This window comes from Phyllostomus hastatus, unplaced genomic scaffold (genome assembly GCF_019186645.2).
Source record: "Phyllostomus hastatus isolate PE091 unplaced genomic scaffold, TTU_PhHast_1.1 phas_scaffold_21, whole genome shotgun sequence".
Taxonomy (NCBI): Eukaryota; Metazoa; Chordata; class Mammalia; order Chiroptera; family Phyllostomidae; genus Phyllostomus; species Phyllostomus hastatus.
In genome coordinates, this window is record NW_025334017.1 from 35,561,861 (window position 1) to 35,633,949 (window position 72,089).

General features: G+C 41.6%; 1 protein-coding gene across 1 annotated transcript; it reads right to left on the reverse strand.

Moving 5' to 3' along the window:
* Positions 1-5,518: 5,518 nt before the first annotated feature.
* Positions 5,519-32,805, reverse strand: TNFRSF11B (TNF receptor superfamily member 11b). The gene is made up of 5 exons (XM_045861264.1): positions 32,660-32,805; positions 14,091-14,460; positions 10,293-10,484; positions 8,446-8,670; positions 5,519-6,703 (listed from the first exon to the last, which is right to left on the reverse strand). The coding sequence occupies exons 1-5, from the start codon at positions 32,687-32,689 to the stop codon at positions 6,315-6,317; spliced, it is 1,206 nt and encodes a 401-aa protein (XP_045717220.1). The 5' UTR covers positions 32,690-32,805; the 3' UTR covers positions 5,519-6,314.
* Between the last annotated feature and the right edge of the window lie 39,284 nt (positions 32,806-72,089).

The window sequence follows — 72,089 nt, forward strand, 5'->3', positions numbered from 1 at the left end:
TTTAAGGAGCATCTCCAAAGGTGCTAAGTGCTGTCCATCTGGGCACTGGGGAGAAGAGTGCAGAATTCTCTGTTAGAGCTCACCCTTTCTCCCACACTCAGCTCTACAACTTACACATAAATGCTGCTGCGTTTGACGGGGATGTTTTCACAAATAGCAAGTGAAAACAACCTAAGATTATGCTCCTGAGACTAGTAATGGTTTGCCACTGTATCTTTTGCTTAGAACTAAGTATAAAGTGCTTTGAATTGAGTATACTGGGCACTCAAAAGTATTTTTTTTCACTGAACTAACAAATTGAATTTTCAACATTTAAATAAAATACGGAAGATGATGTGTTGAATAAGATGCTTAATGGAATAGGTAGAATAGAAAAGCATGGCTATACAAATACAGAGGCTTCATAGAATACTTTTCTTGGTCTGAATTTTTCAGTCCATAATACAAACTCATCAGAAATACTTTCCAACTTGTGTAGGTTTTTGGATGGACAAAAGGAGACAGTGGGTCTGGACCCATGAGAATCATTAACTCACCTTGAATTTTTAGCAGCAGGTGTTTAAAGAACATAATTGACTGGGTTCTGGCTTCTTCCTGGGATGAATGCAGAGCGCTGGAGGATGTACAGAGCTGGAATGAGTGATGTTCTCATAATTATAACAAAAAGCAAACAAAATAACTCAATTCATATTCATGAATTTTTAAAAAACCCATGGATGAATAACACCAAGAGTGAACACTGATGTAAACTGTGGACTTCAGGTGATAACGATGGGTTGATGTGGGTTTTTAAGTGTAACAAATGTACCACTCTGCTGCGGGATGTTTGATGATGAGGGAGGTTATTTATGTGTGGCAGCAGGGGGTGTATGAGAAATCTGTTCCAAGTGCCGCTTCCATGAAATGCAAGCACCAAGGTTCAAGTTGTGAAAGTGTTGCTGAATTTGTCTGAAAAGCCAGCCACGACAGAAGGACGGCTTGGTGTCCCAGTGGGTTCACCATTCCTCTACGTTGGCTACGTGGCAAAGGAGATTCTTCTTCAAGTTCTTTCTTTAATTCAGAATACAAATCACTGCCTCAAAAAGGAAGGTCCTTTAGCTGTTCAGCCTGCTCTCAGCTAAGGTTCACTGCTTTTCCCGTTACGTGGAGAAGAGGGTGCCCAGAGTGTGAGAGCCTTAGTTAATCATCACAATGCCGACGTGAAGAAAGACGTAGCCATAATACCCAGACTCTAACTCACAGGTCGTATTTTTCCAAAGAAAAATGTAGTCTGGAAGTAACCCATGTAAACTTCTTTTTCATCTTCTCTACAAAGGAATTCTTTCAGCTATTGAATTTAAACAGTAAATATCCGATTTCATCATTTACACAGCTATGACTTGCCATGGTCTTCTGGTTTGTTTTGGACCATTTTACTGACACCAAATGAATATAACAGTTTGTTCTGAAACATTTATTTCTTTTCATTTTGCTATTTGCTGCTACTTGAATTGTTTCCTCAACAGGAAGTGACATGGGCCTTTTCCCATGTAAGCTACTCTTCTGCTCTTTGCTGTGATGTGTAGTTACTCACCTGAGCGAGCACTGGTGTGTGACTGTTTCAGAACTGCCATAGCAATGACCTTGTTCTTTTAGTAGCAATGAGACCTCAGCTCTTGGGTCCACCTGCCAGCCTCGCCATACTGCTTTTGGAAGTCTATCCCAATCATTAGAATCTATTCTAGTCAATGAAAGTTGTAAACTTTTAGGAGAAATGTTTCCTAGTATTCACCCACTCCCATTCAGTGTGCCAGAATGTAAAGATGCTGTGTATAAAATACTGAGATCAGTCAAAATGTCCATATATAGGCAGTTGGTTAAATCAGTTATTCAGTCCGAAAAGAATGAAGCAGGTCTGAATGTGGTGATGTGGAAAGATACCCATGAACTATGGATGTGTTTTTAAAATGAAAAATATTTATGGCTTATATAGAGACAGCACACTTCTAGAATGATACCTGAACTCCTGGCACTGAGACTGTGGAGTGAGGAAATGACTTTTTTATGTACACCTTCTTCTACTGTCTGAATTTTTTACTATGGCATAAATTTTATAATATTTTTTTAAACAAAAAGGAAAAAGTAACACACACAAAAAGGAGTCCAGCTAGGAGAGCTGACGAATTGACAAAGGCGGTCCGTGGGCTGGTGGAACAGTGTGAAACTCCTGGGTGCTGCAGAAATTGGGAGAGTCTGCACCATTTTGGTTGGTTTGAAACCTTGGGAGCTTCCCAGGTGAAATCCCAAAATGCACCCCTGCCAACAGAAGGCAAGGAGGGAGAGACCAAAGAAAGAGGCAGACCACCCCAAATTGACAAGTGGCAGTTCAATGCGCAAGGGAAATTACTATGAGGCTTATTTTGAGCGACCACAAGACAAGTCAGTCTCTGCATCTGCCCTCCAGAATCTAAAAGTTTATGAGGCCTTTATGGAATTCAGTCACGTATCCAGCCCACATGGTCTCAACAACACCTTAATCTCTCACGGAGTCACCCTCAGAATGGCTGCCACTGTGGGAAGGGTGTGAAGAACACATGTTCCGAGGACAGGGGAGGGGGTTTGGAGTCTCTGATCACCTGGGTCCAGCTTGAGGGTGGAGTCGTTCTGATGACCTCCTAACACCTTTGCAGGGTCCTTCTCCCTGAACCCCACTGAACACTCACTGAGTAGATTAGGAAGAACCATAAGAGATTGGAAGGAGGGGCAGCAGCCCCGAAGTGAGGGCTGGACATCTCACCCAGAAGAACAAAGGCATTGACCTGAGGGCGGGGGTGTGAAAGTGCTGGCTTTAAGGTAATGGCAAACACTCATCGCAGCTGGGGAAACAGAACAGGACAAAGTCCATTCTTGTGACAAGGGGTGGGATTAAGTGCTGAACTCACAACTGCAGGCTGGAAGGGGCCTGAGAACTGAGAAGGCTACGTACCTGGGGGACACAGGCACACTTAAGGGACTTAATCAGGACAGAGACTGCATCTCCCTTCCTCCACCATGAAACTTAGAAGCTTTGAATGACAAGTAACAGTGAAATACTGTTGGACGAAGAATGGGTGGAATCCAAGAGTGTGCAAAGAGGACCTCTTTGAGGTATAGTTCAAGGGGGAAGACCTAAAACTCAGAGTCAAATAGGCGTTGATCTAATACACATCCACCATCCAACAAACACACTACAGAAATTTCAAACCTGCGATGCTCCGAGTATAACCACAGCAAAAGCAAAACAACAATAAAAACTAGTCCACTTACTAACTGAATTAGTGCAAAGTCTTCCATTACACTTCTAGCAGAAGGAAAGGCATGTCCATATCCAGGTATAAAAACTATGTGCCTTAGTTTCCACTGGCCTACACAATATATTTGACTTTTAGGCAAAAGTTAGGAATTATACAGAAAAACAAGGAAACACACACATACTCCCACGTGACAGTGTAATCATCAGAAATAATTTTAAGATTTACTATCAAATGACAGTAGTTAAGACAATGTGGAATAGGTAAAAGGATAAATATATAAAAAATGGTACAGAAAAGAACCCTGAAATATACCCATACACATATAATCAACTGATTTTTGACAAAGATTTGAAGACCATTAAATGGAGAAAACTTAGTCTTTCCAACAAATCATATGGAAATGACTGGATGACTGTATGTAAAAAAAAAACCTTCAATATATATCTCACATCTTATATAAAAATTAACTCAGCCATCAGTTAATATCAACAGTAATTAGCCATTCTCCTACCATTTGCCCCACTGTGATGTGAGAAGGCCCATCATCTATGTGACATTCTTCCACGTAATATCAGTCTATTCGTGAGAAACATCGGACAAAATGATTGAAGCCTATTTTACAAAATAGTTCAGTGCAGGTACTCTATACTATCTTTTCAATGATTCCATGCATTTAAAATTATTTCAAAAGTACAAGTTTCAAGAAAGAGAAACGGGCATGAACTTATGCATTCTCTCTCCCTTGGAGGCAAGCTTGAGGTAGACCTGACCCAAAGGCGCAGCCAGGAAAACCAAGCAAATGATTGTTGGAATGACTTGGACTTGAAATCATTAACTTGCAAACTTTTCTTAAGCTGAACGGAAGTGGGCGGGCCACTTCAATACCCGTTTGCAGAAATTCTGGCAGAGAAACTGGAGCTTCCGAAGGGAAAATTCAGACCATCAGTTAACTCCTAGGCACCCACTTTTGGCTACAGCGCTGGTTTTTCCCACTGCCAGTGTCACAGCCTTGGGACTCCGGTTCTCCAGGCTGGAGCCCCTTGACTTCCCCTCTGGTTTTCCTTTCCTCGGACGTATGAGTTGGTGTAATATTCACCGGGATCTGCCATGTCTGATCTGATTTCCCAAGGTGGGGTTAATCTGCGCCGATGTTAAATTCTAAGTCACGGTAGAGTGAGAGAAAGGAAGAATGTAGACAGAAAAGGATGGGATCCAGTGTGTCCCGTTCCCAATATCCCCTTCCTGGGTGTTGTAGCTGATGAAGACAGGCCCTCACTGGCCAGGTCTTTGTGCCAATGTAGGACCAGAATTTCTCTCCTGGGAATTTGAAATTTTGAACTGAAAGATACAGAAATGGAGGATTAGGAAGCTGTTGGAATTCTGCCCACAATGGTGCCAGGGTGCTCTTTGTGAGCCTGGGATACAACCTATATTACTTTCCAGTGACTGTTGCAGTGAATTACCATAATCTCGGTGGCTTCAAACAACTGCAGTTCATTCTCTCGTAGTTCCAGAGGCCAGAAGTCCAAAGTCAGCGAGACTGCACTCCCTACAGAGGCCCCAGGGGAGAAGCTTTTCCTCGCCTCCCCTAGCTCCCCTGGCTTATGGCTGCATCACTCCCATCTCTGCCTCTGTCTTTGCATCGTCTTCTCTTCAGTTCCTCCCCTCCGCCTGTCTTTTACAAAGACACTTGTCATCGGATGCAGGGCCCGCCTAAAATCCAGGATGATTTCATCATCTCAAAAGCCATAATTTAATTACATCTACAAAGACCCTTCTTCTAATTAAGGTGACATTGACTGGTTCTGGGCATTATAAAGTGAACGGATTTGGGGAAGGGGCACCATTCAACCCAGCGCACCACCATTCTAATTAATTTTTTTCCTAAACTAGGGAGTGCCAGTTTCTGTAACTTGCAACCAAAATAACTTACAGAATTGGCCTCTCAAGGTTAGTGTCAGCAGTTATTAATGGTTTGCACCATCTGTATGCTAAGTCTAACTAAAAGTTCTCCAGTTTTAATGTGGCAAGAAGTGCTTTGTAGCTTGTTAAAAAAGCAGGTTTCTGTCCTTTTCCCCAGAGTTTGTCAATAAATTGGCCCAGAAATCTGCATTTTTAACAATTCTCAGATGGTCCTGGTGATATAAGAAAGGAGAAAATTATAAAAACTCAGACCTGCCAATATTCCATTCAAATAAAACAAAAGGAAAAGCAATGAAAAATAATTTGAAAACTTTAATGGTGTTGTTTATATAGTAAAAACATAAAATCTTTTAAATAAGATACATTCAATTTCTCAGCGCATCTAATATTCAGATAATTTATATTTCAAACTTTCCAACATTAAACAATTGACTACATAATGCATTTTTCGTAAAATGATATCATAGCTTATACAGGTTAAATTATATTACAAATACACTCCACATAGGAAGAATGGCAGTACCTATTAGGAAATGCTACAAACTTTCCATTAAAAAATATATTTTATCTCTCTCATTTGTGAATAACAAACAGAATATATAAATTTTTCTTTCTAAAATTAAGTCTTACACAGTTTCCCTTTCAGATGATAATATGTACAAACCTTCTATCTGAGTGAATATAAATAGCAAATACTGTAATAGTGTTACAGATATATTAGTACTTTTACAGAAAGAAAAAGGCTTTCTAATAAAAGCCTCTGGACAGCTGAAATCTCAAAGCTATTTAAGTTAGACATTCTCATATTTAGTAAGGCACAGTGGAGTCTAGTTTCTTATTTCCAGTTGAATTACTGCAAGCAGTGATAAGGGAAAATAGAGGCAGTAGATATAGGACCAGATCTGTCAGCTGGATAAACTATTTGGGGTTTCTTTCTCCACACTGTTGTTTGTGTGTGTGTGTGTGTGTGTGTGTGTGTGTGTGTGTGTGCCCTGGGGCCAAATCTAGTCCTTGGTGATGAGAAAGAAATCACTGCACCCCCTCGAGCGCCTGAGAAACAGCTTACGCATCCATCGGATCTGGGCCACGGTGAGGAAACAGCCGGATGACCATTTCTGGTTATAAGCAGCTTATTTTCACTGATTGGACCTGGTTCCCTATCATTTCTAAAAATAGCTTCTGATACAATCTGTACATCGTGAAGCCGTGAAGGAACCTGATGGTCTTTTTCAGACTCTGAGTGACCGTTTTGGGAAAGTGGTACGTTTTCAGGTGCTTTAGTGCGTGTATCAGGCCCTTCAGAGTGTCCTGGTCGCCGTTCTTGATCCTCCACAGGCTGAGCAGCTTCAGGATCTGTTCACTTGATTGGCACGCCTTCGCTGTTTTTTCAATGTCTTCTGTCGAGACTTTCTTCCCTGGCAAGCTCTCCATCAACCTGCGGAGCTGCTCGAAGGTCAGGTTTGCATGGCTCATGTGCCTCCGCACGTTGCTTTCGCAGAGGTCGATATCTGCACGGAGCAAAAGCACAGAGAGAAATCCACGTCACGTCCATTCTTCTAATGCCACCACAGGCACCCGAGGCAAAGGTTCTCCACGTGTCAGAACTGGAGGGATAACCTTTGACTTCATTTGTTTGGAGGGAGGCTTAAGTGATGCTAGATATTTCTGAGAACTAAGGTAAATATTCCTTTGTGTTATTGTAAGACAATATGCTGTATATTCTAGGTATACCAACAAAGCTCAGTGAGAAACCCTCATTTTGAATCTCTGGTAGAAAATTCCAGGCACATCATTCTCAGTTTTTCAAAAAAAAAAGTTTGAGAAATTAAAACCGTAACATTTCAGATAAACAGAAAGTATTCTAGTAGGTATTTTTGTAATATAAACTTTCATTAGTCAATATCTAACGTACGTGCTATTTTAAAAGAGCTAGTTGCTTCAAATGGTCTTTAATAAAGAGGACAAGAGAATTTACCAGCACTGAAGAGAAAATGTAAAAACCCCATAGTATGAGGCTCAGAGACGTGATGATACATGCAGCCTAGAGAATAGTTCTGTAATGAGCTAGGCCATAAACATAAGAGGGAGTCACTAATGTTTCTATTAATGACATACGCCATTTAGTGTCCGAGCCCTAAGGCAAGTCAGTTCATCTTCCTGGGCTGAAATGCCCTCATTTGTAAAATCGGGATTCGGTCCCTTCCGACTCTCACAGTCTCTGATTCTCTCCTTCCTTTTCTTTCTGCTTTAGGGCTAATTACACTTTCAAAGAATACATTTGGCTTGCCAAAAACAGGAGAAAAGTTACTCTTTGTACAAGTGAATGCCTTCGGCTGCCAAAAATGTTCAGTCTCCCAAAATCTGTTGCCCTAGTTTCAGATGTTTGAGGATTTTATGGTAGTTTGAGGACTTATTTAACTCCAGCAGAGAGGAGAGTGAATTTTTTTGTTGACATTGTCTGCATTACAAAAAGCCTCCCTCATTTTTTTTCTGGCATGTCCTCCCAGAATTCAATTGCTAATTGAATTCAGAACTCTTTCCGCTGCTGTGTAACCTACAGCTTGCAGTCCACACTGTATGTAATTTTCTTTTCCCTTTGCATTCTCTCATCACCACCACCACCACCACCACACACACACACACCACACACACTCACTTTCTAAAGGAGATTCTGTAGAAAACTCTGAAACGTGAGAGTACTTGATTTTAACTGGCCCCTTTTTCTAAGAAGCTCAAACATTTTGCAGGCCTTATCTCATTAATCCTTACAACATATGCTATTAAAATGGTAATTTTGAAATAGGCTGCCTTGTGAGGATGAACGAGAGGATGTCTCTGAGATACTGGGAGGCTCTCCAGAGAGAATTACCAAATAAATACAACAGAGCTTCTTGGTGGAAATGCAAGGTAAGGTTCAAAGTGGTTCAAGAACTTCTAGGAAGGTCAGAGGGCATGCTAATAAAACTGCTAAGGGATCTAGAGTCAAATGTCCTGAGGTCTACACCCTGCTCTAGAAATGCGCTGTGGCTTCTATGTACACTCTGAAAAGACAGTTGGGTGGGGGGACGTGGAGGAGGTGAAAATAAAACCCTGCACGATGGTTCTGAGAACAGCGTCCACACCATCACTTCGGGAAAACGTTTTCATTACAACACTAATTCCAAACAGGAAACATCGTCCACACAACTAAATCCATGATTGAAGGGTGTCTTTCATTTCTGATCAACTTGTCTATTTCAGGTTAGCATACCTTGGATGATCTTCTTGACCATATCTTGTTCTTTGTTTTGATGCTTCCATAGCTTCAGCAGCTGGAAAGTCTGTTCTTGGGAGCTGTGTCGTCTTTTTATCCTCTCTACACTCTCTGCGTTTACTTTGGTGCCAGGCAAACTGTCCACCAGGACGCTGAGCCAGTCAGGGGTGAACTTGGTGGGAACAGCAAACCTGAAGAACGCCTCCTCGCACAGGGTGACATCTAACAGGAGGTGGGAAAAACCAAGATTCGCTCAACAACTGGATTCTTGGAAGTCTACTGGCCAAAACACAAAATTTAAAGACCAACGCAATGGAGCTTTCCAAGATAAGATGTGCTAAAATGAAAACTGTGAATAAAACCAGCCTTCTTTTGACTGGTTGTAGTGGGAGATTGCCAATGCAACTGGACTTCTGTCCGTTCTTATGTTCTTTTAGGGCCTTCTGGGGGAGAGAGTTTAATAAATATTTCACAAGAACATAATAGTGCTATAAATAGATTACAGCAGAAATTCCATGATTTAATGTAAATATTAACTTTCTGTTAAAGGTGTACCTAGTGCCCACAGGATACTTCAAGGTCAGCGGCCAAACAGGTATAAGCGTTGCTTTGAAAGGAGCTTGGCAGTACTCTGGAATAGCGTGCACTGTGGTTCACTATTCTGGGTACATACACAAACACACTGTTTACCTCTGGGAGTGACAATAGATATAAATGTGTGAACATACATTAAATGAGAAAATAGTCACACACAGGAAACATGTCACTTAGAAAAGAGGTGCGACAGCCTGCGGGTCTGGGTAGGGCCAGTATATCCCAAGGAGTGAGAGTTTGTCTTTGGATTCATGAGGCCTGGGTTTGAGTCCTGGCTCTGCCATTCACGCCCTCAATTAAACTTGCGGAGCCTTAACAGTGTTTTTGTAAAGCCTACAGTAAGTGCTCAGTGGATGGCAAAACCAAAATGTTACATGTGTTAAAGAGAGTGTTAAAGTTAGAAGTCATTCTTCCTACTACCCCTTCCCTTACTCCATTTTTTAGATGAGAAGGAAGAAAGGCTCAGCAACTTATTATGATTTCAGTGACACAGTGAAAAAATATTGGGACTGGACTGGAAACTTAAATCTCCCAAATCACACTCCTATGCTGTGTTCACTTCTGTGTAGTACAAAGAGATGCATAGGGAGAATCAGGCTGGTTCACCATGTTGTTTAGCTGAATGCTAAAAGACAGACGATCTTTGGTGTAATGATTCCTTGGTAGAAGGTGTAGGATTAGTGTCGCGGTGGGAGTGACAGGGTGAGGACACCGATTTGATTGGTGCCCTCGCCAACATGGGGTGCATTTGGGTTACTTGAGCTCTAAGCCAGTGACCCTTCCTGGATAAAGTGCTTAAGGCAAGAGGAACTTGGAACTTCTGTATAACAGACACAGCCATACCATAGGTAAAAAGCCAGTTTTACATTTCAAATTTGTCATCAATGTATGTTACTGTGCTTCTCGACACAATTTATACTTGAGTTAATAAGACAGGTGTTCTTGAAAGTGATAAAAATACATAACAAAAAGTTCTGCAACTTGGATTCTGCTAATGTGGCCTCAGACATAATCACGACGCCACCCTTTTCTCCAGGAGTGAGATTCGATCCAAGTGTGAAAGGAGGAAAGTCAGGGTTTGGAACATGACCTCTGAGAAAACGAGGACTTTTTGGAGGACTTGGAGTGTGGCTTTAGCAGTGATACACAGTCTTAGAATAAAATGGCTGGTTAACATTCAAGACGGGGGAAAATACAAGTTTGACCAAGAATATGGCCAGAGGTAGCACAATTATTTGATTGATAATTACCTATTCCACATATGTGAGTCGGTTCACCGTTTCCAGAACATACATTGTCATGCGTTGCATTTCCTTTCTGAGTCAGGAGGAGGCCGGACGCACTGCAGTTTGTGTGTTTTCTACAGGGTGCTTTTGAGGACGTCTCGTTCGAGAAGAAGCCATCTGGACATCTTTTGCAAACCGTGTTTCGCTCCGGGGTCCCTGCAGAAAATACCACGCTACTTAGCACCTTCCTCTCCAACGCTCTCACAGCAGATCCCCTCAACACAGTGTTAGAAAGGCTTTTCACTTAGTTTTAATGGCTGTTTGGCTACGTTTTTACTATTGACGTTGTACCAAACTTCAGGCATTCTCATTTTTTCACTTCATTAGACACACAGAACACAACTCTCCAGTTAGCCCCTTGGGCTGTCTCCCCTCCTAGCCGTACAGACACAAGTTCGTTTTGCTGTTGCCCACAAAACACTTCCAAATGTGAGAGGGAAGGGGAGAAGGGAGGGTGCTGATTAGTCCCGCGTGTGCTATAACGTCAGCAGTGTTGCCACCACGTCCTCCCCACAATTATCCGGGAGAAGCGGGATAGATGTTGTGTAACTGCCGTGCTATCATTCTCCGAAATCGGTGCCCACTGAACTGCATCCCTAGGTTCTCCTCCGTTCCCGCTGAAGTTCTTTCTCTCCCAAATCCTCATTGTGAAGCAACTCATGAGCATGCTAACCTTGAGAAGTAAAAATTTACAGCATTACAATAAACTTTTGAAGGTGGCAATAAAGTTGGCCGCTGACTGAGACAGCGTAAGCCTGCAGTTAAGCTACACAGTAAATGGAAGATGATATACCGTTTGCTTAAACTGTTGAGTTTTAAGAGTCTAGTCATTAAAATTTCAGGGAAGGGTGATTGCAAGGGCATTCATTTCATGGTGGAAAAATACTTGACAAATCTGGGGAAATCACTGGTAGGCCAACTTGAACCAGACAACAACTAAAGATGCCATTAAAAATAAATACCTTCAAACCCTTGACTCTATTATTCATGGATAAATCATATATTAGAGCACATTTGCATATGAAAATGCCTCCATCTAGTGTAAGCTAGGTGAACAGATGTAGATTTCAGCATTCAAAAGTAGCTTTTACAGGCCAGTTCTGGCTTATGCAAGATAACAAATGCGAAAGGGACAAATGAAAGCTACAGAAAGTTAATAAACTTCAGCTATTAGAAATTTGAACATCCCATCTCAGTGTGTCAAATCCGGGGGAAAAAGGAAAAAGGATTTGATTCTAGTTTCATCTCCTGCTTCTTCAAAAGGGATCGACAATGCATTGACCAGTAAAAATGAGGAAGGGCCGGCAGAAGAAAAAAACAGGAGGTGGGAAGCCACAGGCAGGAAACCTCCACATATTAAATGCCACCTCAGGCTCTGCAGGGACTGACATCTTAGGAACCAACTGACAAAGGGGAATATTTTTAAAGTACTTTCTTACTATATTCCCCTTTTTGAATGATGTTCAATTCCACATCAAATTCTACAACATCCTAAGTGAAGATTCTTGGGCAGGGATTCCATGGTATTCTTTCATTGCTAATATTCTGGAAATAAGGGGACTCGAACACATGGATCCAAGTATCTCTTTCCCAAACGCCACATGTTCTGGAAAGCCAACCGCACACAGAAGAACTTGGCATTATTCAAATAACATCAACGGATTGGGTCTTTGCGTGCATCCCAATGAGAAAGTCATCGGTAAAAGACATGACGTTCTTTCAGGCAGCTTAGGCTTTACAGTTCTTGAACAAAAGAAACCCAAGAATGATAGAAGTCAAGTTTCTTGGTGTCTTTGAAGGCTTTATACAATGACCTTGCTGAGTAGGACTTCCCTGTTTTATAACTGATAGAACTTTTTATAAAGAAAGGTTCATCCATATAAGTAAATGATCTTGCCTTATTAATATCAATGGAAACACAAAGAGTATAATCTGGCAGACCAAACGTTCAATGTCATGATGATGAGAGGAATTCTGTTCTACAGTTGAGAACTTCACCATGCTAGCCATAAGTAATGACATAAGACTCTTAAGACTAACAGATAGAGTGACTAAAATACAAAGACAATAAAAAAAACAACAGAAAAAGGAATGATCATTAAATACTTCTTAGAATAACCTTGTATAGTCCTTCCTTCTCCTTGGGATGGACATCTCTTACTGTCCACGAGGAACTGCCCTGTGGGTTTGCAGGGAGTGAGAGGTAAAGAAACCCCACTGTCGTGCCACGAAAGAAAACACGCATCTTTGTGCCGGTCCTCTGGCTACCAGCTCACTTCATTGTACAAACAGCATTCCATGCTCATGAGAGAAAAATCCTTGCAATTTCCATTCTTTTTCAAAACTTTCTAATTTCCAAGCAGCCTGGTCCCTTCATTATTTTTTTCTACATATACAACTCACTGAATTGAATTCAGCAAATTTATTTTTGTCGGATGGGCATTTCCCTCCTACAACTTGGCTTAGCTTTTGTGTCCCAAAGTATCACCCGATAAAAACTAGGAAGTGTCATCAGTTTTGCCCTTAATTACTCATACTCAAGGTGCTTTAAGGAACTCTCATGCAATTTGCCTCTCCTGTGATTAATTTTACAAGATTTATAACTTAAGAGACAATAGATTTCAATTTTTGAATATGTTTGCTTTGTATTTGTCATCTAAGAATTTAGGATTCTGTATATCACAACTTCAGGAAGTTAAAATAGTTACAAATAACTAGCATCCTCTAAACCTGGGGTTGTCAACCAGTGGCAGTTGGTAATGCCTGGAGACACATTTGGTTGTCACCACTGCAGGAGGAGCGTGGAGTGACGAGACCAGGGAGGTTGCTAGACACTCTGCAATGCACAAGACAGCTGCCCACAAAAAGAATTATCCAGCCCAAAATGTTGGCTAATTCAGGCTGAGAAATACTGCTTCAAACTGAGTAATCAGAATCTGTACTGATTACTACTTCCTCCAAAAAAGTAAGTGATTTACTCTTGATTTTCCCAAGCTAAAAGACTACATGGAAACTCTGTGAATTTGGTAGGAAAAAAAATGGGGTTGCAGCTTTAAAAGATTCAGTGCTCACTGGCCTTAACCTATGTTGTTCAAAATGCAAAAAGAGAAAGCACTTTGTTTGCAGACAAGTACTTACTCTGGGCTTGGCAATCTGCTTTGTCTAAGATGAAGAATAAGCTCATTGATGAGATACTGCTACAGTCTTTATCTTCCCAGATACTAAACTCCCATGCCAAAGGAAGGGCTGGCTTCATTTTTTAATAATGAAATGCATTTCCCTTAGCCATTCTCATTTTTTTGAATAATTAATTATAACTGTTCATTGTTAGCACTCCAGAGTCTCATCAATATCAGCATAATAACTCTCTTGGTATCAATTAAGATTCCTGATGTTTGTCCAAAAGCACCACAGTTTGAAGCTGTCCACACTGAAGTGAAACATAGAGGTATCTATCAGTTATAAACAGGGCAGCGCAGAGTGTCCCTTTAAAAAAAGCAATCCATCACGCATCTCATTAGAGAGCAATTTGCTGCATTTGAGATTTGTCACTAAATCACCCTAGAGCAGCAGAGTATTGCTCTGAGAAATGGTCACGCGGCCGCAATCCAGACACATAGTATATACCTAGCAGGTTCCATTACCTTTGCAATTTGCTCTCCTGTGATATCATCAGACAAAAGTGTTCCCTTAAACTTTCCCTATCACTTGACTTTATACGGTCCTAATTACTTTGGCGGCCTGGTGAAAGCTGGTACGTACCAGTGTGCAGCACTCCAAACCCAGGGGGGCAGCTCCTGTGCTTCAGGCAGAACTCCACCTCGAGGTAGCGCCCTTCTTCACATTCACACACGCGGTTGTGGGTGCGATTGCACTCCTGCTTGATGTACTGCAGCTCCTTGCACACTGGTGTGCAGTACAGACACTCGTCACTGATGTGCCAGGTGTCTGTGTAGTAGTTGTCAGGACAAGGGGCACACACGGTCTTCCGCCTTGCCGTACAGTGCTGTTTTAAGTAGGTGCCAGGAGGACACTTGTCACACATCAGCTGGCGAGAGGTTTCTGGGTCATGATGAGGGTACTTTGGAGGAAATGTTTCCTGGGTGGTCCATTTAATGGAGATGTCCAGGAACTGGAAGAAGAAGGAAAATAGTGGCATGTCAGCATGTAAATAGTGTGGTTCTTCTGTGCAAAGACATCAAAGGGTCCTTTATGAACTTCCTGCCTTCTGAGAGGCACCACAAAGAAGTTCCGAGACTAGAGTTTTGCCTCTGTTAGCTTAATCTCAAAGACCAAGATGGTAATGGAAGTGAACCTATATTAAGTAAATGCAGCTCAGAGATCACTGGAGTCAAAAGCTCCTCAGAAAAGAAATAATCACAGTTAGGTGCACCGTTAAATAGCCCACATGGCCTCAAGGACACCGTATCTCCCTGGACTTCAGGATTGTTTCTAGGTGACTGAGTTGGGTGAGCTAGTGGTTTTCAGAAGAGTCATACCACACACTTTGATAAAAATGTAGATTCCTGGCATCCACACTCCTAATGTCCTGATTCCACAGGTGTGGAATTGGGCTTGGGATTTAAGCAAAACTCTTGCAGGCCATATGCAGAAGTAATTCTAATGTTTATTCACTTGACAAATAGTTATTGAGCCCTTACTATGTGCCAGGTTCTGTTCTGGGCCACTGCGGGACAGCAGTGAATAAAACAGGCAAGGAACCCTGCTCTTGTGGAGTTTACAATCCAACTGGAGAAGCAAGAAAATAAGTAACAAACAACAGGAAAATCATATGTTAGAGGAAAAGTGTTATAAGAAAAATGAGCAAGTAAAAGAGATTAAAACCATGGAGGTGAGGGGAGAGATTACAACATTTAAATGAGGAGGTCACAGTAGCCATGGTTAGGACTAGACGATATCCCCTTTACAGTTTACCCATTCTAAGACTTAATGATTCCAGACACGTAGTGAAGTCAAGAGGTGGGGATGTGCAAAGTACAATTACATCAACAGTCATCCTGATGGTTCAGATATTCACTCTTCCCACCGATGCGCCCTGCAAGCCTACCAGGAATGCACCAGGAATGCACCAGGAATGTGCTGGCGAGTCAGGCACGATCCTTGTCTCTATAAAGCTTGCAATCCACTGGGAAGAATCCTAGAACATAAGACTGATGTTTCCTCCAGAACATCACATGGCCCAGTCTTGACTCTTATAGGTTAATGAGGTCTAGAAAATTAAATGACTACCTCTCTTCAGGTTAACTGGGAAAAACTTCAGGGAACAGGCAGGGTTTCATAAGTATCCATACATATGGCAGGAAGAAGTCTATACAAAAAGACAGACAAGGAAGAGGAGAAGGAAAAGAAGGAGGAGGAGGAGGAAGAGAAGACAAGGGGCAGGAAGGGGAAGGGGGAAAGGAAGAAGGAGGAGGAGGAGAAGGAAGGAGATTTTTCGAGGAAGGGTGCTGCTGGGGTTGGCATTCCATCTAACTAGGTATTCCATCTTGTATTCTAAATCTCAAAGGGTCTTCTATGGGGAGCCTTGAAGTAGTTCTTCATACTAATTACAGGAAACACACGCTCAGAAGAAATAGTGTTATTTGTGCGTAGGGGGTGGTTTGTTTGGTTTTTATTACTTGTTTTTTGGGAAAGGGATCAGCAGTGACTATTTTCAGGTTTTGGGAAGGTGGCAGGCCAAACATAATAAATTTTTCAAAACTCTCTTCTTTGCAGAACTCAGGGCATTTCACAGAAACCCCTTGACCTGAGAAAAGCATGCCAAACTAGGAAAATAGCACTCCCTTTGGAATTAGGAGTGACAAAGGTAAAGATGGCCTTTTCAAATAAGTATTTGGGCATTTGAATCCGAGCAATGTCATTTACTTCTTATTGGAACACAGCAAGCATCAGGGCCGACTGGATCTGATGTGAGTGGTAAACCGGGTGAAAAGGACAGAATATCCCCCATCGGGCCATGTACCTTTCATCCAAGAGAAATGTTTAGAGTGCTATGGTGTGAAGGACTCCTAACCAACAAATGTAGAATACGGTACAAAAGGAGGGCTGTTCTGGTGGTCTTTTCAAGATACCTTCATAACCTGAGGTTTTCTGGGGAAAATGTTCTTAAATTTCCTTGTGGTTTCTGATTGGATCAGTTGGAGTGGGTGGACATTAGAAGACAGAAATGAACCAGAATTGGGTGAAAGTACCAGTTTGCTCAGAAATACATGGAATCTATTCATTCAATGCACAATTACTGAGTACCCACTGCATACCAGGCACTGTAGAAGGTACTCAGCATATGGCTGTGCACAAAAAAAGATCCGTGCCTTCAAGGGCTCACCATTCAGTGAGGAGGCAGACAGCAGAGAAGAAATAAATAATTACAAATAACGATCAGTATTTTAAAAGAAACAAAACAAGATGAAATGATTTTCTTGCTTCTTGGTCACTTGAACATATTATGCTACATCTTCCAAGGCCCTTTGGGTGGATATTTAAAAAATCCTCAATGCTAGGAAATAAAAATTTCCCTGGTACAACTTGCAAAGACAATGAAAGAAATGCTTTTTTTCTCTTGCTGTTTGTTTCTGAAGGCTTTGTTGCTTTTAAGATGCTTGCCTTGCATGCTGTTGCTGAGTGAGCCCCTCCTGGTGGGGCTAGCAGTCCAGAGACCTCCCCCAGCCCAACTTCCCATCATGCCCCCCTCTCCATTTCGGTGTGGTTCTGCTGTGTCCCCTGATTTAGCATTACTCTGATCTCCCTTAGCAAGAAGTGCTGAGGACGCGATGGGAAAACCCCCCGCAAATACAAGATCGGACCAGAATGCTGAATCGATTTGTCTTTTTCTAGGCAATTGGACATGACACTGTTGGTTTCCTGAAACCATGCTTTGGAAATTAGTTACCTTTTCTTCAAAATACAGGGAAGTTGAGGTGAAAGGCATCCACAGAGAAAAAATAAATAAATAAGGTTGACTTAAGGATTAGAGGACAATCGTATTAGTGAAGGCAATTTCTCCAAGGCCACTGCATAGAATTGCCTTATATATTTAAAAAAAAAATAGGGAAGCCTTGGGGAACTGAAGACTTGTTCTCAGTAAGTTCCGTTGGGCCTCTGTGTTTTATTTGAAAATTTTCCACTTTGGTGAAAAGACAGAAGTCTGTGTGGCCAAAATTGGATGTTTAGGTTTCAATCTCTGGTTAGCCCCAATTCCCACATAAAATTTCTGCAACCAGTTACTATACAAGATTAATAGAACTCTTCACCAGTCTTCTCTCTTGCTTTCTTTTGCATTTCCTGGAAATGCAGCGAAAAAGATGCCACAGGAAAACAGATCATCTGAAGACTGGCTTTATCTCCTTTGCCAGCTGATAATATTTAAAATCTAATGAGAGTTCAAAACATTTTTTTCTGTGTAAATTGCATAACCACGGAGGAACATCTGCAAAGCCAGCCCATGTGCACTGGTGTGTCGGTGGAAGCGTGAAGAGCTCTTTGCAGAAGAGGGCACTGTCTTTGGTGTTTTACGCCTGACTTTAGGAGAAAACATTAAATGAAATGTTCTCTCCAGTTTTCTTCCCTTCCCCTCCCATCCCCTACCCTTCCACCCTTCAGTGTGGACCCCTTTTCCTCGAAGGGAACGGGAGTTCTCCAATCGGGTGCTTCCGTCTAGCCTGGGAAGTCTCCCTGAAGCCCCGACACCTCTTTTCTTGAAAGGACCGTTCAGGCTCCATCTCTGATAGTTTTGTTCTTCCTCCCTCCTTCCATGTTTCATGTTGGACAGTGTTAAAGAATTTTCTATCTCAAACCCAACGTCTTTCCTCACCTACCCAATGTCAGCAGGTGATGGCAGTGCATGAAGGTGGTGGGTGGATTGAATGAGTCGTTCTCTAAAGCCTTTTCTAAATCTCCCGTTGTCATATTCTGTGGTTTGACAGGGCTTCATGAGCCAATGAATTTAGAAACAAAGGTCTTGCTCTAACCCCCTTCGTACCTCCTTTCTTCACTGCTTTATTTGTGAAAGTTCTTTTGACTGTGAAACTCTACCAACCTCCACTTTTCAGAATTACCCATGCCTCCTCCTTCCTCTGTAAATGCAACCGATGAGCCAGCACCCTGAACTCTCAGCTCTGCCGTGTCCTCCTGCATGCCGCCCCTGTGCGCCCCCACCAGTGCGGGTGCACACTCAGCAAGTCAGTTGTGTGTTTGATGCTGAATCTGCTTATGCTCCTGGTATACATGTATCTGTCAACGCTGTAGAATAACTATCATTAGGTAATTCCATGAACTATTATGTAAACCACTAAACGTGGGTGAAAAAAATGATTTTACTATATAAAATAAACAGAATGCTCTGGGGATGACTTGATAAAGATGTGCTATAAAAATTAAAAGTATTTTTTTTGAAAATCTACCAGAAATTTGAGGGAGCTGAGACAATTGTAAAAACAAAATGGTGAACACATCTAGGAAAATTATCTAATCAATTAATTTCACAAATACCTTTAAATTCAACAAATGAATGAATGGGCTACGCATTGCAGATGTGGGTTTCATAAGGAAGGAGTCCCATGTTAGCAAACACAGATTCCAAGAAAGGCCTTGGCCAGGTCTCAACATATAGGTGGTTAAGTATTTATTTAAATGTTTTAAGTCAAAATAAAACATTCAAGATATATGTCTATAATTTTTATTATTAAAAGATGTAACTGATTTTTCAGTTAATCACCAAACTCTTAACTTCAAACATTCTGTGCCCAGCAGTAGACTAAAAAATAATCTGTATAATATTTTGCTTTGTGCCTACTTTAGGAGGTTTTACCATTATCACCAAGCCTCCACCAATTACAAAAATGAGTCTTAGAATGAGTAATTAACCATTCCAGGTCATAACAATTTGGGGAGGCAGAATTCAGACGCAGGGGATGTGCCACAGAATACTATTTTTCTGTCCAAGTCCTTTAACATTTACCAAATGCTCTCACTTATGCTAGGCCTTTCATGCAGCCCCAAAGTAGCCCTAAAGTGCTGATTTTTCACTTAGACTCGGGAGCATAAGGTTAGGAGATCATGCAAGTTAGAAGATCAACCAAAGCCTCTGAAGTCCAGGTGAACTGATGTTGACTTTTCTTTCTTTGTGTTAAGACTGGCTCTTGTCCAAAACTACTGAGAAGGACGTTTCTCAGATGAAAGGGAACTTGACTACAGCATTCTGTGGGTGCTTGCTTCTTTCTCAAGGACAAAAGAAGAGAACACTTCCTCCGGCAAAGTTTATTTCTGCATTATGCAATGCAGCCAGGCCCATACCGCTGGGCTTGCCCTGCGGTGTGCAGAACCATGAATGACCCACTGGGTTTCCATTTATGGAAAATTCATTAAAAGGAGCCCACGCAAAGCTAGAAATAACTACTTGGTTTGGGAGTTCCTTTTGTGATCCCTTGTCATGATCTTTGCCACAGAAAACTATTTGAGGACTACCCAGAGTTAGGTAAGCTGGTCAGTTTGGAAACCAAGCCATTTTATAGTTCATCTTGGCCAAGAAAGGAAACCTTCAGGATATATGAGTATATTATAGTGAGTTTCCTAAAGAGCTCTTTCAGTGTGAGCTATAAAGCTTATTTTAAAAAATAACTTTCTTCCAATATTTTTTATCAAAGCCTGCTACAGAATGAAATGAAACATTTTAAATAAGTTTATGAGGTAAAGCAATGTTTGCTGTGAGTAGCTCTGGGCTACATCTGTAGGCCTTTATTCATTCACTCATTCATTCTTTCACTCTTCATTCATTTGAGCATCTAAAAAAAAAAGCCAACCCTTTTTTTTTCCTGTGGAGGTTAGTTTATTTGATTTTCTATAGTCTTATAGTGTTGTAGTTCCTTTGCACTTTTTCCCATTTTTCAAATAACTCATTTATTCATTCATCTCCAAACACTTATTGAAACAATTTCTATGCTCTGGAAACACTACTAAGCGATGGACTTGAATAAGTTAATGTTCCTGTTTCACATGAGCATTCATCTAAAAGCCTAGCCTCATGGAAAATACTCATAAATCACTGCAATAACAATTGGTTGCAGAAGAAAAGAGAAAGAGAATCAAGAAAAGTCTTAATAGAGAAACAGATCTGAAATGAGGAGGGGCTGAAGTTAGACAGTAGTAATGGAGGAGATGAAGGGGCAAATAAGATCTGTTACTGGCTGTCTGCAATGGAGGGTGGGGCTTAGAAAGAGCAATGGAAGAACATACCCACGAATCCTAACTATTAGGTATGTGGTATTGCCATTAATTGGTGACAAAAGAGAAAGGAGATGATTATGAAGAAAGGCAATGAATTTAGTTTCAAATATCTCCCACCCATGAGGCTCAAATGGATATAGGTATGAAATTCAGGACAGAAAAGCAGCTAAGGACACAGCTTTTGGGGTTATATGCATACACGGCTCCAGGAAAAAAGAGATCAGATGGCATTGTGCAATGACACTGTACACAAGCCAAAAGTACAAAACTGTTAATCCTTGGGACTTATAAACATTTGCAGGATGGGATGAAAAGAGGTGGTTAAAAAAAAGGAGGGATATCACAGGGAGTTTCAAGAATACTAAATGGAAAATGAATAACTTAAAAATATATAGTATGGCAATTAATTAGACCAATGCGAACTGACAAGAGCACTTTCAGCTTGGCACCTGCATGTAGAATATGCACCCCAGGGTTCCAGATCCAGTTAGACCTCCGGGTTAGTAACCTGGGCCACTATCTCACCTCTAAAATGAGACTATCTTACCTCTAAAGTGAGAATAATCCTCCAACAGGAGAATATCCTTGTGCAAGTGTTATATTTTAGATGAGGTAAAAGACACAAGTAAACTTGATAGAAAATAAGGTCCCAGAAAAGTATGAAGCATTACTATATATGCTTATTACACAGGATATGAGAAATGGGAGACATTTTGAATCAGACTCATTCCTGGAAGTAATTTCAAGTTTCTCGCCCCATAAGAAGTAACACTCCTAAAATGTGCCGTAAGTTGATTATATCTACCCTGTTCTTAACTGTTTCCAGAAAAAGCATCTCTGAATTGTTTTTAAAATCAGTTTCTGTGTCTTTCCAACCGGTATCATTTTCTTGGTCTAGTTGAAATGTGTCAAGGTAGTTCCATGAGTATCCTCCAGGGGCCTTAATAGAAAAGTATTTGTCTCCATATTCCTTAAATGCTTAACACAGTGTCTTACACATCGCAAGTATTCAATACAGCTAATTTAATTTTATTCAGTCCAATAGACATAGTGAACAAATATCTACTATGTGTAATTAGGATTACTGATGATTATATAGAGGCAGATAAATATCCACATATAAGGGACAAGGTTGCAAGGACAAGCACAAAATCTGCAATTTTCTCATCTGTAAAATGACAGTGATGACAATTTGCCTAAAGGAAGATGTTTAGAAAGGCGTCCTTCATTTTTGCCTGAACTGTTCCATTTGCATTTAGCCTCCATTCTACAGGTCAGCGTGTGAAAAAAGCACGCTGTTCGCTGGGGAGGTTCATGTGCCACTGCAGCTCCCCACATGAGGGTCCACCACTCCTTAATAAATTCCACAGCGGCCAGTTGTTTGGCAGAGGACTACGTCTGCAGCAGAAGAATTAAATCCGTTCATCTACACAGAGCTGATGTGCTGCCAACCTCTTTTGCTCAGCAAACAGGGGCAAAAAAATACAAGCAATTATGATTTATTAGATGAATCACTGGGCCAAACGCTACACTATTTTGCTTCCCTTGGGACTGAAGAACTGTCTACAAGTAAAACTTAACATTAAATGTGTTGGGATTTTTTGTTTTTTTGCTTTTGCTGGGCCAGTGTGGCTCAGTTGCTTGGGCATCGTCCTGCAAACCAAATGGTTACTGGTTGAGTTCTAGGTCGGGGCACATGCCTGGGTTGCAGACTGGGGCAGCCGATCGATATTTCTCTCTCATATCGATGTTCCTCTCCCTCTCTTTTCTCTTCCTTCCCCTCTCTCTGAAAATGTAATAATAATAATAATAATAATAAATGGATTTTTTGTTCCCTTCAGACTTTCCTTTAGTTGTTTGAAGGCTTTTAAATTAATCAGCAGTAGCTTGTTTAATTTTGGAATCAACCGGAATTGTCAAAGCAGATTTGTTTACGATGCCTTTGGTGCTTCAAAGGAGTATTGCAGATGATTCACATTTGATGGATTGATACATAAAGGGGGAAAAAAATCTCTGAAAGGAAAAATCTGTAAGTAAACACTTAAAACTTTCCAAAGAATATATGTGGAAATCTCACATATTTTGGCTCCCAGATCTTAATATTTCTTCTCTTGGGCTTCTGTTAATCCCCAGATTTGAGACATAACATCAGTTATAAAAACTGCAATGCAACAGGAGGGCTGGTTGTGGTTTTCCTTGTCATGACATCCATTCAGGCCCACGTGATAAGCACAGGGTGGGATCCACAGAGTTTTTCATCTATAGTCCCTGGCATTCGGGGCCCAGAATTGGCAATACATTTAGTATGTGGAGAGTTTTAAGAACACTTTTTAAATTCCATTTTATTTCTACAGTGTTTTCCTTTGAAGATAGTGCATGGCTCATATCATCTTAAGAATCTCATTTGGTTGCTAATGACCTGGATGAAGCTCAATCAATATATGGTCAAGGGCAGCTGGTGAAAGTTAGAAAAGAAAAACCATGGTGGTTATGGAATGGAATAGAAACTAGAAGTAGAAATGAAATAAAACGGCATCTTATTTAAACATGTGGATACGTACTACGTGTCTACAGCACATAAAACACCGTACTAGAAACCCTGTGTGGTCTGGTAAATAATCACAGCGTAGTATACTGCAATGTTATTATACAGTGGGCTCTAGACTAAGCTCTTTCTTTCCTTGCTATTATCATCCATTCCCTCCAACTATCTTTAAGGAAATAGGATTATCCCCATTTTATAGATGAAGACATTGATTCCCAGAGAAGAGGAGTAACTTGGCACAGGCCACAGGACTAGTACACACTCTAGGCAGGATTCAAATCCACTCCTGTGTGAATCTAAGCCTTTAACAACTGATTCTTCTCTCTGGGGACTTACAGTCTTATGGAGGAGATAGGCATGTAAACGATTGAGTACAATCTGTCTATCTATCTATCTATCTATCTATCCATCTATCTATCTACCTAGAGTAAAAAAAAAGGGGGGGTTATATAATAAACCTGACAAGATCAGGGGGCTACTTGGCAAATCTGACAAGCTCAGTGACCGAAAGTAACCATAAAGGATGATCTAATCATGAATTCCTGACTGGGCAGGTCATGGCGGGTAGTCACATTCCAGGCCCATAGCTTCCTTAGCAAAGGTCAGTCTTGACCTTTGAGCCCCTGTCCACGTTCCTATGCATCTAGGATAACAAACCATTGAAATGTCAGAGTAATTTTCTTTTCTAGACTCCTCGAAGGCACAACTGCAGACACCACAACAAGAGACCACAGAAGCCCTCACTGTTACACCTTGTCCCCCGAGTTCCACCTCTGCGTGCCGTGTTAATTATTACCTGTCCTGTAGCCGCCAGTGTAAAAGAAGTGTGTGCTTCTCCACTGTGCTTTTCAGCCAGTCCTACAGGCTCTCCTGCTTTGCCTTCTCCCACTTCCTTAATGTATCACCAATGAATGGATTTCACGCACCTTCTTTTTGTTTTCCCCTTTGATTCTAAACGCACAAAAGGACTGTAAACCTTCCCTTCTCCAGAGCAGTTGCTCAATCCATTGAGAGTTTGCTTCTGGGCATGTCCTCCAAATTTTGACTCAGATAAACTCTTTTCCATTGGCTGGTCATTCTTTTAGTTACACTGTGCACGAAGCAGCAGCTTCTCAGTAACGCACCCCCTTGATCTGCTCTCCTCCTCCCTTTCCTGCCTTCCTCTTTTCTCTCGCTCTGGCTTCCCTAGGATTGCACTTTCTAATAACGTATTAAGACATAAGTGTTGGCCTCTTGCTCTGTTCCCTAAGGAATCTGGCTTAAAACTCATTTCCAATAAAGAGGCCCAGGCATTTAATTTCAAAACAAATAAGAAAAAACCATGGTGACCCCCTGGAGCCATAGGAGGGAAAGGAACAGAAATTACATTGGCATCGTTTCGCCCACAGAGTTGGCCGTCTTAGTCCCGTCCCGGGGCATTCTGAACCCCAGCAGAGAGCAGAGCTCTGGCTGGAAGGAACCCACAGAGGCTTAGCTCTGATTTATGGGTATTTTTCACTGGACTTGATAACCATTAGATCTAAGCTCCTACAGGGCGGAAAAAACTTCTCAGCTAGGTAACCAACCTTATGGAAAATTACTCAGTTTTCTTGTCTGTAAAATAAATACAAATCTCTGCATGATAGAGTTTTTGTGAATATTAAGTGAATCACGGTGTGTGACTTTCATCGAGGATACATGCTCTAAGCATGGGGCCTTTCTGTTTTACGGTTTCCTCCTTTCGGCTTAGCTGAAATGGGTAGAAGTTGTCCCGGTGAAAGACGAAGATGAGTGAACCTCTACAAAGGAAGGGTCAGTTGGAATTGATGAAAAGAAAAAACCGTTTGCTTACTCTCACACAATAGGGTGTTTGATTTAGAGTCTCCTGTTGCATGTCTGTTTACCTTCCCATGCTGAAGCCCAGCTAAGCTTGGAAGTAATCTCAGTTCCCTAAATTTTGAATTTTCAGCATCAGAAGAGGTTCTTTCAGGAGTCCTACTACCAATACCTGTGATGGAAAAGGAGTTTAAATTGATAACCTAAAACCATAGATTTTGGTCATTAGTGATTTTAAGTGCTATTGCTGTTACTGCTCCTCAAAGAGATACCACGGGGGTTTGGCTACTATATTAGTCGGGACTGGCTGGGTTTTACGCTGCACTAACAGCTTCAAAATCTTGGGGGCTGCAATAGAACAAAGGTGTACTTCTCACTCATGCCCCATCCCTCCTGGGTCCACTGAAGGCTGTTAGCACTGTCCTCTGTCCAGGACCTGGGTGACACAACAACTAATATCTGGAACATGGCTGGCTAGTTGGGGGGCGAACAAAATGTTGGGGGGTTCACATATTGGCAATTAAATGCTCTCATCTGAAAGAGACTTATTGGCCAGAACTACTCACACCATACCACCCTCTACCTCCGGCAGAAGGGGGCGAGGAGGTATATATAGCCTTACCAAGTTTCTAGAAGGGAGAAGAAATGAGACCAATTTACAAAAAGCATTAGCAACCACATCATCACTCAATGAACATCATTCATACTTTTTATGACCTTTATTTTAGCACAATCGGGTTGATTTTTTTTATTCTTTTCACTGGTCATTAAAAGTGGAGACAGGCAGCGGAGAGTGCTGGAGCAGGGGTCCCTGCCCGAGGGGAGCACTGAATGGTCCTGCCAGCCTACTCATGAGCTCACTTCATCTGCCTGAAGGTTTGACATTTATCCTAAAGAGAGGTACTCGATTGTCAAGTACTTCCTCCTCGTGAATGCGAATTCAGAAAAAATCTGCTCAGTGAGAATAAGGAGATTGCTAGTGACGGTAATTATACATTTTTTCAGTAAGTCCTGAGGGAAGGTCTTGGACCTGGATTCTAACTAAGTGGAATATAAAAAATAGGCACATGAATGGCTTCTCCGCATACTAGCTAAAGACAACAAGAACTTCAGAATGGAAAAATAGTTTTTGGTTTAAAAGAATCTCTGATCCTAAACCAAGTCCTGCTGCTTAAGTTAGGTGACATTTCAAACGCCACTTCCCCCTGTGACCTCGTTGACTTCAACAGAACCCCTTACCCGAGAAACCACCTGGGCAGAAGAGACCTGGACAACTGCAACAAGATAGATTTTTTTTTAAGAAAACGTTTCTTTAGGGATAAGTTTGATTTAAATATTTATTCTAGAATATTAATATTAGATAAATATTTAAGTATTTCAATGCAAATACTTATTTAAATAAGCCAGTTTGATTTTGCACATTTGGAACATTAAATAGTACACAGTATAATCCATCATTTTTTAAATTCATTCTTTCAATGACAGAGCTTAAACCCGAAAAAGCCTTCCGCATACACCTGTTTTAACACCCCTGTTTAGAGATGAGTAAAGTAAGACCACCAGAAGTGGAATCATGGACTAGGCCTTAGAGTCTACAGCAGAACCGAGAAATTCAATTTCTTGACCCTTATCTACTGTTATAGAAGCCTCATTGTCAGTATGTCCCACAATTGAATATCTAAATTACATTTCTTTTGGTGGCAGTGCTGGCAATTAATGGTAGAGAGAACTTCCTAGGGAATACAGTCCTGATATCCATTTTTTCTAAGGATAAAAGACATGGTTTTTATCTGAACAAAGTAACATTACTATGTGGCAAGGGAATTGAGATTTTTGGATCAAAGACCAGAGAAGAAAACTGAATTCACCAAAGGCAGTCACAAAGCTTAGATGAATTACGGGCTTGCTTTAAATCTAAATTCATCTTGACACCTGTTTTTCTATTTTAGAGTTGATTGTTTAAGAGGCACTTACAGAAAATGCTTCCGAGGCACAGACTAAACTGACGTGGGAATCCTAAGGCTATTCTTTTTACTTTTGTGGAAGATGCTTCAAGGAAATTAAACAATGTTTTCACAGTATTAAAACTATAATTTTAAAGAGAGAATTTTTTAAATCACAGTAAGAGGTAATAAATCAAGCCCATTAGGAGCACATTACTTTTTTTTTTTCTTTTGAAGAGCTTCAGGAGTGGCGTTGCATTTTCACCTGTGTCTTCTATCCATTCACGGTCAGGCTGATTCCAGTGCTTTTGTAAAATTGGGGTGAAAAAATCTACCCAATACTGAGAAAGTTATGTCACCTCGTCACTCGGAAAAAAACATTTTAGTGTGTCTGTAAATGATTCTGGACTTTGAAACGTTAATTTAAAGAAGCCAGGTAACTGTGAGAGGGAGCAGGTACCAAACAGTTTCTTACCTAATGTGTTGTAACACTATTCTTATCCCTTACAACTGTCTAAAAGAATTCTTTTTTTAGACATTCTATGCTAGTTACCCCAAAATATTCTGTGGTAGTGAGTTCCAAAAACTAATTACATGTCACATAAAAATACTGTCCTGGTATCTATTTCAAGTCGGCCATACCTCAGTCTTTCTTCTTGCACGGGTCGTTTACAGATGTTGCTAGGGTTTCCGATCCACTAGTTCCTGCTATTGTGGGCTGCTAAGTTTTATTTTGATTTTTGTTTTCTTTTCTAAACATGGCTGCAATTATTGTTCATATTTGCATTTTGTTTACCAGACCATCAGTATCAGAATCGTACCCTGGACCTGCTTCCTTCTCTCCTCCCTTGCCACGTGAATTCATCCTCCCCCCCCTCCCGCCGACTTTAAAAACCTGCTCTACACTGATAACCTCGATTTTTTATCTCCAGCTCAGGCTCCTACTGAGCTCCAATTTTTTAAAACTCCAGATGCCCTCTTGATATCTCTATTGGCACATTTTACAAGCATATAAAATGTATTAAAGCCAAAAATGAGCACGTCATGCTTAAATCAACTAGATGGGACGGTCAAAACCAGGTTCAGCTGAGCTTGGGCAGCGCCTCCAAGGGTCAATATATAAACCCAGTTCTTTTTTTTTTTTGCTTGAGAATGAGCCTTCATGAACTTAATAGTAAAAATATGCAAAAGAATGCTTAAATACTGGTCAGGTGGGTAGAGTGTTATATTCATATCTTGAAAAAGATTGAAGCCAACATTAGAATGCTAGGTCTCTGGCAATAAGCTAAATTCTGTTGGAACATCCGTGGAAATTGCCAGTAGATTACACAACACACCAACAAATCTCACCATGGCTCCTTTGACTCAGCAAGCACCCCTTTAGTGTCAGCCACTGTGGGGACCTGAGGGGCACAAACATGAAGACGATGGAGACCTGTGTTTGCAAAGAGCCCATACTTTGTTCGCTGTGAGAGTGGCACTATCCTCTGGAAGTTCTAGAAATGTGCGGGGGGATTTCTGTTGTCAGAAGCTCTGTGTTCTTTCTTCTGGGTGTCCTCAGTGTTCGAGAATAAGCCCATGTTCCACACACTCTCAAATGTCCCATTGACAACCGATACAAGTAAAAAGCCTATTTACCATCATCTGAGCCTAGATTTTAACTCCATTTCATATAGACACAAAGTGGTTTGTGCATGGTTTTTACACATACTGAATTTTTCAAGAATTCAACAACATACATTTGGATAGCAGGTTGTACTTGTTTTCGTTTAAAACTTTAGCAAGGTTTTTCACCATTTCAGAAAATCATGGCACCAAAGCCAACGCTGCTCGTAGCTCTGAGCCCCGAGGAGATCCGTGTGCTCTAGTCTTGCTTCGTAACGGTACAGTCGTGGCCATCATACACAAAGCTGCCAACATATCACTATTTCATTATGCCTTCTAGTGAGGCTTATTTTATTGTAAATTATTTCTTTTTATTTCTCCTTTATAATATAGTTATGCTGGTGTATTGACTTTTTAAAAAATATGTATATAGGTACAGTATATGTACTCTAAATTTCATTTCAGGAGAGCAAGGGAGTTGCTACAAAGGATTTACTTTACAAGTGCTTGCAAGAAGTCTGATATGACTGAGAACCACTGCCCTACAAGGGAAAACATACAATTTCACCGACAATTTTGGCATCTCTGCTCTGTAGTAATAACATAAGGGATAGTCAAGCATCATTAGTCAAGGTCTTGGCTAGTTTTTTTTTTTCAATCTACTTACCAGTATTCTTTTTTTGGGCTACAAAGGAGAAACTCGAGCTCCAGGAAATGTTAAGGGTTAATGATATGCTAATGGGAATGATGCTTTTCACAGAAAGCTTTCTGAAAAGGGAACATCACACAGACAGAAGGCTGAGGGTTGCTTCAAGCAGAAACCCAGTAGGCAAGTCAGTGACGAGGAGAGCAAGAAGGCTGGAGTGTGGGTTTGGTGTCTCTTTGATAGTTACCGCCACAGCCCCCCTTCTAGACCCAAGTGGACAGAACATCTGGCAGGGAAAGCCTTCCTCCCAACCCATGGGCTGTGACAACTGTGTTTTAAGCCTAAGAAGTAAAATTAAAGACCACAGTGAAATTCGGAATTGTGCTGGAGGTTTCTAGGCAACAGCGGCCAGAAAGGTTGCTAGGGACAGGGACGGGGCTGTTTTGGACTGTGTATATGTCAGATCCTTCTAGAAACTTGACAGTGATCCTTCTCTTAAAATAAACAAACAAACCAAAGGGCTAGTGAAATATGCACACTCAACCGTAGGGATTAGGGGAGGAATAAAAACCAAAGTAAACAACAAGACAACCAAAACTCTGAAAGAGTATTATCCTTAAAGGAGGATCAACAGATCGGGCAAGTTGTTCTGAGAAAGAGCATCTGCGACCCCTTACCCCTTTTCCTGCCTCCACCAAGTTCTAGTATCATAACATTAATTCAGAGCTTAGCATAGAGAAGGCCAATGGATGGTTCTGGCACTTACAATGGAAAGTTTCAGCCATCCAGTTAAAATCTAAGCCAAGGCCAGGACGTTCTCAGTATAGCAGGCATTCCCCGGGCAACCATGAAAGAAATGACTTGCTGATGTGACTACCTCACCTTGCAGAAAGGTTCTCTACTTAATTCTATTCCTGAGCATTCCAGAAGGCCCAGCACCATGGCATTGATCTCAGTGATCACGCTCCCTCACTGCTTGCCCACCCGCACACCCTCTGCTCTCATAAAAGAGTCTAGAACTCTACTTCGCCACTGAATTTTATTTCTCCCCCCTCTTAGGTTTCAGGACACCATGATTTTTATCTCTAACAAGGAAACATTCTACTCCTCTTTCAAGGTATTAGTTAGTGGCCCTTTCTTCCTCTTCAGAGTATCACCAGCACTTTGTATACGTAATCCACTTGGTTCTAGATTGTCCTACAGTTATCTGTGAGCATAATTCTAGAGGCTGAGGTAAAGCTGAAACTTTATGTGGTTCTAGCATGTGTGCATATCACTATCTCTATTGTCGAGAAAACTAAAACTCAAAAGAGATATAACTTGACCACCATAATCTATCAAATGCCCACTGATATTTTATTTTGGTCTACCTGCTAACCACTGCACTGCAGCTTCCTTTATTAGTCCTAGAGAACAGGATCTTTTATATTCCCAGGTCACCCAGCACTTGCTCATTTTCCACTTTCATTACCTGTACAATTAGTTGTCCACTATCTGCTTCTCCATTAGGCTGTGAAGTCCATGGGCACATAGAATGGTGCCCATCTTGTTTTCCCCTCATCTCTACTGTCCAGTGGCACGCATGCCTGGTACGAAGTATTAAATATCTGTAATGCTTCCAGTTCCTAGAGCTACACTTCAGTATTTAAAAAAGGGCATTTGGCTCTTTATGTGTAAGTACACAGTGTCCATTTCCAATCATTTAGAACACAAAGTCAATCTCAGGAACTACAGGGAGAGAGGGAAAGGGAAATCTTTCCTATTTCATTTACTATGTTCATGATGCAAAGTTTTCTCTTTTGATAACGTCATATCATCTATAATTAGTATTATCTACATAAATATCTATCTTCCTATACAGACCATATATCAAAACATTTGTCTATTATTTAGAAACACATTATTAGGTGCTTATATTATTTAGTGGAAATTCTGAAATTTAAGTCATTGACAATATGTACATCATTAATTAAATCTTTAACAGAATATTAAGGGCTAGGAAGAATAAAAGTGTCCCATGTTACTAGCAGGATTACTTGTACCAGCCAGAAAGTAGAATAACTAAATCAATGGTGTTGTCCCACACAGTGGAATACTATACAGCAACAAAAATGGACAAACTACTGTACATCCCACAATGAAAATGATCTTAACAATAAAACTAAGGGAAAATAGTGAAGCACAAAGAAATGTGTGTAAAGTCCATTTGCATTGAGTTCAAATAGAAGCAAAACTCGTGTATGGTGTTAAGAGTCAGAATATTGATTTCTCTGAACATAGAGCAAGCCCAGGAAGCTTTCAGGGTGCTGGTAATATGGTGTTGCTTGATCAGGGTGCTAGCTCACAAGTGTTCTCTGTGAAAAACCTCATTAGGTGTTATGATATCTCTACCTGTATATTTATATTTATCTAAATGGAAATAGGTAAAATTAGCATACTTATATGTGGACTGCGGACCAACCTACCTTTTCTTTAGTGAGTTTGCTATTTATTTAGTTAGTGTGTGCATCCCAGAAAATTGGAAGACTCCTAGCCTTGTGTTCATTGTGGGTTGGATATTAAAGTCCAAGCATTTACTCCAACACTTTCAAAACAATATGTGGCTTAAATATGGATTTTCCTATCCTTTGTGAATGTCTGATCCATATCTCAACCTATTCCTCACTTTAGTGACATAAAGGAAGTAAGTCACTGGGCACAGAACAATCTTCAAACTTTATTCATTTAATTGGTCAAACTTCTATTTTTTTTAAAGAAACTAACCCAAGTCACAGGGATTCCATTTTTCTCCAAATAATACGTTAAAAAGAACTTTCAGCCCTATGCAGTGCTCAATCTCAATTATTTAAATATATTTTAGAACATAATTAACAGCCCACCGATATTTTCCCCATTGTATTGGCATTTAGAACCGGAATGAGCCACTTAATAATAAAATTTCATTAAAATGTTAAACTGCACAGTTAAGAAGTGTGTGAGAGTGCATGATCTTTTCTCTTATGCTAGTCATTCAAAATTTCCCATAACATTTGCTTAAGTGGAGAATGAGCCTAATGCTGTATCTATCATATAACTGTATCCAAAGTTTATTCTAATTACAATAGTTTTAAAAAGCCTGGCATCTCCTTCCCACTGACTCTGATTCTAAGGGACTACTTTATTGCTAATAATGATAATGGTCAAGTTAGCTAAGCAAAGATGGTATGAACTACATCAGAGTGTTAATTATCTGAGATGAAGAAAGCCAGTAAAAAAAATGGATAAAAACCATTCAAACTCGAAAGGTCTACAACTCCTCTCCTCTGCATAAACCCAGCAGGAACTTTCCGGTGTAAAGGGACACCCTAGGAGAAGCAATTTAGCTTGAAAGAGGTCTCCTGTTCCAAACGGACCCTGAATCTCTCCGAGGAGGCGAGAGAGTTGAGCTTTGTCCCCATCCATCAGCGGGGAGGTCGAGCAGTCTCGCCGGGAGGCAGGCCGCCTCTCCAGGCGCCCCCGGGGCGCAAGCGCCCGCGTCCGTGGGCCAGGGACTTACCACGAGCGCGCAGCACAGCACCTTGTTCATTGTGGTCCCGGGAAACCTCAGGCGCTGGGAGGAGGCAGCAGCGGCGGCGGTCGAGCGCTCCGGTGCGTCTCCGCAGCCCGTGCAGTCACCGCGTTATATATAGTGTTGCAACAGGAAGTACCCGCTGGGCTTTGATCATTCATTCCCTATCTGGACCAAACTTTGCACCTTTTTTAGGAACCTTGGGGAGGGAGCGGTGGGGGTGGGAGGTGAATACCCGTAGGAAAAGCTCCGGGATTAACGCTTTCAGAGCCAGGACAGAAAAAAAATCTCCTGTGTGTACGGATGGACAGTGGGGAGTGGGGCGGGGATGTCTGGCTTCTGGGAGTCGGGGGAAAGCCCTCGGGGGCTGCGGAACAAGGCACTCTTTCTCCGCGGGGCTCTGAGGTTTCCCGGCCCCTTCCTGCCTGCGGGCGGCCTCCTGGCTGCCTCCTGGCCGCGGCCACCGGCGGTGGGAGGGATGGGCGCTCCTCCACCCTGAGAGCCCCATCCAGCCAAGCCCCGGGCTCAGCCTGGAGTGCGTCCCAGGCACTTTATCCCCCGTTTGTCCCGACGCCTTCTCCACCGGTTCTGAGACCTGATGACAAGACCCCTCATTTATGCACCGTATTGTCTCCGAACAGGGGGAGTTGGTAATCATTAATCCCCAAGGTTGCAAAGGCTGATAGAAGGCACTTCTCTAACTTTTGGTTCTAAAGCTCATGCTTTTCCCCACTCACTTTTTGTTGTCTCAGGCGATTAAAGCTAGAGGGAACCAGCAGCAGAAAAACTTCCCGCCTAGGGCAGGATGAACCTTACAGGCTGTGGGGTACCTTGGCCACTGTTTTCTTCACCAAGACCTTAATCATCAAGGGGCTACAGGGACCTTACTGTTCTACATACTGAATTTCTAAAATCTCCTCTTCAAGGTTCTTCCACTGTCCCCAAGATACACACAGAAGTTTGGTGCTTTCGTAAACAGTGCTTGCCTTTCCCATCCACTTTCAAAATTTTGCTTGTCCAAAAGTTGGACCCATTGACTCCTGAACTGTAGTCCCATTCCAGGACCTGCGGTTCACCAATTAGTTCTCAAATTTTCACCAGAACCCTCTGCTTACAGATGCTGGAAATGTCACCAAGGAGCCAGCTTCCCCAACAGGGCCAAGTATTCAGCTATATGTCTCTTGAAAAGGGCAAGATCTGCTCTTTACCATGTTCAAAGATCAAAAGGTGAAGAATCAAGGAAGGGCCAGTAGGGATCAGAACTTCTGCCTCTGCAAATGGGCATGATTCCACTAGGAGTTTGGAGTGGATTCATCGAACAATAAGAAAATATTTAGAGGAAAAGAATGTCTGCTTCCTCCGAGGTCATCGTGAATTAAAAAATGACAGAAGGTCTTATCCATCTTCATCCCTCCGATGCCAGAACGTACCAGCATGCTGGTTTCTCCAGCGAACTAGCGAATACATGAAGGTCAGTCAGTGGGGACCGCGTTGTACCAGTCCAGACCTGCCCCTCCACTTTTGAACTTCAGTTTTGAACTTCAGGTCTACAACCCACCCCACTAACACTTAGACTCAACATGAGACAAGTAAATTCGAATGTTAGCAGTGAAACATTATGTAAGTGGCAGTATTACTGTTTTCAGTAGGGTCATGTTTGTCTAGGGTCTTACGTGAAGGCATTTTTCTTGAAATATAAAATTGTTAATGTAAGAAACATCCAAACATGTAGAGAATTTTTATGAGTTTATTTTAGCCAAACTGCAGGGAAACAAAATCTCAATGCATTGGAAAAAATCTCCAGAGAGGTAGTTCAGCTTATTTTATACATTAGAATCAAAGGAGGAGGTGTAAGAAGGGTTACAGGAAGTCCACTGACGTAGGTTAAGGGGGTGCAAGAAGGCAAAGCAGGGAAATCTCTAGGACTGGATAAAATGTAAAAGAGACGCGTACTTCTTTTCATTGGTGGGTACAGGATAGTAAACATTCACAGCACATAAAAATGGGAAGCAAGGGGCAAGAAACAACGAGGGGTCCTATGGTCTGCTGCCCTGGGGCCTGCACTCTGAGGGGCCTGGGAAAGAAGATCGCTCTGCTATTGCAAAGGTATGCTATCTAAGATGCAACAGACAGGCCCCTAAGGTACAGGTGACTGTTATCGAGGAAGCTACGGGCCCAGGACTTGACTACCGCTGTGACCCACTTTTAGTTAAGAAGTTTTATGTTCAGATACTTTAGGCTCTGAGTGTGTCAGGCCTTCCTTCCATGTGGCCTCCCTGAGCGTGTCAGGTTTAAGATGTGACCACTTTTGCATCCACGATATAATGCCAATACGCAGGAGTCAAACTTAGAGGAAACTGATCAAGGGTTGAATTTTGCAGTACTAACCCTAGAAGAATTTCATGTCTCTCCAAACCTCAGTTTCTTTATCTTTTAGATAAGAATAATATGGATATTAAAGAAATGTGGGAGACAGCAAATGAAAGCATTTATAATTAAGGTGAATCATATGTGTGAGCATTAAATAAGCTAATGTATATAAGGTAACTTAGCACAGTGTCTAGTCCATAGGACATATTTACTAAATTATATCTATGATCATCAAGGGTGGAAATTTTTAACTGGTGTGCCACGAGAATTTTAAAAATATGCCATACCTGACTACTCAGCACACACAATATGACAACAGCAGCTGTCCAGTGTGAATGAATCAAAATGATACCTATTTTTTGTCATATAGGCAAAATATATATATATTTTTTTGGTGTGCCACAGAGTTTTAGAGGTTAGTTTATGAGTACCATGTGATACCAAAGGTTGAGAATTGCTGGCTTAGGGGAGAACGTAATGTACTGATCTTTGGAACCAGATACATGGATTTGAACCCCAGATCTGCCCCGTCCTCGCACTGTGACCTTGGGAAAGTCAGGTTTTATCTAACATATCTATACGTATCTAACCTGTTCGTATTTCTGTTTGCTTTCTCTACCTGTATACCATGTGTAAAAAATTACGCCTACCTCAGAGGATTATGAAGGTTAGTATGAGCACTAAATTGGATAAAACACATAAAGCACTTAAAATAGCGTCTGCCACATAGTAAGTGCTCATTAACTTAGTTGTAAGAATAATAATATTCTCCTCTTAAGGAGCACATTTATATGAGCACAAGGTGAAACCTGGATTCTAAGCTCCTGAGAGCAGGCACCATGTACTTTCCTTGAGCTCTCAGCTCACCGCCTGGCTCCCTGCTCCTGCTCGATAGATACTAATAGTCACCATGGTGGTTGGTGCCTGTGTGTGTGGAAGGGTAATTGGCTGTAATCTGGAGAAAAGCTGAGACACCATCTATCTGGAGTCACGAAATAGACTGTGTATTGACTCTGTATTTCAGGGACTGACTGGGGGCGGTTTATTTATCACCCACTGACAGGAAGCAGACGCACACTCTGAGTTATCGGTCATCTCGTTTCCTGGAACAATCTGGCCAGCCCCCTGGGTCCTCCCAGGTGACACGCTGCTGTGGGCTGCAGACCCTGGACACTCCGAAGCTGGAGTTCATCTCGGGCTGAATTGGAATGGACCCAGGGACTCCCGACTGGATCCACAGGGGGGACGTTCCACACTCCCTTGGCAGACTGCATCCATCTTCCTGTGACAGATCCCTCGTTGGCAGACGCCGTCGGTGACATTAGAGTGTCTCATCAACTTAGCCTTATGTTTCTGGGCACCAGCTCTGTGTCATGCTGACTTTCCAGGTGACGCCTCGTCAGTTAATCCCCATCTTCTCTTCCTCGAACTCTTCTGAGCTAGGCCTTATGTCGAACACATGTTCACTTGCCTGGGGTTCTGATTGAACTTGCCTCGATTCCAGCCACTCCTGAGGCTTGAAGAAGTGGTGCCTGAATACTGGGAACTCCCACGAGAAAACATTTTATCTCTATAGCACGGCAGCAAAGGTCCCGATACACAAGGGCACTTAGAATCATCATCCTAATGGAAATGCCTGGAACTCGGGACAGGAGCTGATTGGGTTATTTGGGAGACAAGGCATGCTCTGGGCTCTGAAGTGGCTGATCAAGTGTTTAGAACATCTTACATCTAAGCTCCGTCACCTGAAAACTGAAAATACAAGCTCTGAGGGTACAAAGGTAGAAGGATATTAACTTGAAGAACAAGAGCATATTCCTTGTTACTATACTGTATTAAAATGAAGCTTTTTCTGATTTCATAAGAGAAGGGACAGAAGGAAAAGAGAAATATTATGCAGTATAATAATTTCCATTTATTGGATTAATGTTTGCCAGTTTCTTCATTGACAAACACAATTTTAACTGCATTAACATTCTAGACAGAAGCTATTTGACTTTAAAAGTGTGATAGACTATGTACAGAAATGGATGTGTACTTGTTTAAAAACTATAATGTACAGAAAGGCAGGGTTGTATAGCTGAAGCACATTCTGGTTGTGTAGGTCACCAGTTAGTGTCAGACCAGGGCATAGTAGATGCTAGTTATGGGTCCCTACACAACGGCAGTGTGACTCTAGCATTGTCACTAAAATAAGCATTGACAACTGGCATCGATCAAACATTCACACAAATATATTATTGTAAACAGGACTGTGTGCTCCTTGGGAAGAAATGAGTTCCAGTAAGAGTACCTGACCCAGTGTGACTTTAAACCAGGCCTCCGTAAAATGAGTGTGTTCACCAGAGGTGAGAAGACAGTACGGGGGGCACTGGCGGGTGGTCAGCATGAGACAGACGTGATCATTTTAATGTTTGTTGGGTGGAAGTTCTCTGACCTTCACCCTGCCAATCTCTCAGGATCATAGGCTCCAATACAGACATGCAAGAGAAAACCTTCTGAACCTCAATATCACGGCGTAAGTTGAAAAGTACTTTTATTAACTTAACTAGGTTTAAACCATTTTTAAATGCCTGCTTATGGTAAAAAACAACATTCAAATGGTATGAACACATATACCCTGGAGGGTCAGTCTGTGTTTCACATCAGACCCCCACTGTCCTCAGCAAAAGCCACTGCTGCTAAGGCTTCTCACGTGGTCTTTCCTGTTACGTACAAATGCACGCATATGGGCAGACATCCTGTTGTTGCATGCAGAATCAGATCTCAAACACAGTGTTCCAAAGGCTGTTTCGCCACTCCACATTGTTTCCATTTCATAGCAGCACTGTGTCTGAGATCTTCAAAAGAGAGAACTTAACACATGGAATTGGTTACATAGGTTACGGAATTCCTACAGTCAGACAGAGGTTGGGGAGGCAACCGAGAGATAAGCAAAAGGGTAAAACTATGACCTCCTCTAACCGCCATCAGGGAGGGACCTGGCTCGACCACAGCAAGCTGGGACCCCCAGGACTCTGTCCAGAGGGTCTGAGCTCTGAGCAGACAGAGTTGCTATTAGAGACATTGCCCCTCAGGTCTCCTGCCAGAGCTTTCTATGGGCCAAACGCAGACAAGAGCCAGCAGACATGGGAACCTGCAATGCAACAGGCGTTGGTGGTCTCTCCTGTGACACAGGGAACAGGGGTACAAGGGGTTGATTTGTAGGGGCAAACAGACCAAGGAGGAGCACATACATATAGACATACCTGATTGTTTTTCACTGTAGCACGAGATTCTAGTGTATGAATGTGACATAATTTATGTAACCAGTGCTCTGCTGATGCAGAACTTGACTGCTGCCAGTATTTTTTTCTGCTGTAAACAACGCGGCAGTGAGCAGCCTTGTGCACACATCTTTGCACACTTACGTGAGTGGATCCTTTCAGGTTAAATTCTTTGAAATGCAATTGAGACAAAGGTGCAGGTAATTTACATTTTGATAGTTTTTGTCAACTTGTCTTTCAAATACCTTACATTCTTAATATTAATCTTACCGCTTTGGAGAAGATAACTAAAATAAGTTAATATTACACCCTGTCACCCATGTCACATAACACAGGGAGAAGCACTGCATTTTTTAAAGTGGGAAGGCTGGTTTTTCAAATTGAGATCTATAAAGAGAGCTGCCTAGCAATTCAGGGCTTAGCAACTGCTGTCAGCCCAAGAGAAGGGGAGGGTGGGAATGTGTCTTAGTCCGCTTGGGCTGCCGTATCAAAATCCCACGGCCTGGATGGTTTGAACAACAATTACTTTCTCACAGTTTTGGAGGCTGAAAGTCTGCGATCAGTGTACCAGCTTCAGGTGAGTCCTCACTGGCTCGTAGGTGGATACCATGTAGCTGTGTGTTCCCACGACTTCTTCTACGTGTGTGTCTGCAGAGGGAATTCTTTCTCTCCTTCTCTTCTTCTAAGGCAACAAAGCCTATGGAATCAGGACTCCTACCCTTGTGACCTCATTAAACCTTAACTTTACCTCCTAACACAGTCACATTAGGAATTAGGATTTAAACATATGTGTTGGCATCAGGGCACATTGAAATCCACAGTAGCTTCATTCTACTCTCCTCTCTCAGGACTGGGACTCTCATGCTTTGTTTTCAAGGGAACACAGGCTTCTGAAATATTACTTGCTCCGTAACGCTCAATAAATGTTATGTGTATGTAACTGTAATGCCACACTTTTTCTCTTGCTCAAATTTCCTTTCTTCTCCTTTTCTGAACTCTTCAGTGTAATCAAAAAAGCCTCCACAGTTTGCCCCGGCTAGTGTGGCTCAGTGGATTGAGTGCCAGCCAGCAAACCAAAGGGTTGCTGGTTTAATTCCCAGTCAGAGTACACAGCTAGGTTGTGGGCCAGGACCCCAGTAGGGGTAGGGGCATGTGAGAGGCAACTACACTTTGCTATTTCTCTCCCTTTCTTTCTCCCTCCCTTCCCTTCTGGCTGAAATAAATAAATAAAATCTTTGAAAACAAGCCTCCTTAGTTCAAGCAGTTATGATTTATGCTACATAACCTTCTAAAATGCTAATTTACAGATTCTGGCTTCTCCGACTATTTGAAGTTGGCCAGAGATCAGTAGGGAGGAAATCCTGGTCATTCCCTGGTGAAGTCTTTTAATAGAAGAGTTCTGTTACATTCAATGGCATGGTGTTCCCTGTGCACTTCAGCAGAGGAAAACTTAGGTCAAGCCTTTCTGCACATGCAACATACATCACAGTTTTCTCTTTGAAATTTCTGTTTGGGACTGTGCCAAATTCATCATACTGCTGGATGGGGAAGTTGGGAAAAAGAAATAAAATTTCAACAGGCTATTATAAAGTTCCTGTTGTTCTCTGCAGCCAGAGGAAGAGATATAGCACCTTGTTTAAACACTTCAGCCTTATTTGCCAATTGCTGTGGTCACTTCAACTGGGGTTCCCTGAAACACAGATACCCATCTAGTGCTACTCAACCCCAAGAAATCGGCTCCTTAATCGTACAGGGATGCACATCCCAAACAACCACTGGTCTGGAGGCTTCTGAGCAAATACAAGTGCAGATCGGAAGAGTGTTCGAGTACTGCCTACCCACTCAGAGTTCCTCTTCAAAAACCCTTCAGGTAATGTGTTCATCTCTAGTGTCAATTCAAAGATTCTCTCACTTCTAATGTCAATTCAAGCATTTTGCTCCTCTTCCGACCCCTGAGCAATTTGTCCACACCTGTCTAATGAAAATATGACAGATAAGATCCTTTAAAACTATTCTCTTAATAGCCACTTAGGTGCTTCTACCTGGGAAACTCCCCTCCTTTAACTAAAGCAAACCCTTAGAAACAAAGGTTTTGATGAGTAAGTTTTCAGAGAAACTAGCCAACAAAGAGAATTGCTTCCTGGAATAAAAGTTTGTCTACAAAAGTTGGAGCTTAAAAGAACACTTTTAGGTGAATATTAAGTTAAAGAGTGGAGTGAAAATTATTTAATGTTCAGCTGAATCATTAATAAAACCAGGAAAGAAAATCTGTTTCAGTTCAAATAAAGTAACTTCTTATTCATTTATTCAACAGATATTTATTTGGTACATGGTGGCAGATACTACCTCTGATATAGACATAAATAGTCCCCACACTTCTGAAATTTACAGTCGGTCAGGGAGAGAGTAATCAAGTAAATCTACAAATAAACTTTTCAGATGGTGATAAACCAATTTCAGAGAGTGATAAGGAGGTTGAAGTCCCTGGTATAAGGTAGTATAACAGTGTGTGCCTAAGAAGAGGATCCTTTTCTCTGAGCTTCTTAGGGAAGGGCCCTCTGAAGATGTGACTCTGATGGGACAATGGAATGATGAGGATGTTGCCCTTTGGGAGGTGTGGTCAGAGCCTTCCAGGCAGAGGATTGAATGTCAGCAAGGCTACAGCTAAGAGAACAAGAGGGAGATTTAAATCACAGGTGGCCAGGGAGGTGGGCAAGGCCAGACCATGTGGTGTCTAGAGGGTCAAGGTAAGGGTTTGGCACTGTGATTCCAGGACAGTGGGAAGCCATTGTCATGTCTTAAGATGTGAGTGAAAGAATTGGACGTATATGCGAACGATCATTCAGGGTGGTGGTGATGTGGGTGGAGCAGAAGTGGGGAGACCACAAGGAGCAGGGAGGCAATTGTAACCGGGATAATCATCATCAAACCCTTAGGTCCCGAGAAGCAGAAGAGTGAGCCTTAGTGCCACCATTCACATCCAAGTGACTTTGGTCAAGTCCCTTAGCGTCTCTGAGCCTCCTGAGTTTCATTGTCTGTAAAATTCGTGTTCCAGTTACCTAATGAAGCCATATGTATTTCATAAAGATACTAGGAGAATCGGATGATGTGCATGAAGAGTTCATTAGTCCTAACGTGCTGTGTGAGAAGGGATATTTCCTTGGATTCTAAATAGACAGATTATATAAAAGGAACATTTATGCTAAGCATATATGAATTTTTATATTTTTTTAGTTTCTACCAATTTTTCTAGATACTTGAAGTTTAATTATTACTAAGTAATGATGGTGATAATAATAACAACATTTTGGAGTGCCTACAATGTCTCAGATATTGAGCTTGGATATTGTACATTTATTAACTTCCATGATGTAGATACTATTATTTTTCCCATTTTACTAAAAAGAGGATGGGGCTCAGAGAGGTTAAGTAAGTTGTGCAAGATCAATAACCAGTGAATGGATTTGAGCCCTGACAGTCTCATTCCACATTCTATGCTCTTAACTACTGGCTCTGCTGCTTATAATAATATGAAGAATTTTCTAACCCTAGAAGTCAATTTTGTCCTGTTGAGTGATTAGGTTTGTGGTATACCTTGGGAGCAGCCAACAGTTAAAAATAGATGAGGGTTCACTTCTCGATCAAAATCTATTATATGCAGAGATATTTGTTAGCAAGCAGACCCCCAATGGTCACATGATGTGATGCAGTCCCAGCTCTTATTAAAACTTTGGCCTTCTGCACACAGTTTAGGCTGTGGGCCAACCTGAAGCTATGTGGTGACAACATCCAGTGTCAGGATGCAGCAACAATGCCTCCTTCAGTCAAGCAACATTCCGGGAATCAGGAGGAGAATACAGGGAAGTTCAGGGATCAAACCTAGGGCACTGATCCTAAAACATTTTTATTCTTAAATATTTTGTTGTTTTCAATGCTATTGTAAAGGGGGTTGTTTTCTTCATTTCCCCTTCAAATAGTTTATTGTTAGTGTATAGAAATACAACTGATTTTTGTGTGTCAACTTTGTATCTTGCAACTTTACTGAATTTATTTATTAGTTCTAATGGATTTTTGCTAGCATCTGTAGGGTTTGCTGTATATAAGATCATGACATCCTCAAACAGAGATCATTTTACTTCTTATTATTTTCTCTTGCCTAATTGTTGTGGCTAGGACTTCCAGTACTATATTGAACACAAGTGGTGAGAGTGGGCATCCTTGTCTTGTTCCTGATCTGAGAAGAAAGACTTTTAACTTGTCACCATTGAATATGACATCCGATAGCACAGCTATACAAAAAAAATCCTAAGAGGTTATTACAAACAGCTACATGCCAATAAATTGGACAACACAGAAGAAATGATAAAATTCTTAGAAACTTTGAACAGACCAGTTACTAGTAAGGAGATTGAATCAGTAATCAAAAATCTCCCAGCAAATAAAAGCCCAGGACCAAATAGCTTTATAGGAAAATTCTACAGAACACTTAAAGAAGAATTAAGGGCGACCCGTCTCAAAGTCTTCCAAAAAAAATTGAAGGGAATACTTCCAATTTCATTTTATCATTACCTTGATGCTGAAACCAGACAAGGATACTTACATGAAAATTACAGACCAATATCCTTGATGAACACTGATGCAAAAATCCTCAACGAAAGCCCAGCAAACCACATTAAAAGGATCATACCCTGTGATCAAGTAGGATTTAGCCCTAGGATGCAAGGATAACTCAACATATGTAAATCAATGAATGTGATATACCACATTAACAGAATAAAGGATAAAAATATATGATTGTTTCAATAGATGCTGAAAAAGCATTTGACAAAATTCAACATCATACCATCATTTAAACTCTCAACAAATTAGGTGTGGAAAGGCTGTATGTGATAGGGCACAGCTAACATACTCACCAGTCCTAAAAATAAAGCACAAAGAACTGGCTACATTCTGTATTCCTACAAGAGTGTAGAGGATGTTAAAATCCATTAGCACCCTACTCCCCTACTTTTTTTTCTTTATTGCCTTTGCAAGAGAAGATTTTAAGTTAATTTAACTTAATTTAAGGGGAGGATCTAAATGTTAAGGTGTAAGATTTTTTCCAGGTAGGGTTGTGGACTACAAAACCCTTACAAAAGATCAGACTTTTTTTTACCCTACCCCTCCACAAACAAGTTTTTCCCACGTGCAGGGGATGCATCACTTGCATTGAGAATGCATGCTTTGGCCAATCCATGCCGTGAATACCCATAATTTCACGAGTGAGAGCCCATTTCACCACATGTATGCTAAGTTACAAAGTCTCTAGTGTTGCCAGGAGATGAGCAGGGCCAATTCCCCAAAATGTGGACCTTCTGATGAAATGCAAATTGTCTTCCTGGGAAATGGGAATCTTGGCTAAGGTGACTGACTGCCTGCTAGGAGAGGGTAAATCCACTTGAGTAATGTGTCTGTAAGAAAATGCTTGGCTAAAATGTTAAAATAAATTGTGGACATACAAACGGGAATCCAAAGCAAGGAAGTAAGACAGAGAACAAGAGTTCCGTACAGGGCAATAGGCTAAACTACAGAGGAAGGATGAGAGCAAGGACGGGCTTTGGCTCTGGAGGAGTATGAACACTGCGCAAAGCAGCCCAGATTCTGCCACTGCCGCTCGTCCTCGGGCACATGAATTGGTCTTTGAAGCTTCCTGTTTCTGTGGGCACCACATGCAGTCAGTGAGAACTGAACAGGTGAGAGCAGTGGAACTTGAGAATGGTCAAGGTCACCTTTTGGGTCCTGATCGGGAGGACACCACTGTGCTACCATTTCTTCTCTCAAAAGACACGTTGCTCCCGCTGGGAGGAGTTCCTGTGGAGGCAAAGACACACCTGCACTTCTGAACCGGACCAGATGGGAGGGTTTTGCACAGAGAGACCAAAGGCTGGGCCTAGAAAGGACGATTTAGTGGTTCTAACTCCAGGCAGTGTCTATCAGGAACACTTTCTCTTCTTCTTTTATTCCTAACACTATTTTTTTTCATGAGAAATTTAAATAGCATTTTTTTAATTTTAATTGTTGTTCAAGTACAGTTTTCTGCCTTTTACTCTCATCCCAGCCCACCCCCACACTCTCCCCACCTCCCTCCCATTTCCACCCTCCCCGCTTGTTTTTGTCCATGTGTCCTTTATACTTGCTCCTGCAAACCTTTCCCCTTTTCCCCTGAAATTCTCCTGAAATTCCCTCCCATCTCCCCTCTCCCCTCTGGACACTGTCAGCCTGTTCTCTATTTCAGTGTCTTTGGTTATATTTTGCTTGTTTGTTTGTTCTGTTGATTAGTATCAGGAACACTGTCTTGACATGAGAAAGCCTCATGGCTGGGACTTTCGAGTTCATGAAAGGTGCAGGTCTTCTACCCAGCGAACTGTACTTCGGGGCACATAAATTTTGCATTCAATTTCAGAAGGTTCGTGGCCCATGACTCCACTGCTGAAATTTGATTTGAAATATGATGAAACATTTGCTGCTCAGTTTTAAAGAGATATTTGTACTTTGGTTAATAACAACATTGGTATGTCCTCATTTGTCATATTTCCATATTTATATCCCTGCGTTCCGGTCCAAGATACTGTCCTGAATTTTCAACATTGTATAAATGGGGATTGTTTTCCCCTCACTGGTGCATCATTGTACGAACCAAGTCTATAAACGGCCTCGCCCTTTGAAACTGTGTACTCTCACAGCAGCTGGGATCGCAGGGCAGCTGATTCTTCCTCGCAGGTGTGGGATGTGTGATTGAGTCATTCCAGAATCTCAAAGAGATGTTTGTTAGAGGCAGCGACAAACAGTGGCTGATTCAGTAGCTCCTTGGGTTCTGAACAACCTGGTACTTACCACAATTTACATTGGAAGCAAGCTCTGCTGCTTCTTTAGTGGCTGTTAGATGTGGAGGAGATGAAAGGACCACAAAAGCAGAAGTCCCTCCAGCAGGCACAGTGGGAAGGGTGGAAGGGGGGTTTTCCTGTGGCCTTTTCAAAAAAAACCCACCGAAGATAAGGCTTAGGTAATATAGGATGAAGTTCTATATTAGTTAGTTTATGCGGTTTATGCGGTTTAGTAGCTAATGCGGTCAAGTCGTTTGACTAAAAGCTCTAGAGCCCGGAGTAGCTCTGGCTCTGAAGCTGGACTACTTACATTCAAATCCTCGCTGCCTTGCCCTCTGCCCCATCATTTCTCCGTGTCTCAGTTTCTCCATCTACACAGTGAAGGAGCTAATCATATGATTCACTTCTTAGACTGTTTCAAGTATTAAATGGGAAAATATATGCAAGGTGCTTAGAGCAACACTCTCCACAGACATCAGGGTCTATTTGCAATCAAATTCACTGATGTGGTCGTGTACCCTGTGCAGTGTGGACTCGCTGGCTAGGCTATTAAATCAAGAGATTTTATAGTTTCAAAGAATGTTCATGCTACAGTTACTACCTATTTGAAAGTATGAACGAGGTACTCAAAAGCAGAAAATCTCCTGGCAATCATGGCGGGCAAGTCCGCTGAGACCCGGGTGTCCGGGAGTGCCTGCAGCGGGTTCTGCCCTGTGCTCAGCACCGTGGAAATGTCGCTGGAACGGCCAGGGACTTCCGAGCTCTTGACTCGTGCAGGAAAGAATTCCAGGACGAGTCGGAGTGAGAACGAAAGCACGTTTTGTTTTGTTTTCAGGCAGAGAAACGTTGGCCAAGACAGGAGCGCTGCCACCACCCAGTGAAAGAAGCAAAAGTATGCGTCCAGGCAGAGGTGGGCCACCTCGCGATGGTCACGTGGTCAGCCAGTTCGTGGGATTTTAGGTATTTCCAAGGGTGGGTTGTCTCTAAGCTCTGCGGTGTCAAGTTCTGATTCTGACTTCTGGTTGGGAGGGGAGGGGGTTCTTTTACTGATATGGTTCATTCCCGCCTCCTCCTTGTGGTGTCCATTTTCATTACAATGATGATACAAAGAACTTTGGAATTGTTCTCTGGTCAATTTTTCCTCCATCATGCAATGATCTGTTTTTAGCCAGTCCCTGTGTTAGTTGACTTCTGCGACCACCGCTGGGGTTTCCCACCATAAACCGTTTCCCTTTGATCATGCACGGAGGTGGGGCCTCCGGTGAGAGGACCTAGTGGCTCCTCCGCCTGTGATGTCGGCTCTACTTCCTCACTCCATTTGCCGGGACTTTTTCCTAACTTCTACCCTGCCTCAGAAACCTAGGGAAGTGGAATGTCCATCTGTGTCTTCCTTGCCTTCGGAGAGATTATTATCCCATTTCTTAACCAGAGCTTGGCCTATTCTGTTTCACAAAAAAAATTATAAAAAAGAAGAGAGGCAGAAGGGCAGAAGGCATAATGATGCAAGTGCGGTATGAAGTCTTCAGGAGTTTATGGGGTCAGAAGGATGCATTTGAAATGGGACTGGTGACAGGTAGTATCTGGCAAGGCTTCCTGAAAGACAGGTGCCGTGAAAAACTGGCAGGCCTTGGAGAGGCAGATATGAGAAGAGAATGCGTTCCAGGAAGGAAAAGCGAGGCTACTGAAGGCCCAGAGGACTGTGGGGGTGTGGGGGTGCTGGTGACAATGGTGGGTGCAGCATGGGCGAGGTAGGGTGCATGGTGCCAGCAGAGGGGCGTGAGCAGCACAGATGAGAGAGCACTTGTCATTGGTGCTACAGCTGCAGAAAAGGATGTTGCTGCAGGAAAGGCGTGGATGATCTTGAACGCCAGGTGCTACTGTTGTTGGAGGGACAATGGAGCTCTAAAGGTTGTGAAATGGGACCACAGCACCCCTTGTGAACCACTTTGCTCTTGTTGCAGTAGTTTTCCACACTTTATTTTTTGTCCACAGAGCAAGACAATGTGGTACATAAAGAAGCCATAATTTGTCTCATTTTACCTCATTTTTGCATAGCCATGCCATACACATTGCAAATAAAGCAGGAAGATCAATAGATTATCCCATTCACACTCAAATAAGGAATGGGGGAGTTGGGATGATACAGACCACCTGTGGACTAGTGGGCAAAGCTGCCTCTCTGGAAACAGAACTGGCTTTTGTTTTAAACTGTGTCCACAGTTTAAATAAGAATGATGTCCTCATTCATGAAGCATATCTTTATTGCCGTGATATCTTTAATACCTATCTAAAATGCCTATCATTTTACAATTTAAGTGATAAGACAAAATCCAACATTTGTGTAATACTTTTAAAGCTACAAAATAGCATTTGATTATTTAATCATCTGACCTTCCCAGCAACTGACAGGTAGATAGGTTAAACCATAATTGATATTTCCATTGTGAAAAAACTAGCACTCAGAGAAGACCAGTGACCAGTGTAAGGTAGCACCGTTAACAACAGATGAACTCAAAATTAGAACAAGACCTTGAACTCTAGATTCTTTCAAAACTGTCCTAGCCCATCACATTTCTCTAGCTATTTCTGCCTACCTCAGTTAAAGCTATAATCCATCCTTTGACGATAAGCTTCTGCGGGCCCAAGGGTTCTTTCTACTGTTATTAGAATTCTTCCTGGCCTGATTATTTGAGGACTGTGGGTGGGTGCGAAGATGGAAGACTACAGTGACTCATCCAGTACAAGGCTGGCCCCCTGTTCATGGTGCAGAAACTCGTCCACAGCATCAAGGGACTCTGCCATGGCTGAGTGGCTTGGCCAGGAGACAGGTTGCAGTTTGTTGATTTTTTCTGGCCTGCCTTCCTGTGCTCCGTCGTCTACTCCCTTCACTCTCAGGCCAGAGTCACCAGGAGAGCCGGATGCTAGAGCTCTGCCTTTTCTGGCTGGCTACCCATCGGCATCAAAATGCAGTTAGGTAGCTTTGGTGCCCAGGGGGCTGGACTCACACCCATCCTTAGCCAGATGGAGTGATTTTTTTCCAATGGGTTCTTGACCTGTAAAGCCAGAAAAGGCTGTTTTTTTTTGTTGGGTTTTTTTTTTTCTGCCTAGAGAGACCTCAAGATTTTAACGGGGAGCTTGGTTCTGTACTCAGTTCTTAATAAATAAAAGGAGCTAGGTGATTTTCAAAGACATGACTTTACAGGTTGGCATGTCAGCCCGTGGGCCTAGAGTGGACACTCCCAACAGCGTACTTATCTAGATGAGGCAGGAAAACCAACCATCCCCCTGTCGGTTTACATGACCTAAAAGCCAACCCTCCCACGGGGTAGTGGTGGATATAAATTCTGGCCCCGGTACAAAAATGTGAGACACGTTCACATGCTCTTTAGAACCTTCTACAGCTGAGCAGCTTACCATGGGGAGGGACTGCTGGGCCAGTACATCCAAAGCAAATGGAAAGCAGTAACTTTGTGGTAGGGATTAATTGGTTTGATGGGGAATGTCCAAGATGAGTGCCGACCTATGAGTTCCATAGGCTATTTCTGTGTATTCCAAAAACCCGGGTGTCAAGCACCACACGTATATGATGGATGGGACAAATGCAGGATTCACATGCTCGAGGAACTCATAATTTAATAAGAGAGACAGATAAGTGACAAGTTGAAAGAGACGGTGCAAAAGGCAAACACAGGGGGTGGTTGGAGTTTACAGAGGAGTGGGAAGAAGCCCAGAACTGGCAAGTCAAGGTGATGGTCCACGAGTTAAAACAAACAAGCAACGAATAAACAGGAAACCAACTAAAATTTAATTCAGGAGTTGCTGAATAAAATAATAAAGGTAACAAACATTAGCATTTACTTGATATCCACTGAATTCAGGGATCCTCTACATACAGTACCTTAAATACCACATTCCATAATACTCGTTTTTTCAATTAGGAATCTAAGACTCCAGAATTACCTGAGCCCACACAACACATGACTGTCAGGCTGGGGTTAGGCTGTATCTGCCATCAAACGTACTAAATGCTGTGTGAATACAAGCCTTGTTCTTGATTAACACATCGATTCTTTACAACTTCCCATGTCTCTGACATCCCTCCTCTCTCCGTACCTAACTCACACCCGATTCACTCATCAACCCAAGGAACTCTCTCTTAACACTTCTTCTATACCTTTATTTTTCACTAAAACATTTGTCATTATCTAACATACAATACACTGTATTTCTTCAATTCTAAAGTGCCCTTTTATTCCTATTTTTATATCTCTGAAGTTAAGACACATAGAAACATCAATGGCATGGCAAAGTTTCTAACATCTCTTTCTTTGTACATAAGAGTAATAGTGCATTTTCACAATGAGGACATCTGAAATTCCTTAAATATACAGTATTTTGCTATACTATATTGCTTATTTTCTTTTTCCCTCAGTAGACTACAGGAGATAGTCTACTCCAGGAGAGCACAGCTTTTGTTCACCTTTTTCATTTTTGTAGCCCCACCACTTGGGATGTCCTTGAATCAATGAATAACTGATTGGATATGGATTGCTTACTATGTGTCAGTAGCTGTGGGAGGTGCTGGGTGTAGAGTGAGGAATAGAATAGACATGCTCTTTGCCCTTCTGGAGAAGATGCAAATTAATAAACAGACAAGCACATAAACACATGTGCAAAGTTAGATGGGACGTTGGGAGATGTGAAAATATTGAAGGTGCTGTGGAGAGAATAAATGAGGTGGTTTGCTAATTTAGATTAGAAAGTCATAGAGGACCTCTCCAGTCTGATATCAGAACGGTGATGTCAATGAATCCGTGAATCCAGGCTGTGCTGCCTGGAAGATATAATAGTCAACCTTGACCATCCTAGTCCAAATCATGTTCTCCCTTCTTGCAACAATGCATGGCACTTACTGTATCTGCATGCATTTTTAGTTACATTTTTTTTCAGATATCCTTTTTGCCCACCTAGACTACAAATGCATTCATACTTCTTGTAGAATAGGAATAACACTGGATTAGGAGACTATAGGCCTGGGCGGTAGTTCAAGCTCTGACCCTCCTTTATAAATTGCAAAGGATATATAAACTCACCAGTCCTCATCACCTTTGCCTGTAAAATTAGAACCTTATATTAGAGACTCTCTAAGGGCTCACTGAGCTGTAACATTTATATTCTATATCTATCAGCCCATTTAGCTAAGCTGCTAAACTTTCTGCAGGGCCCTGGAGGAGTTAAGATGTAAGAAAAGAAGACACCATATGTTCATTCAAGGTGTTGATGATCATGAGGAGGAGACTGATCCATTAATGGCTTTAATATACCGCAGCATAGAATTCCCCCTGCTTTTAAACTTTCAACTACTATCTTTGTCTTCCCAAAGTGAGAGCAAGGTCCCCCTTTTGTTTAAAGGCATTGAACTCTACCTGCCACCAACAGATGAGGAAAGTGGTCACATCGACTAGGCACTGTTGCTTTGGATTTGAGAGCTAATGGATGAGAGGGAGCTTTGAGAACCCAAGTCGTTTCTAGGAAAGTGAGCATCTGTATGCCGTAACATGGGAATAGAAAGGAAGGGTCTCTTTGATCTCCCACCTGGGTGGGGATCAAAGTGGGGGTCCTGTGGTGTGGGTCAAGATGCTATTTTGGACATTGATATCTCATTTGAGTTCTGAAGAAAGGAGAATTAGGCAGGCATATTAGTGGAGAGGTCTTTGGCTGCAAAATACAGACTACCCAACTAAAGATGGATGTGATTAGAAGTGCAATCATTATTCCCCGTAGCACAAAGTGCAGATGTAGGGAAATTCCAGGTTTAGTCCAATGGCCCAAAATATCATTGAAGACTCCAGCTCTTTCTACTTTTCTGTTCTTTCCGAGAACGCTGGGTTTTGTTCTGAAGCTCTTCCCTCCATGATTACGTGATAACTGCTGAATTTCTTGGCATAGTATCTTAAACAACTGTATTAAAAAAGGCTAAATGGAGGCAAGTTTTCTCAAAATCCTTTTGATCACAGAAAAGAACCACATTCTTACCCTGTTTCCTCTATTCCTCACTTCAGTCTCAGCAGAGTGCTGTTTAGGTCCCAGTGGCCATGCTTGGGGTACATGCCCGTGGTCTAAATGCAAGGGAGAGTATGTCCCTGGCATTCACAGTCTCCACATAGGATGGCAGGTTCTCTGTGTGCTAAGCAGGGAAGCAGTAAACAGTGTGGTTGCTGGGTAAACCCCCAACTCTCTTCAAAACAGGAAAAGAAGGAGTGGGGACTTATTAATGGATCTCATGTTCAGGCGCTGGCAGTCCTGGCTTCTTGAATTGTAGGCATTCAACTGATATTTGTTGATTGTGGCATCATTGTCATGGAAATAAAAAAAATCAATGTGAGGTCAGGCAAGTGAGACGTTAACTCAGTTTATTCTTTCCAGGCTGTGACCGGATGAAATTTTTAAAAAATATTGTCACTTGAATAAGTGTCAGTTGATATTTCTCTCCTGAGTGGCTAAACTAAAATTTTAATTCAAAATCAGGAGAGGTAGTGGTGGTTTTTTTAATACCATGTCTGATTTGGCAACAATCACATAATCTAAAAGCAAATCAGGGAAAAATCAGAGTTCAGTGGAAAAAGACCAGGTCCTAGGAAATGAAGGTTTACTGAAACTGCCGTGTGTGGGGTTCTAATGAAAAACAAAAACAGTATAAGAGGGCCCCAGAGCTATGGGAAAAAATTAGCAGATCCTAATAAAGTACTCAATGTCAGTTGATTACACATGGAAACTCACAACAGGGAAGCAGAAGAGGGTATTACGTTAGTCCAATTTTAAGATTTAACTGTATACAAGAATACATTAACATTTTAAAAAAACTTTCTGTGCCTTTCTCATAAGTACAAACAAACCAGAAAGCCAAAAAGGTGTCTTCTGAATAAAACAACAATAAAAAGAAGAAATTCATAGAGACTGAAAGAAGACGGGAGTCGTGGTATTGAAGGGGTACAAATTATTTTAAATCATTCGCATGAAGTAATGCAGAGACTGCAAAATCAGCATGAGCATGTCACAGCACACAGATCCTTTGAAATGACTTCTCTCCATGCCTTTTAAGCCGGTTAAACCCTTTTCCAGAATTGTGAGAGCTTGCCTGGGGAGCAGAAAGCATTAGAGACGAATAAAAGGCATGGAGTTATTTTCCATGGCTCTTTCTTGAATGAGGTTGCACCATTTTTAAATGGCTGGGGCTATTCAACATCAACCAACATGTCTGTTCCATGGTTTTTTAAAATCTGGAGTCTTGTTCTTTTGTTCCACGCCACCTCACCTTTCTTCTCATGAATCCAAAGGCATGCCACAACACAGGAAAAGGGACCACAAAGGACTAGAGGCAGTTGACTCACCTTTAAATATTCCCAGTTGTATAGTGTTTGCTATGATGTCTCAAGCCAGGTTCCACATTGCCACTGCAAAATTTTCTTTCTACCTAGACTAGAATCACAGTTTTTTTGGAGTTGTTCCACGCTTTTGTTGATTGACTTTCTAACCCCACTCGGAGTTCCCAGATTCCTCCAAGTCTTTGAAGGTAATGATGCCATTTTTGAATTTTTCTTTTTTTTAGTATCTAATAAGACTTGGCGCAGTGGTTGTTCCCCTGCAATCCATGTTAGAGTCACATAGAAAAAGTTTACCTACATGGAGGCATCTACTTGCCTTGCACGCCAATTCAGAATCTCTGGGGTGAGATCTGGGAAACATATTTAGAAATATTCTTTACATGATTGTGATGTACTGGTCTTGATCAAAACACTGGTCTGTTGGACATCATAAATTTACTCTCAAAATGAAAAGAAACAAAAAGAAAATAAATAGAAAGAAAAGCGAAGGCTACATAGTTAGCTCTCGAATCTGACTACTGTGCTGCCTGTGCACCATGGCAATACTGGGAAATGGCCTAGCATAATGGTTAAGGAAGAGACCTGCTCCCCTCACTCAAATTTCTGCTCTGCTGCATGACCTTCATCAATTTAAGGAGCCCCCTATGCCTCAGTGTATTCATCTTACCATGAATATAATAATAATGCACATGGAGATTTTGAGATTAAATTGTGTATCACATATAAGATTAAAAACTGATCAAGTACTTGCTGACAGTCTGGTATAAAGCAGTTGCTCAGACAATGTGAACTGCTACTGTCTCAGGCTGCTCAGAGGCTCCCTTAAATAGGATCTTTAATAAAATAGTATGTTTGATTGTTTTTTAAAAAAGGAAAAAAGAAATGCTTGTAAATAAAGGGATTTTATTTAACAGAAAAACACTTAAAAACCTGCGACCCATAGTGGGATTTGTTTTATGTCCTTGGTGTTATAAATGTTGGATCCACATTTTAATTTAAATAATTATATTATCATTGAGAATTCCACAGCTCCTCTTAAAGATGTTAATAAAACCATAGGGTATCACATAATGATATGTAGAAATTACGGGCTTGGATAATTAAGGATTGCGTTATTTTGTGTAGAGTCTATATTATCCAATGAGAAGATTAAGAAATAATTTATTGTCTCAACATGAAGTCATAAGAAGAAAGTGGCAATTCTAAAAATGAAATTATTTGATAGAAATATTTCAAAACAAGCACTCGATAGTTATCATGGGTAAAATTGGGCACTTGTTATAGCTCTTCACATTTATTTTGTTCTTTAGAGTTTTTTTTTTTAACTACAAGTGGGTATAGAGTAGAATAATCTTTTCACTGCTGGGGAGTCTCCTACAGTTCTTAGCCTGGTCCTGAGCCCGATTTGCTTCTGAGGTTGGGGGAATTCCATGTGAGTGACTTCTTTAGAGAATGCTGCCTTTAAACAGCGTGTCCTCTCATGGGAATGCTCTTTTGGGGTGACATTTGTGGAGGTGCTGTACAAAAGTCATAGCTCTTATCCGCAAATATATGGCACAGCCATTAGGCCACAGACAGAATCACTTGACACTTAAGTTGTCTTTCAGCAGCGGTGATTCACCACAGCACAGCTTTGCCAGGTTTGTCTGTCCGATTGCAGCTGACCGGCCATACGGCCAGGTGCTCTGCACAGTTTTCAGCATTGGCCTTGGCCTTGGCAATGAGAGCATTCCAGAACTATAGAATTGACAGAGGTCTTAGGGCAGGCCCTCCAAAGATGTCCGTATTCTAATCCCCAGAATCTGTGCATATGTTAAACTTATGTGGTTAAAGGGACTTTGTAGAGCTGATTAAATTAAGGATCTTGAGATGATCATGGATTGTCAGGTAGGCAAGAGGATCACAGTCAGTATAAGGAATTATAAAAATGTAAGCAGAGATTGGAGGGATGAGGCCACGCACTAAGGAATACCAGCTAGATTCCAGAAGCCAGTAGAAACAAGGAATTTATTCTCCCCTGGAGTCTCCAGAAGGAACCAGCCCTGATGATACATTGATTTTAGCCCTATCAGACTAATTTCAAAGTCCTGGCCTCCAGGGCCATATGGTAGTAATAGTAATTTGTGTGTGTGTGTGGGGGGGGGGGGTTAGGCTACTAATTTATATTAATATGTTATAGCAGTAATAGCCAACTGATACTGAGTTCATAGATAATCAAATTCAATCTTCTTTTTTAAAAAATTAAGTGATATAAGGTCCAAAAAGATTGGTCATTCATTTATTCACTGCATTGAGCTACCAACATTTGCCAGGCACTGTAAGCATAGGATCCATAATATACCTTTCCAAACCTTTCTCCCAGGATCCTGGAAATAGAATCTGCAATGGAGAGACACTCCCCCACCCCCTCGCCCAACGCTCAACAGAAAGATATTTGGAGCTCATGAATTCTAATGATGCCACACCTGATTCCCAGAGCTGCACTGTTTCAGTTTCGTCCAGAGGCTTGGTCATCCACTTTCTGTTGATTTTTGAACTACCGAGTCCTTGTGATAAATCCTTTCATTTATGCAACTCGGCTGGAGTAGATTTCTGTGGCTATTTTACCCACTCTACTAAAAAGTTGATAGTTCCATGCATCAATTTTTATGATATTGAGTTACAACTTCATGAAAATAAATAATTTTATGTTTTAAAAAAGTTCAGCATGTCCTCTGATCACTTCGAAGGTTTTTGACAGTGTTGTAGACCAAAAATGTATTTTTCGCAAGCCCATTTTACTCCACAGAAATGGTTGGCGGGTCATTAGCCAATTGGTGTTTCATCCTCAATAGGCTAAGTCCACATCCTAATCACAGCACCTGAAAAATATTTTTTCTCTGTCTACATAGAAAGACAACTGTAAGCCCCAGACTAATTTTGTAATCCTCTGATGCCTGAGTCACTAATATTTGCTGTGGACAGAATCATGTTGTTATGAATATGAACTTCATAATAATTTCCATAAATATTATCAACCATAGTAATTTTAAGGGAATTTTAAAAATAGCCTTTTCTGGACAGCTTTTATTTATTTTTTTTTGCCTTTAAAAAAATTAATAGTTTGATTGCAGTATAATTTACACAGCATGAAAGTCACCCATGTCGAGTGCATGGCAATGATTTTCAGCATGTTTACAGGGTTGTGCAACCACCACCACATGCCACGGCAGGACATGTCCAATTAGCAAACTTGTACCCCTACAGTCACTCCCCTGTTCCTGGTTCTGCACTGGATAATCCCTACACTGCTTTTTGTCTCTGTAGACTTGCTTTTTCATATAAAAGGAATCATACAATGTGCTCTTTTGTATTTGGCTTCTTCCACTGAGCATAATGTTTTGAAAAGTTTTGATGGACGATTTCTTTGTCCGTGTTGTAGCATTTGTCAATGCTTCCCTCCTTTTTATTGCTGGGTAGTATTCCACTGTTTTTATATACTACATTTGTTTATCCATTCATCAGTTGATGGATACTTGGATTGTTTCAGTCTGGGTGCTCTTGTGAATAATGCTGCAATTAATGTGGATGGACCAGAAGGGAAACATATGTTTTTACTTGTCCCGAGAGGACTGCTGAGTCACATGGCCCTCTATGTTGGACATTTCGAAAAACTGCCAAACTGTTTTTTCCATTTTATGTTCTTATTGGCCATGGATGAGCGCTCTAATTTCTGCACTTATTATGTCTCATACACACTTACATCTTTTTTAATTACATTTTACTGATTATCTTATTACACTTGTCCCAATTTTTCCCTCTTTGCCCCCTCCACCCAGCACCTCCCACTCTGTCAGGCAACCCCCCACCATTGTTCATGTCCACAGATCATGCAGAGTAAGTCCTTTGGCTCCTACTGTATAGGAAACTCCATTTTCTATATGGTACTTTATATCCCCTTGGCTATTCTGTAACTACCTATTTGTACTTCTTAATCTCCTCACCTCTTCACCCATTCCCTCACATACCCCTCCCATCCGGCAACCATGAAAATGCTCTCTGTATCCATGATCCTGTCTCTGTTCTTCTTCTTTGCTTAGTTTGTTTTTTTAGACTCAATTGTTGATAGACATGTATGTATTGCCATTTTGTTGTTCATAATTTTGGTTTTCTTCTTTTTCTTAAATAAGCCCCTTTAACATTTTATATAATAAATATTTGGTGATGATGAACTCCTTTAGTTTTTTCTTGTCTGGGAAGCTCTTTATCTGCCCTTTGATTGTAAATAAAAGCTTTGCTGGGTGGAGTAATCATTGCTGTAGGTCCCTGCTTTTCATGACTTTGAATATTTCTTGCCAATCCCTTCTAGTCTACAAAGTTTCTTTTAAGAAATCAGTTGACATCTTATGGGAATTCCCCTGTAGGTAAATAACTGCTTTTCTCTTGCTGTTTTTAAGATTCTCTCCTTATCTTTAATGTTTAGCATTAATCAAAGAAATATGGCCCAAGGGAAATAACAGATCAAAACTCCATAAAGAGAACAAAACAGAAAGGAAATAAGCAATCTATCAGATGAAGAGTTCAAAATACTGGTTATAGGATGCTCAAAAAACTTAATGAGGACCTCAACAGCATAAAAAAGACCCAGTCAGAAATGAAGGATACACCAATTGAAATAAAGAACAATTTATGAGGGAACAACAGTAGAGTGGATGAAGCCAAGAATAAAATCAATGATTTGAAACATAAGGAAGCCAAAGCAACCAATCAGAACAACAAGAAGAAGAAAGAATAAAAAAGAAAACCCTGAGAATAGTGTAAGCAGCCTCCAGGACAATTTCAAGCGTTCTAACATTCACATCATAAGGGTGCCAGAAGAAGAGAAAGAGAAAAAAATGGAAATCTATTTGAAAAAATAATGAAAGAAGATGTCCCTAAGTTGTTGGGGGAAATAAACAGGCAAGCCCAGGAAGCACAGTGAGTCCCAAAGAGGATGGATGCAAGGAGGCCCACTTCAGGACACAGCTGATAGCTTTCAGAAACAGCCATGGAAGGGATGATGGAAGATACATAAGGCGTTAAGTAAGTAGCTGTCATCCTAGTCAAGAAAAAGCAAGTTCTCCCTATAAAGACAAAGGATAAATTAGAGAGCAGGGGCACTACCAGCATCAACACAAGTCTATGAGGTTTGCTTTACTCATTTCAAGCACTTTACTCATGATGAATCTGGTCCTAGACATCCTTGAGACATCACAGTGTCTCCCCTTACAGAGCTTGCCAGCCTCCAATGATAGCAAGGTTCAGCACGTGTCTTTGAGAGGCTCCCCAACAGTCAGACAATTGAGTCTCATACCATTCTGTGCTAAGGGGAACAAATGTTTGGTAAACAAATATTTGCCATGCCACACAGGTAAGTCTTTTGGTCTGGTTATATCAGGTAATAGCTCTCCTCCTTATAGGCCCCTTATCTAAATTCTTTTAGGCAATTAAGGGAGGAAGAAAGCTATGTTCAAGTATGTTGGGCCTTGACTGTGTTCATCTGGAAATATAATTCACATGCTCAAGGGGGATATTCTGGGGTGGCCTTTCCTGGAACCCATCACCTAGTGCATCCATGTGAATTCTCCTTCTGCTAGCCCCTGTTTGATTCTCTCCCACCGGAAGAGAATAAAACCCAAAACTTACCATCCTGATCTCCCATCCATGTACTCTACACTATAGCCTTAGGATGGCTTGCTGCAGACGCTGAGAAGGAACAAATCAAAGGGCTCTTTACTTCCTTCCCTTGCTGAAAACAAATGGCATTTGGTGGAGCATGGTGACGATCCTCCCTGGGTTCTTGGCACAGACGGGGCGTGAGCTCTGTGGTGTGGGGCCTCCTTCCAGAGGCGGGAAGACAGCTCTCCCTGCTCCCAGTTGAGAAGTGTTGGAGGGGTTGGACTTTGAAAATCAAGACAGAACATCATTTCATATTAGTTCAGCAGTGAGCAACTCGGGTTGAAAGGCTGCTACCTAATAGAGTGGTCCATATTTTAATCTTGGTAGGTCTCTGGCAACGAGACATTTTTTTAAAAAGGTGTGCCCGCTATCTTTGCATCTTTCACCCTGTAACCCCGCCCCCATCCTAGGGGAGCTGGTCTTCATGGACCATACCCTTCCTTGCAGGGTCACTTCTGGATGGTTGGCTTCCTCTTCTGAAGGTCAAAGCTTCTCTTCTGAGTTCCATCTTTATGCCATCTTTTCATTTTAGGAGGCCTAGGGCTGGAAAAGCTCAGGATACAGCACATACTATGTAAATAATGCCTTATTTTTTTTTAAGATTTTATTTATTTATTTTTAGGGAGAGAAGGGAGAGAGAGAGAGAGAGAGAGAGAGAGAGAGAGAGAGAGAGAGAAACATCAATGTGCGGTTGCTGGGGGTTATGGCCTGCAACCCAGGAATGTACCCTGGCTGGGAATCGAACCTGGGACACTTTGGTTCCCAGCCCACGCTCAATCCACTGAGCTACGCCAGCCAGGGCAAATAATGCCTTATTAAACCTTCCTCAGTTCAGCCCAATTTCCTGATAGAGCCCTGAATGGCACAATAGAAAAATGTACTCTAGGCAGATAATGGCTGCCGATATCAGTTTCTTTGCCCATCACCAAAGCAAAGTCTTCAATTGTACAGTATCCTTCTGGTACTTTTTTAAGGGTATCCTAAATCATAATTTCAACTTGGTTTTCTCTGTGTATAAAAAGTTTTGGGATCTGGTGATGTGGACATAGTAAGTAATTTTAATAAATGTTACTCTCAACAACAGCATAGCTGAACTCAGAGGTAGTAGAATATAATTGTATTAGTCTGCTCTTGCTGCCATAACAAAATACAGTAGACTGGGTGGCTTAAACAGCATTAATTTATTTCCTGCATTTCTGTAGACTAGAAGCCCCCTGTCAAGGTGCCATCAGGGTTGGGTTCTAGTGAGGTCTCCCTTACTGGTAGATGATGGCCCCTTTCTTGCTGTGTCCTCATGTGGCAGAGAGAACAGGCTCTGGTGTCTCTTCCTCTTCTCATAAGAGCACTAATCCCATCATAAGAGATCCACCTTCATGGCCACATCTAAGCCTAATTACCTTCAAAAGGCTTTACCTCCACAAACCATCACATTGGGGTTAGAACTTCAGTACGTGAGTTTTGAGGAGACACACCCATTCAATCTCTGACAATGATGTAGTGAGAGCAATTTCAGTGGTAGCACTTGCTAACTATTAGATTCCAGCTCACTTAACCTCTTTGTGTCTCAATTTCATCTATTACAAAGTAGATTTTGCCCAGTAGGGTTGTTGTAAGAATCAAATGAGTTAACATACACTCCTAAGACATTCCTGAAGGTGGATGTTTGTGTGTGAGGATCTCAGGAGTCCATGTGGAAGTGAACAAAAACACTGGAACATTCAGAGTTATCAAAAAACCCACACCACAGTCCTTTACAGTGACGTGGAAACTGCGGACACTTCGTTAACGTGCTGAAGATGATGTAATGGTGCTTCACAGAAGAGGAACATGTTCCATTAGTTGTTGTGAAATGATTTCATATGTATTTGTCCTCAGCTTATCTCCTAGGGACTTCTGCCAAAGAAATGTAACAACTCTCTAGGGAAGCTCTTGATGCCTTATTCAGTAGGTAAACAGCAGAGTGTCACCCACATGTTACAATAAAAAAGTCTCAAAGGGAATTACATCAGGAGCTTTCAGATACATCTGTCCCACATTCCCACCTGAAGCCAGACTTCCAACCTCTATTACCTTGGAATTAACTCTTACTTTACTGCTTCTCACCCCCAGTTCATCCCCTTAATATCTCAAGTACTGGTCAAACTGAATGTTGTTGTTTGCTGCCAATGCTAGGTTTCTGCCTCCTACCCCTCCTCACCAGATGGCACCTGGTCAGTGACTTGAAACTTTTTATTAACCCCGTGGTGGACATATTTTCTTGAGAAGTAAAAGTTATGCTGAGTTTACAATCAATTTGTTTAACTTGGCCACTCATTTATTTGTTTATTTTCATTTTCCACCCAGTCTAACCACAAATTGAAAGAAACCAGAGACTAAGAAATGAAATTCGAGGACTTCTCTGTAGCTTCTGCTGGTTTTACTTGATCTTTGGCCCTTACGGGGTTGAGTCAAGAGATATTTCCATGCTCTGCTTTCTTCTTTACTCTCCATGGCTAAGGATACTTGTTGTGAACCATCTCCCAAGGGGAACGTGGGGATGGGTCATGTGACTTCCAAATTTGTATGCCAAACCTGGGCCTTCTCCCAAACTCTAGACTTAATATCTACTGGGAAATGTTTAATAGACATCTCAAGTTTGGCACATGCAAGATAGAACTCTTATTTCCAACTCCCTCATTCATTTCCCAAAAGAGGTTAAAAAAAGACAAAATAAAACAAAAATCAAAAAATAAAAACCTTTTTTTTCCCTAGTTTTCCCTAGGTCAGCAAACAGTAACTTGAGTTTCTCTGGCTAAAAACTTGATTGGCGTTGTCCTCGATTCCTTTTTCTCTCATAGTCCACATTTGATACACGAGCAAGACTGCGAGTTCTGAATGCAAGATGACTTCTGCCTTCAGAACTCATCTGCTTCCCAGCACAGTTTCTGCTGTAGCCCTACTCCAAGTCACAGATGCCTCTCACCTAGGTCACAGCTCTAGCTTCCTCACTGCTCTTCCAGCTCCTACCCAGTTTCCACGTATGAGTTATCTATTGATGAATAACAAATCACCTTGATGTGGCTTGAAACAGCATACATTTATCATCTGATAGTTCTGTGAGTCAGGAGTCTGGGCACAGCGTATGGGGGTCCTCCGCTTCAGGGAATCCAACAAGACTGCAGTCATGGTATGAGCCAGGGCTAAGGTCTACCTGAGGGTGTGACTGGGGCAAGTTTCACTTCCTGGCTCACAGGACTGTAGACAAGGCACAGTTCCTCAAGGGCTGTAGGACAGAGGGTCTCTGTCCCTTATTGGTTGTTGGACAGAGGCCCCCTCACCCACACTTCTTGGTCGTATTTCTCGCTTCATCAAAATGCACAAGTCAAGAGAGCAGTAGAGAGAATCTACGAGCCAGATGAAAGTTACAGTCTTGCATAATCTAATCACAGAATCAATATCCTGTCACCTTTACTATATACTATTGGTTAAAACAAATCGCAGATTCCGCCCACACCCGAAAGCTTGAATACCAGGAAGCAGGGATCATTGGATACCATCTGAGAAGTTGCCTACTACATTCTCCTACACTCTGTTTTACATGCATTGGTTAACGAGATTCTTTAAAGCATCAATCAGGCCATGTCATAACTAGCTCAAACTTTCCAGGTGTTTCCTATTTGATGCAAATAGACTCTAAATTCTTCTCACAATGGCCTTGCACCATTCACATCTTAAACAACGCTTCATCTTCTTGTAGTTCCTCAAACCTATCCCAAACTGTCCCATTTCATGACCTTTGCACTGTGATTCACTCTGCCTAAAGTTGTCTTGTCACAAATACGTCTGTGGCCTGCCCCTCACGTAATTCAGTGTTTCACTTCAAAGCCACATTTTGGGAGAGGCCTTTCTGAACCATGCTATCCATAAACAGAAATTCTTTCATTGTTCTCTGCCTCCTTACACTTCTTTATTTTTATTTTCAAAATTACTTTTTAACTGCTTAAAATACGATATGCCACACTTAACTGTCTGCTTTTCACCATTGAAGTTAATGCTCCATGGAACAAAGACTTTGTTTATTTTGTTCATGCAATGTACAGGAAATGACCTAGTTGGTAAAACAAAGGGGAAAATAGGATAAATACAAGCATATTGGAAGGAGAATAAAAAAAGGTAGCCCTGGTTGCTCAGTGGATTGAGCTCAGGCTGTGAACCAAGGGGTTGCTGGTTCAATTCCCAGTCAGGGCACATGCCTGGGTGGTGGGCCAGCTCCCCAGTGGGGGCTATGTGAGAGGCAACCACGCATTGATGTTCTTCTCCCTCTCTTTCTCCCTCACTTCCCCTCTCTCTAAAAATAAATAAATAAAACCTTTAAAAATTTTTAAAAGTACAGAGTTCTTCTAATAATTAGTCTCTAATCATCCAAAAGAATAAACCAAAGTGCTATCTCCTGATCACTAGAGAGAGGTGTATCTTCCTTTAATTAAGATGAGAATCCCTTTAGGGATGCTCGGTCCTTTTCCTGCTGCCTCATCAAGCAGCTGTCTATCACTGACTCAGTTTTCTGATTGCTTTGTTCCTCGGAAAGCCCACAAAAGGAGGGCTATTGGACATGGGTGTTTTGATCCCTAGAGTCATTCGTTCTCATTGTTCTCAATATCTTCCTTACTAATTAGTCAAGTGGCACTTAGGAATGCCACTTGACTAATTAGGACTGAAATTTAGCAACACACGCAGAATCAGATGTATGAACTTGGGAAGCCCAGGCCTCAGCTCCTCACTGTCACCTCGTTCCAGCGGGCGGAAGCCGTGATGAAACTCACCTGGAGAAGTCATCCGATCCTGCCCATTGCGATCATCTGGTGTTCCAGGGAGGCGCCTACGTTTTGAGAATGGTTCGATTCAAGTTCATGTTTGTTTACGTGCAGCAATTATGGAGCTTTAAAATGAACCAAAATGAGCTTCAGTTTTATAGTTTGTTACCGGGAGAAAAGGGAGACATTTCTGTGGCATGGACCACAAAGTTTACTTTTAATGGACAAATTTTCATTTAGTGAACTACAGCAAAACAAAACAGAAACGCTGCAGCCATTTTTTCTCTCTCAGTAGCTAGCTAATAAAGCCTACGCTGGCCAGCGTCCATGCCCTTCAGGGCTCCAAAAATGCAAACAGGAAGTTAACATTTCCATAGCAATAACAATGCTGTAATAAAAGCTGAGGAGAGACAATAAAACAGAAGGTCAGGATAAAAGCAATTTACATTTTATTAACATCCTAACACTACATCAGAACTGATTTTAAATATTAACACGGAGTCAGAGTATAATTAGAAAACAGCATTTGTAATCAAATGACCTTTTTTCATTTTGAGGCACAGCTTTGCTCGGGTCGTGGAGCAGGGTGCAAACACACAGCACCTCTAAACTCCCTCAACTTGTGCATTCTGCTGTGTTATTTCATAGGCACTTCGGGCCAAGCAAGATTCTCTATTCCCAGTGTAAAGGTTCATTCCATAGGAAAGCGAAGTAAATCATTGTATTGCTTATTTGCTCATACTCACTCCATTATCGCGAGACAACAGACACTCCAATGAGGGACGAGGACAGTGATTTGAAACAAGTCAGATGAATTCTTCCAGACATCCCTGCTATGCCCACGGGTGACAGATTGTCTTCTGGGCAAGGACAGAGCTGATAACTGGTCAAGTTTTCTCCATTACCCAGTGCTCAGATCTTTCTTTTCAAACTACTGAACATTCCTTTTCTCTAACAGTGAAAGATAGAGGTGATTTCCTAAGACAGTGATAAGACACTTCAACATTGTCTGGTAGGATGAACCGGATGCCGAGGGGAGAGATAAGGGCCATCCCAGACTCAGACCGAGGCGCGTGACCAGGAGATGATGAACTGGTGCTGAGGACAGAGGAGAGAGAAAAGAGAGTGTTCAGTTCTGTAAACCATGAATTTGTTATTGTAACCTTGAGCTGGGCAACATTTCATGGTCTTCTCTCCCTGAGAGATGACGGGCTGCTAAGGTAGATGTTGTAGGTAACAACTGGAACACCAATTTAAATAATTGGAATTCCTCTTCTTGTCAAAGAATCTTTCATCAATTATCCATCTTTTTAAAATAATTGTAAATGCCTTGAGAGTAGTCTCAAAGGTTTCTAAGCCTTCGACTCCTTTAAGAATGCGTTGAGCACCAAATGAGATACAAGTAAATTCTTATCCAAGAATGAGTCTTTTATTTCCCCACATCACCACTTGTTTCTGAAACGTGACTTGGATATGGGTCATTATCACTGATTTTGAACACTTAGCTGCAACTGTATACTCTGCAGTTTACACACAATCCATAGGAAAATATCTTTTTATAAATCTGCATCCTGGCCCTAAGTGTCCCTACTTAGTTGGGTTGACAAGTGTGTTTTATATGTCACGGTACTGATGACACTGAAGAATAGTCTCCCCAATTTAAGCAAATGGAAACCTAACAGGGAAATAGTAACAAGACTCTCCTTTGACTCCAACTGTGATGAATGTACGTATTCATACTTTAAATTACTTTTCTTAACGTAGTCCTAAGGGGGTTAACACTAGCAGAAGCTCTGGCAGTCTCAAGTCCTGCTGTGTCAGTGTTCTGAGTGTTGGCAGGAAACAGTGTAGGAAATTGTGTCAATGGAATGCTGCCCTCTGTTGGTCCCACAACTCCTCCCAGGGCCAAACACGAAATCCCAGGCTCTCGTGAGGGCCATTACAGGGGGATTTAAGCACTGGAGGGACCTGGATGTTTAACCCACACTTTTACACTTTCCAAATGGAACTGCAGGGAGGCAAATGAACGCCTTCCAGATTCATATGTCTAGACAACATCGAGCCAAGGATAGACCCGGTCCATTCTTTTTCTTATTCCAATGAATATTTGAATACAATTTAAATTTCTGGTTTCGTAATTAAAATATTTCAAGGGGAATCACAAAACATCAATTTTTAGCAAAGGGAGCTGTAATGAGGTTAATTATATGAAGTCCATGTGATGTCAAAACTTCTCAAAGGTTAGAGTTTTCATATATCAAACTCAAAAATTTCCAGTTTTCAGGACAGTTTTACTTATATTCTTTCAAGATAATTCTTACTGTTATTTATCATCACAGAACCAGTTGAATCCTTATACAACACATGGGAATCTGTCAAGCATTGGGTAAAAGCATTTTTTTTCTAAACACATCCCATTTCTTCCAAGATAACCATTTGTATTTTTATTTGTCCCAGACTGTTGCTTTTATTTAGATCAGATTTACTGAGGTATAATTTACATACTATAAATTACATACATTTTAGTGTACAGTTAGTAGGTTTTGACAAATGTCTGCACTGATGTTACCATCATTAGAATCAAGATATAGAATATATACATCACCCAAGAAAGTTTCCTTGTGCCTGAACGTAGTGAATCTGCCCACTCTTGTCTCAGGCAACCATTTACCTGTTCTTTTGTCTGATATACAAAAATTAGATTTGCTTTATATAGACCTTCATATACAAGAAATTATAAAGTAAGTACCCTTTCATGCCTGGCTTCTTTCATTCATCATAATGGTTTTGAGATTCATCATTGTTTTGCATATGAGTAGTTTGCTCCTGTTTATTTCTGAGTAGTATTCCATAGCATGGATGTACCACAAGATTTCTCTTCTCACTAGCTATTGGATATTTGGGTGCTTTCTAGCTTTTTTAATTATTATGAGATAAAACACTGCCATGAAGATTCATGTAGAAGTCACTGTGTGGTCATATTTTTTTTAAATTTTATTTATTTATTTTTAGAGAGGGAAGGGAGGGAGAAAGAGAGAGAGAGAGAGAGAGAGAGAGAGAGAGAGAGAGAAACATCAATGTGCGGTTGCTGGGGGCCATGGCCTGCAACCCAGGCATGTGCCCTGACTGGGAATTGAACCTGCAATGCTTTGGTTCGCAGCCCCAGCTCAATCCACTGAGCTACGCCAGCCAGGTGGTCATATGTTTTTATTTCTCTTAGGTAAATACCTAGCAGCACAGTAGCTGGGTTATATGATAAGTACATTTTTAATTTTATAAGACACTGCTAAACCATTTCCCAAAGCAGCTGTTAGATTTTACATCAGAAATGTATGAGAGTTCCAGTTGCTTGAGATTCTTGGCACTTCTTGGTATCCTCAGTATTTTCAATTTTAGCTGTCCTCATGTTTAATGGAGACTTCTCATTTCGGTAGGGGTCTTAATTTGCATTTATCTGACGAATAATGGTCTTGAGCATTTTTCATGTATCTATGAACCATTCAAATAGGTTTTTTAAAATGTTGTGTCTGGCTAAACCTTTTTTCTACTTAAAAAATTGGATTTGCGGCTTATAACTGAGTTGCAAGTGTTCTCTATATATTCTAGATCCACCCTTTGTCAGCCTCATGTGCGGTCAATATGTTCTCCGAGGCTGCGGCTTACATTTCATCTCCTCAGCGATGGTTATGCAGCCCACGTGCTGCAGACTGAATGTTTATATCTCTTCCAACTCCAGTGTTGACACAGTAACCCCCAAGGTGATGGTATTGAAAGGTGGGGCCTTTGGGAGGCGATTAAGTCAGGATGGTGGAGACTTTTATAAGGGATTAGTGCCCTTATAAAAGAGGCCCGAAAAAGGTCTCTTGCCTCTCCTACCACACGGGACACAGGGAGAAGATGCTATCTCTGAGGAAGTGGACCCCTACCTGACACCAGACCCACCAGTGACTTGATCTTGGGCTCCCCAGCCTCCACACTTGCGAGAAATAAATATTTGTTGTCTATAAGCTACCCAGTTAATGGCATTTTTGTCATAGCCACTCAAATGCGGTAAGACACTGTGCTATTGTCTTAAGTACGGTACCCTCCTCTCACTGATCGGGATCCTGTTTCAAGACACCTTTTGGTAACTGGCCCGTCAAAATGTGACTCTCACTCATAGCCACAATCCTAATAGACACTCCTTTCTCTTCTAAAACACCATAAGTAGAGTATTTAATTACAGGAGTATATGCATAAAACTCAAGAATAGGGACTCACTGCAGAGCTTATATAATTTAGAAAATGATTTTTAAAAACTACAAGCTTCTCTGAATAGATCCTATGCTAACCTTAAAGAGAAGAAAATGGGTTTGAATTTCTCATTCTTTGCTATAAATGAAAGGGCAAAATTAACATAAAGGAATATGTAAAAACACCAATTATTTCCCTCCACAAAACCTTCAAATGTCACGTTAGGAGATAGAGCTTCAAAGGGAAATGAGTTGTCTCTGGAACACAGTTTTTCATTGCAATGCGATCTTCATTGTGAGGAGAAAACAAATGGGGGCCGCGTGACCCTGGGGGCCTGGTGCCCACTCACGTAGCGCGAGCGCCCTCGGAAACCATGAAAGGAACCACATCAAGGCAGATTAGCCACTGAGAACTTCAAGGAAATCACATCAGCCACGCATGATTTATCTGTGGACCTTTGTTAGAAAAAGCAAGCCAAGTGGCCCAGAGCGAATGGGAAAAGTCATCGAGTCAGAAGTCATTTTTTGAAATGACACGAAGAAGCAGGAAATGCCACCAATTTCATAGGCTGAGAGCTTTCTCTCTTTTCAAGAGCTAAAAAAAAAAAAGATAATGCTGCTCAGCATCCTTGAAACCATTATCATTTCCACACACACTGGACCACATTTTATCCCCTCCCTTCAGCCAAAGGAAGAATTTTTTAATTAATTTGTTTTTACTTTTACACTTTAATAGAGTCGGTGCATTGAACAAGGACACCTTGGTCCACAACGAACCACATGCACAATGGCGGCTCCATAGAACAATAACGGAGCTGGAAATTTCCTATTGCCTAGTGACGTGTTAGCCGTTGTAATGCCGCAGCACACTACGTCACTCGTGTGTTTGTGGTGCTGCTGGTGTGAACAGATCTACTGCCGGTTGCACAGAAGTGCGGCATGCACAATTACAGCACTGGGCTGCACCATCTAGGCCTGCATCAGTGCCCTCCATGGTGGCCGCACAATGACGAAATCGCCTGTCATTGCATGTCTCAGAATGTGTCTCCATCAAGTGGCGCGGACTGTAATATAATAAATATGGGTTGTGGGAACACTGAAGATACTTCTGGTGCTTCACGTGTGTCATTTATAATCTAGAGATCAGTGTTGCATCGTGTGCTAGGAGACGAGGCAGTGAAGCCGCACTGCCTGGGATGGCTTTTCAACTGTGCCATGACTGGTCATGTGACATTTGTCCCATATCTATCTCCTCGTGTCTCGGTGACCTCAACCTAAGAATGGTGAACAAGTACACCTCTTATCGAGTTGTGGTGAGAGCTGGATGAGATACAATAAGCAGAAGTTTCACCATCTTCCCCGGTATAAATTAACACCAACAAAGAATAGCTATTAAAATCCCTACATCGACTCCATGAGATAGATGCTCATTCTGCGGGTAAGGGTGCTAAGACCTTGAGCGAGAAAGTAACTAGCACGAGATTTTACAAATGGCGGAGGCAGAATGCAGATCCACTGGAGTCGGGTGACAAAACCCTGGCTCTAAGTGCTCACCGAAATAGATTATTTTGTAACCTTTTCATATTACAGTCCTTTGCCTTCTCACTTGGGTATAAACTCCAGGAAGGCAGGAGCAACTGTACCTTCTACTTGTAAGAGGTTTTCTTGTGTTCAGTGCCCTGGAAATACATGGTAAAACTTGCTTTTAGAGGGAAAGAGGGAAAAAGGGAAAATTGACATTTATAAAGCATTTGAGAAAAACTCCCAGTTTCATCTGTAAAATGCAAAGAGTAGATAGAGGCTATATCAATGGATAATTGCATTAAATGGGGCACTACACCTAAGGTCGTCCAGTGGAACCACAGCATGCAGTCAACAGATGTAAGTTATTGGTATTGTTGCTGTTATTATGATGAGTATGAGTTTCAGTAGAGTCGGTTGAAGTGAAAGAACTTTTATTCAATTTCAGCCTGACTGTCAGTTTTCACTTTAAAAAGAGAAATATCCTCTCTAAAATGAAAAGGCTTTGGGGGTCAATTATACAGGTAATTGAATCCATTTAAACAACTTCGCTGGACGGTACCTGTCCAAAATAATCACTGTTCCAGTAAAACAGTAAAAATATCCCTTTCTGACGGGAGTGTTGCCTATAAGTTTATGGGAATAGACAGCATGTGATGTGTGGACAGCAATCTGTATGCAACAGGCTTGCTTCTCCAGCAAAAGGAGCTGACCTCAAAGAGGACTGTGGAGCCAAACCTACTGAGGTTTTATCATCATTTGGTGATTGCACTTCGAGAGATCAGAATCCCTTGGGGAGGAAAACTTCACACATAACATTTTTATCTCAGTCTCCTTTCAGAAGCTATGATAAACTACCTTTGATGCAGAATGATCAGTAAATTGAAAATGCTAGTTGTAATTAATAATAGGATCAAATTTCTGAAATTAAAAGCTAGAGTGTTCCTAAAAAGCATTACGCTATAAATAATATACATAGCTATAAACGTTCAGTGAGTAAAAGATTATTTTGATTATTCTGGAACCACTTTAGATTCTTAGGGTCCCGGTGTTACCATATGAACTTTAATCGCTATGATAACGTGCCCTTCAGCAGGAAGTAAGGAAGGTTCTCTCACAGAGAGAGTGGTTCCAAAATGCCATGGGCCAGGCTGGAACTTAGTGGGCTCCCTGTGCAGAGAGATTCAAAGGCTGCAAGCTTGCTTGCCTGGAAGGTTGCAAGGAGATGTTAGCATAGGAAGAAGTGTTCTGGAATTGACGTTGTTTGATCACATTTGTTTCCTAGGCCTGCGGTAACAAAGTACCACAGACGAGGTGACTTAAACTGCAGAAATTTATTTTCTCCAGCCCCAGATCAAGGTGCTGTTGGGGCTGGTTTCTTCCGCGGCCTCTCTCCAGGGTGGTGGATGGCCATCTTCTCTCTGTGTCTTCACACGGTCTCCCCTCTGTGGGAGCCTGTGTCCAAATCTCCTCTTTCCGTAAGGACACCCATCACATTGGCTGTGGTCCAACCCTAATGACCTCAGTTAACTTCAAATACCTCTTTAGAAACCCTACTTCCATGTACAGTTGCATTCCAATGTACTGGGGGTTAGGACTTCAACACATAAAGTTTGGGGGCAGGGACACACAATTCAGCCCATAACCCTGCTTACAGAAGAATCACTGGGGGCCCCGCTTAAAGATTCATAATTCCTCAGCTTGCTATTGAAAAAGGATTCATTCTGTCATGGAGTGGCACTTTTTAACAAGTGTCTAGTACTTAGGACTTGCTACTTTGCAAGTAGCATAAGATCTCTCTCAAGATGGCTCCATCAACATAGAGAATTTGTCAGCCAAGAATAAGGTTGTAGGGGCACCTTGATTAGGACGTAAATGATACTATAACATGATAATGTTGTTATGAATATTACATAGTACCATAAATGGTACTATGACAGCCGGCTTCTCCTTTTACATTTCTTCCATCTGTTTTCTCGCCCCGCCTCCATTTCTCAGTCCCCTCATGGTTGCGAGATGGCTCGACCCAGCCCTTGTGTCTGCAGAAGTTCATATTCAGTGGAGTTGGGGGTAAATCTGGTGAACTTCTTACCTGAAAAGTGGCGGCAAAATAGATGTTAAATGCCAAAAAAAGGATCATAAGTGGCAAAATAGAGAAGGGCTAAAAATGAGCGAATTTCACAAACCTTACCTTGGGGAAGGTTTCCCAAGTGACCTAAAACAAAAGATACAAAGGAAACAATTATACAAAGTCTAATTCGAAGTCAGCTTTAGCAGCAGATTGGTAATCCTGATGGTGTACACGGAGTGCTTACTGTGTGTTAGCCTGACGGGAGCTTCATAGATGGGTGTAGACTCCCATGTTGTCACCGCCGTACAGACCGGGAAGCTAAGTCTCCAGGAGGCTGCCACCCACCCAGAGGGCGAAGCTGGTAAAGGAGGAACCGCCGGGATTCACGTCTCAGCACTTGGGTTTTAGATTTCCTGCTCCTGACATTTTTATATAATATATACACTATGAATATACTAGCCATCAGAGTTAGCACCTTCTCTCTCCTTTAAAAACCTAATTAGTTAATTAATTATTTCTTGTGGGTTTTTTCCTTGCAGTTTTATTGAGGTAAAATGGACATGCAGCACTGTGTACGTTTCAGGTGGGGAGTATAATGACTTGATTTACATATATGGTGAAATGATTACTACAATAAGTTTAGTTACCATCCATCAGCCCATATAGATTAGAAAAAATGCATTTACGCTTGTGATGAGAGTTTTTAGTGCCAATTCTCATAGCAAGTTTCAAACAGACCATACGGCAGCATTAACGCTAGTCACCCTGCTCTATAGCACATCCCGAAATGGGTCCCCTCAGCCCGGCTGGCCTCCCTCAGATTCCAGCCGTTTTGATATGACGGCTGTGTCGAGGATGAATGGAAAGCACTATTAATTATTATAATGATCTACATGGACTGGAAAGACCACTGTCTGACTGTAGTTTGCTAAGTTGTCTTCCAAACTCAATATACAGTGGTCATAGCACTGGCCACAGAAGTCTCCACAAGGTGATGGCTTCTTCGTTCAATTCAAAGAGTCCAAAAATGCTTCTGTCTCCTTTACTGAGCTACGCGCCCTACCTGATGACTAGGTCCCTTGTGAGCCTTACCAACTCGCAGCCTGCGAAGCCTGACAAACATTGTCCATTGTGTGGGTTCTCCTTATTCAGCTAAGTACGTTTATTTTACTACTGAATGGCAGCAGAGGTGTAGGTAGGTCTTTCCCTGGAATTTGAGC

Bases quoted from the DNA above. Each gene is read 5' to 3' on its own strand.
- TNFRSF11B (XM_045861264.1), bottom strand. From the start codon at position 32,689: ATGAACAAGGTGCTGTGCTGCGCGCTCGTG. The intron at 14,461-32,659 runs GTAAGTCCCTGG...TTCTTCTTCCAG, and splicing joins TGCTGTGCTGCGCGCTCGTG to TTCCTGGACATCTCCATTAA. The intron at 10,485-14,090 runs GTACGTACCAGC...TATTTTCTGCAG, and splicing joins GTTTGGAGTGCTGCACACTG to GGACCCCGGAGCGAAACACG.